Here is a 69,825-nt window from a genome sequence, read left to right on the forward strand (position 1 = left end):
GGTGCCTGCAGCCGCTGAGCATGTTTCCCAAAGACACTAAGGCTACTGTGTGTGGGTCAGCACTGGCCCCCCACTGGCTCCTAGGCAGTCTACGGGCTTCTACCTCCTGGGGGACAGCCAGTGACAGGATCGGAGGCTGGCTCTTCAAAGTCTTCCCTGATGCTTAAGGAACCTGTGAGGCCTGTTGTAACTCTAGGGTCTGGACAAAACCTGCGGGACAGCCCAAAGTCGCAGAAAAGCACTTCTCCTCAGCTGGGCACTGCCAGGGTAATTTCACCACAATAGGACTGGATTAATCTGGAAGCTGGGAAAGCTGGGCAACTCAATCACACGATAGACGCAACACCACTGTGTGGGAGTAGAGATGCTACAAGCCGCCCCGCAGACAAGAGGAAAAGCAGAGGCCAGGCCTGGCTGCCTAGGCCTGGCCCCTCTGGGACCCCGCTGACCTTCAAAATTGAGGTTGGCCCCACTCTGCAGGAGGACAGCAGCTGCCCGAGTCAGCCCCAGCTCGGCCATCTTCAGCAAGGCGTTGCTCACCCCTTCCTGGTAGAATGGAGAGTGGGCCTTCTGCTCCAGCAGCTCAGTGAGGACTAGGATGCGGCTCTCCTCGGCCGCAGCATAACTGCACATCAGAGGAGAAGCGGACACTTGGGGACCAGCTGCCCCACCCTGTGTGCCCTGCCACAGCCACCCACAAAACTGCTCAGGCTCGGCGGCGGGGGCAGAAGCCTTTCTTGGTCAAAAGTCTGAGGGGGTTTCAAAGCCACCCTTCGGCTTGCTATCAAAGGGACTCTCTCTCTCCAGCTCTCTCTAGCCCCACCTGACAGTGGCCCCAACGTTCTCATCCCTCCTAGTCAACACTACCTACTAAGCTTCTTGGGCCTGGGGGCTGCTCCACCCCTGCACCCAGCTCTGACAACGGCCCAAACACCTTCACCTTCACCACCCTCTCCCCGACGATATTCATCACTCGCTCTTCCCCGTAATCTCACCCACCAGACCTCTTGCAACAGGCTGGCCCCAAGATTCGACCAACGCCCGGACACAAAAAGCTTATCTGGGGCAGCCCTCCGGAATATGCTAGACTCCGCCAAGGGAGGGCGGCAGCGCCTTGATGTGCAGCCCTCCAGCCCCGCCTCGGAGTTCTGGAAAAGTCTCACACTGCACCCACAGAGCAGGCCCCAGAGAAAAGATCTGATGTAGTTGAGAAAAGACGCCCCTGGTGAGAGAATCTGTCTGCAATTCCAGTTCATGACTCTCCCAACGCCCCTCCTCTGTCCCACCCCACCCCCTGCATCCCACATCACGCTGCCGGTCTGGGTGCTCGCCTGTCGCAATGCTCCGAATACCCGGGGAGCCCTGCACAGGGCACAAGAACCACACCGGCTTCCTTCCCCAGAGGACCTGAGGCCTGCTGTCTGCAGAAAGCGCGCTCGGCCACAGCCAGCTCGTCTCATGGCATCCATGCACAGGCAGCGGCGCCGAGGCCCAGATCCTCTGCCCTGCAAGACGCTGCGGGCCCGCCTCGGGCCGGAGCTCGCGATCGGAGCCGCGCAGTTCCCGCTGCGACAACTACAGAGGACAGAGCCACTCACTCGTCCAGGGGCTCCTGCCGCTCCAAGTCCTGGATGCCCAGGGCTCCCAGGATGGCATCCACCAGGGGCTGGTACTCGAAGATGATCCTGCGGAAGCCGTGCAGGAACGGCATGGCGACGGCCGCGCGTCCCGACACCCACACGCCACCTCCTCCCGATCTACCGGTTCAGACGCCGCGCCGGTGACTAGTCCTCCGCCCAGGCCGCGGTTCCGCACCGGAAGTGACCCTACCACTCCCACTTCCGGTCCGCGCGGGCCTGTGAGAGCGCACGTGCGTCCACAGTGCCCCCTGCCACCGGGAGGACCTCATGGCGCGCCTCACTGCTCCGGCTCCGCCCCGCCCTACGATTCCCCGCGGGGCCGCTAGAGGGCGTCCGAGCTCCGCTGGGGCTCAGGGTCCGGCTAACGGCCGGCTCCCTCCCGAGGTGACGCAGACCCTGTTCCTAACCAGAACACTGCTCCCTCCAGCTTGCTCGACTTTGGCCACTCCCTAAGGAAGAGCAGCAACCACCTCAGTCTCCACGCTGCAACTTGGTCACTTGCCTGGTTCTCAGAGTCCAAAGCATCTTGATGTCGCCAGTGGCTGACCTGGGGTGGATTAACAACACCTAAGGGCTGTGAAATGGCTCAGGGAGTGGAGGCTTGCCACCAAGCCTCATGACCCGAGTTCGATCTCTGGGACCCTCATGGCAGAAGGAGAGGAGAACAAACTCCTACAGGTTGTGTTTGACCTCTATACACACCGTGGCACATGCATACACATGCATACGTAGATGTAAATACATGCATACCAAACACATAAGAGCTAACGTGCATTTGTGGAACGCTCCCTGGGTCCTAGCATTGGGCTAAACACTCTACACGGTGATTCTGTTCAATCCTAATAGATAACGCTAGGTCATGAGCATCCATACCATCGGCTCAGAGAGGTTCCAGAGATTGTCCAGTGAAGCACAGCTGGGTAGGGACCCTTCCCTGGCTGTGGAGCCTCCACACACACACTGTCCTCCGGGGGTCGGAGTCCCTTCAGCTTCTCCGCCTCTGGGGCCTACGAGGGTCTAGGCTTGCAGGAGGGAGGACCTGACCTTTGCCCTTTCACAGCCCTTAGGCATCACACAGTGGAGCCAGGCTGCACTGCTGGCCAGTCACTCAGGCTCCTGTCTTTAGAAAGCCCTGTGCCCCTTGACCCCTCCTGTCAGCAAGGGCAATCGTGTTTCCTCCATCTGCCTCCCATTAAGTCTGTCACTCATAGCGCCTACCCGTCTGTCTCTTTTCCTCACTACTGCCCCTCCCTCTCTGCCCGACCAGACAAGCCCCATCCTGCCACCCGACTCCAGAACTCCTCAGCCCAGAGAGGGACAAACACACAATGCTCAAACCCTGGAAAGGGCTGTGCCTCCTTCTTACTCCCCCAGGGAATTTAGGGATCACACTGAATAATGTTCAGAGGTAACCTTAATATATAAAGAACTTTCAAAATCAATAAAACAGTAAAAATTACCAACAGGATATAGACATAGGACATACATAGGTAAATCACAGATACAAAGTCAACGAGTACAAGAAGAAATGGCCAGCCTCTCTAGCTGTCCATCAATAGTGGCAACAGTGACCACCACACCTTTAATCTCAGCGTTCAGGAGGCAGAGACAAGTGGATGTTCTCTATGAGTTCAAGCCCATCCTGGTCTACTTACCAAGTTCCAGGACAGCCAGAACAACTAAATGAGACTCTGTCTAAAAACTAAAACAAATTTTTGAGTGTCTAAAAAATATTACATTGTGTGTGTGTGTGTGTGTGTGTGTGTTTGTACGTGTGTGTGTGCCCATGCAAGTGTGTACTCTTGAATGCTTTATACTCAAGCTCATATAGACGTCAGAAGACAGCTTTTGGAAGTTGGTTCCTTCCACCATGTGGTTCCTGGGGATTGAACTCAGGTCTTCAGTCTGAGCAGCAAGTGCCTTTAGCCATTGAACCATCTTGCTGGCCCATCCTTCTTTGTACTTCTGTGGATTTTCTCCTTTTCTGCAGTATGTCCTTGTCTTAGGATTTCTATTGCTGTGAAGAGACACCATCATCATGGCAACTCTTATAAAGGAAAACATTTAATTGGGGCTGGCGTACAGTTCAGAGATTTATTCCATTTCGTCATGGCAGGAAGCATGGCAATGCACAGGCGGGCATGGTGCTGGAGTTCTGGATCCTCAGACAGCAGAAATAGAATTGAGCCACACTGGACCTGGCTTGAGCTTCTGAGACCTCAAAGCCTGCCCCCAGTGACACACTTCCTCCAACAAGGCCACACCTCCTAATAGTGCCACTCCCTAGCGACCAAGCATTCAAACACATGAGTCTATGGAGGCCATTCCTATTCAAACCCCCTCAGTCCTACTAGAGACTTGAAGCTGGACCTAAGCAGAAGCTAAGGAACAGCCCATGTGTACTTCCTACATCTGAGTCTGAAGGCTAGTCCAGTAGCATCTAGACCTTGCTCCCTCTCCCGACCCCATCTAGTGACATCCCCACCAAGAAGGTCACTTCCCCAGTGCCCCTGAACTAATCGTTCTGTCCCCCCAAGCCAGGAGTGACACAATCCTCATTTGACTCCCCAGTAGCAGAAGGTCCCCAGGGCTTCCATAAGGGTGAGAGAAAGGCCACTAAGAGTCACAGTGGCCTTTCCTGAGTGTGGACTGGTCCCTCGCTGATCCCATTGACCCTTAGAAAGACACCCACCTCTACAAACAGACAGACAGACAGACAGACAGACACACACACACACACACACACACACACACACACACACACACGCAGTGTCTCGGCTCAGGAGACAGAGATTCAGAGAGAGTCTGCAGGTTTGGCAGGTGAGGGGCCAGGCTGGGATGTAGGCGTAGAGCCTGGCTTTACTTCCTCGGAGGCCACACTCCCTCCTGACTTCGTCTCTGTCCTGTTTCCCTCACACACAAATGTACTTTTGGGTGTTCACACTTGCTCCTTCACCAGCTCTCACACACAGGCACTTGCTCTTCTATCTGTTCAGACTCAGTTGTGAACATGTACACTATCTCTTACACAGACACTCTGGGACATGGGAATATTCACACTTATTCTCACACCCAGTCTCTCTCTCTCTCTCTCTCTCTCTCTCTCTCTCTCTCTCTCTCTCTCTCAGACACAACATGTAATTCATTTCCTCTCATTGACGCTCTCTCACACCTGTGCCCGGGAAGGGCAGCTGCCAGGACAGGTGACGCCTCGGCCCCATCCCAAGTCCCCATGCCTCTCACAGGAGGCTGATCTTTCGCCAGCTGTGCCCCTTCGAGGCCCTGAGGGGGAACCTGGGGAAGTCTCCTTTCTTTCCACCCTTCCTTCCCTCCACACCCTTGCTTTGGGGTTTGATAGCCTTTCTCTCCATCCAGTGAAATATTTGGAAGCCATGGCTGGCACTGTAGGATGGTTCCATCACGGCCCACAGGTCTGGCCTCAGTCTTCGGGCATGTCTGGGCACTGAGGCACTGAACAGATGAGCTCAGCCTCTTCCTGAAATGCTAACGGTTCACCTCCTGGTGATACCCCCTCTCTTTCCCTTCTGTGTCCCCACCCTTATGACCAGCAGGCCCAGCCCTTTTGGCCCTGTTCAGCTCCGGGCCCAATGCAGGAGACAGAGGGCCCTAATTTATAAGTTCCCTCTGTGGGCTCGTAGGGGAAACTGAGGCACTAGGAGCAAAGTGTCCCCTCTCCTGGGACATCTGTCCAGAGGCCCTCTCTAAGGTGATACCCCAGTCCGGCTTCCACTGTTCGACCTTCCAGCCCCCGTAAATAGTCTGTGGTTCTGAGCCATGGCACGGAGCTCTGAGGGCCGCTTAGGGCTGAGCTGGACCCAGGTTATGGCCCTGGTGGGCAGTCTGGGGCTGTGATGTGTATACTGAGAGGTAGCCCCACCACATCGTCCTCATTCCCAGACACATCACAGGCCCTGAGTGTCCCGGCTGCTCCAATGTCAGCTGTATCCCTAGCGACCCAGAAAGCCAGAAGAACAGAGGGTGATAGTGCATAGCATCATGGGGGTCCCTGGCTGGGGGACAGTAAGGATTCTGGCCTGAGACTTCCACTAGCCTTTGCTTAGCCTGAAGGCCTATCTGTCCAAGCAATGGATGGACTGGGAGGTTGGTTAGTTTTCTTCCCACTCCAGGATCCAAGGGTCCTTCAGAGTCTGCCAGACAAAGGTACTGACTGTGACTTCCAGCCCCATGTGTGGGAAACGTGGCCCAGACCTGTCCCCAAAAGATCTGCCCCTCCTAAATACCTCCAACCTTGCGTGACTCTAGCTGTCTGTGCTTTGGTCAGACTGCCCAGAGGACAGGGGGGTCTGCCCAGGATGCCGTGATCTGCTCCACTGCCGGCAGATGAGTGGGTCCAGAGTTCTGGCCCCAGCGGTTCCCCTCATCTCTGAGGCCCACTGGTGCCTATCTGGCCTCAAGCCCTGGCAGCCCCGGGGGTGGGGGTGGGGGTGGAGGCACAGAGCTCAGGAGAGAGGCCTGCTGGCATCCTCTGGCTGCTAAGCAAAGTCGGACCTGGCCTGCCAAGAGCCAGCAAGGGGGCTTGGACCCCTGGAGGGGGAGGAAGGATGGGCAGGAGTTGGGGCCAGGGGCATTTGTGCCGGGGAGGACCAGTCCTTTGAACCCTGCCCTGTTGGCAAAGCTGACTCGGGGCAGGAAGGACCCGTCACCATCCCTCAGGGAGACAGAGCAGGCCCATGGCTGCCAGAGGAGGGAGCTGGGAAATCTGATCATTAAGAACCTCTCCTGGCTGTCTGGGGAACTTAATTAAATTGCTGGAGAGGGCTGGGAGAGGGCCACATCTGGAACCAATATGTGTGTAGCCTGCTCGTTTCCCTCTTCCCCTCGGCCCATGTCACTGCTGGAGCAGGGGACTCAGCAGAGCCGGAGGGAGCTGCTTCCGAGAGACGAGGCTGGCAGGGATTGGAACCCGAGCCCAGAATGGCTCTGTGATGGAGACAAAGGGAGAGAGGGGCGGGGGTCAGACAGCCTCCAAGATGGCCGAGGTGGGAAGGAGAGGGTGCTGTGGCCAGGCACGCTCTGGGCTTTGACTGGAGTCAAGAGGCGTAAGTCTAGGGCTGAGCGTGTGTGGCTCAGTAGGGAGAGCACTTTCCGAGCATGGGTGAGGTCCTAGGTTCAGTCCTCAGCATCGCATGAAACCTGGTATGGTAGTGTATGCCTGTAATCCCAGCACTTGGGTGGTAGAGACACAAGGATCCGTTCAAGACCAGCCTGGGCGACACGAGACCTTAGGAAAAAACAAACAAATAAAAACCCCATAGCTATTTTACAGGTGGGAGACTACGTCCCACCGAAGTCCAGAAGTCAGCGGGCCCTGGCACCAGTCCTGTGCACAGCCAGTGTTTGCCAGGCTCCTGCCCTGGTGACACCCTCGGGTGTCGATTCTGTCAGTCCTCTTGCTGCCCTTGTGACTGAAGCTAGGCTGGCTCTGTGGATTTGATCCTGGGCCCGTCTGGACACTGTCTAGCCGTGCTCTGTGGGCCACTTCAATTGGAATGACTTCATTTAACAGTTATTTCATGCTGGCTGATGCCGGGCATGGGGCTCTCCTCTAGGGAGGCTACAATGTATCCAGCAGGCAGCTGGTCCGAGCCCCACAGCTGAGGCTGAAACTGTCCGGAATGTGGGCAGGAATCCACTTCCAGGGCGAACCCAAGCAACAGGGTCTCTCTCTGTCCTGTGGAGCAAGAACCCCCAGTGCCGGTCAGTCCTCTGGACAGGAGCAGATGTGCAGTTGGCCAGCCTGAGGATATCCCTCAAAGGCCCAGGCCTCTCACGTAGTCAGTTCTGTAGCAATCCAGGCTTACTTGCCAGCTGCCTCCTAGGTCCCAGGTCCCAGGCCCGTCAGCTCTCCTGCTCTCCAGACAGGGCTGTGGGGGAGAACACATTTCCCAGCCTCCTGCCTGGGAGACTGCCTCTGGGGTAAGCTTTGTTCCTCTCAAGCCCAACGCAGCTCCTAAAGGCCAGCCTCTTCTGTATGACGTCCTTCAAATCAGCGTTGTGCCCCGCAGAGGCTCTGTCCTCAGAAGAGTACCCACATGTGACAACTGGGGACCTCACTTCCACATGTCAGAGTGGCTCACACCCAGCACTGCTACTGTGCCTGGTTCCCAACCCACAGCAGGGTTGGGATGGAGCTTGTACATATTAATGGTATAGATGTCCAGGACCTTGTCGTATAAGGATGAGTTACATCCCTACTCCTGAGAGATTTTGAAATGTCACTTGAGCTCTCTGGTGTAGTGGGGAAAGTGAGGCACAGTAAGATAAAAAAAAAAAAAAAAAAAAAAAAAAAGAGGAAAAAAATAACCAAAACCACTGACAGTAGCTTCTCTCTGGGGCAAGTAGGGCCAGCTGGTGCTCTGTGGGTCTGTCCCACACTAAACGTCCCAGCTAGCTGCCCCAACACCTGGTCCCCTTTGCTGGATGCTGCTTACACCCATGACCCCTCCCTCACCTTTTGCCTCCTTGGTTTTCCTTTAGTACAGGCTCAGCGGCCCCTCTGTAGGCATGTGCCTGTCCCAAATAGCACTAGAAGGCCCGCAATAGAACTGTCCATAGGCGTTGAGACATCTTTGGTCCCAGCACTGGGAAGCAGAAGCAGGGCAAGCTCTCTATGAGTTTGAGGCTAGCTTGGTCTACGTAGTGAGGCCCTGTCTCAAAATAAACAGACACGAACAACAAAACCCTGGTGACAGATTTGAGAGTGTCAGGGGAAGGAGGTGGATGGCAGCTGGTACTGGGCCTTAGATAAGCACCACAGGGCAGACCAGGCCGGCCGCTGCCACAGCTCCATATAACACAGCTCAGAGAGATTCTCGGCAGAGGAGGATCCGAGGGACCTGGGAAGTCAGCAGCCCTGGACCGGGGCAAGCAGCTCCAGGCCAAACTCCATTTGACTTCAGATCGGCACACCACACATGCGCTGAGCTGTGCCTCCTCCAGGAGGAGCAGGGAGCCCTTCTGGAATCTGGGGGGCCAGGGCTGAGTATCATAGGCAGGCAGGGTGGGAAGGGGAAGGTGGGGAACCTGTCCTGAGGGATGTGGGTGATCAGATGGGCAAGAGTGGCGGGGTGTGTTTGGGTGCACAGGGAGCGGTTACCAGGGCCTGCTTAAGATTCCCCGGGAGGGGCCTGATATGGACCCTTGAAACAAAGAAGTGGCAGACCTCATCCCGGCGCCTGTCTCAGACCCTGACAAGGTGGTGATGTACAGATTTTTAAATAAACCATCCTCGTGAGCCACACATTGTCTGCTGGGGGGAAAATGATGCATGCCTTTCCTCATGAAGAGGAGGAAAAGGAAGAGGAAAAGGAAATTTCATTATTACAGATCGCTTTATTTAAAAATCCTCAGGCCTCGTCTCTTTGCAAAGAACTCGGGAGGGATTTGAGGCTGGATCTTTCCTCAGTGGTTTCCTGTCCTGCTAACGAGAGAGAGGGATTGCGGGTAATTCAAGGCTCCCCGAAGAAGGGTGTGTTAATCTGCACGCCTCAAGAAACTTAAGTGGACCACTGAATCCCAGTAAATCAGGGAAGGAAGGCTGGAAGGGGCCTCCCCTTCGCCTTTTTACTGTTTTCCCCCCACTTTAGAACTCTGTTCTCTTTGATCGTAAAAATAGTCATATTTCACCTTCCCCCCCATATCAGCAATCAGCGAACTAAGGAAGTGGGAGACCGCAGGGAGTTTCCCCTCAGATTAGACCCTCGCCATAATTATTTAGCGCCTGCCTGGATGGGGTAGGCGGGGAACCGCCCTCCTGGCGAGGGTTCAAGGGTAAATTATAAATGAGAGGAACGATTATTGCCCCAATTAGCCATCAAGCTGGGAGCCTTGTCCTCAGCCTTAGGCCCCGCCCAGGCCTCTCTGCACCCCAACTCGGTTCCTTGTGAGCTGCAGGGCTTCCTCCCAGGCGCCGCCTCCCCCCACGGCGACAGTAATCACAGCAAGATGTTGATGGGCCCCGGCGAGATCAGAGCAGCGCCCCAGGGCTTCAGGGAGGTCCTGGGCATCCCCAGCCTTGTCTGTGCCCCACCACTTAGGGGCTCCCTTCTCCTGATTTCCCTAGAGCCAGAAGAAGAGGCAGGAGTTTGAGCTGAGGTGGGGGTTGGGTCCCAGGCTTGGAGTGTTCAAGTGTTCTCCATCACTGGAGAGTGACAGCCCCGTCTGTAAAACACCCTTACAGGACTGGAGTGGTTGAGCCCAGCAGGGTTTAGTCCCAGGCTTAGGCAGCCCAAGTCCTTGGGTGCTAGGGTTTGTGTCCTGGTACCCACCTAAGATTTATCAGTATGCAGTAGGTGCTCAATAAATGGCTGTGGAATGAGTAACTTGGGTGTTTTTCTTTTTCTTTCCTTTCTTCCCTCCCTCCTTCCCTCCCACCCTCCTTTCTTCTTTCCTTCCTTTCTTCCTTCCTTCAAGACAGACAGACTTACTCTGAAATGTCCCATGATTGACTTCAAGGTTTCCAGTAGTCAAGACAAAAAGGGAAATATGATGGCTCTCATTATTTGGTCGTTGTATTTATTTGTTCATTTATTTTTAAGGATAATTCTGAAAGAAGAAAATACATATTTCCATCCTTCAGTTCCCATGGAACCCCTGGCATGGTAGTTAGGAGCCTGGCAAAGGAGAGGGGACAGAGCTCAAGCTCTGCTCCAAGTCTGTGTCTCCTTTCCTGGCAGGTTCTGGGGAGGCTGGGGTGGAGGAGTCTCCTGAGGTTTCCGGGCTAAGAGTAAGGCCCACTGTGGTCGAGCCTCTGCTACCCTGAGTGTATTTTAATCTTTGAATCTGTCCTTCAGTGTCATGGAGGATGGCCCACAGATGCCCAGTCAACAGATGGCCAAGTTCCTTACGCCAGTAGGGTCACACCTGCTTATGACTCTGCATGGCCTGCCCTCTGCCTAAGCCATGTCTAGGTTACCAGGGTTCCCCAATACAACACACACGCTGGGTGGTGGTCTCATACCATATTGCTCAGGAATAATGACAGGGAAAAACATCTGGATGTGTTCAACACAATGTATTATTAATATTGATTTATTTAAATTTTAAAGATTTATTTATTTATTATGTACACAGTGTTCTGCCTGCATGTCTGCCTGCAGGCCAGAAGAGAGCACCAGACCTCCTTATAGATGGTTGGGAGCCACCATGTGGGTGCTGGGAATTGAACTCATGACCTTTGGAAGAGCAGCCAGTGCTCTTAATCTTTGAGCCATCTCTCCAGCCCTTATTTATTTATTTATTTATTTATTTATTTATTTATTTGAGACAGGATTTCTCTGTGTAGCCCTGGCTGTCCTGGAACTCACTCTCTAGACAAGGCTGGCCTCAAACTCACAGAGATCTACATGCCTCTGCCTCCTAAGTGCTGGGATTAAAAGTGTGTACCACTTCGCCTGGCCGTAACTATATTAATTTTTAAATTTAAATTTAATTGTTTTGCAACAGTTTTGCTATATGTAGCCTAGGCTGGTTGTGAAACTCTTGATCCTCCTGCCTCTGCCGCCCAAGTGCTGGGATCACAGGTGTGCACCACCATGCCTCTATATAGATGTGATGTCTATCTATCTACTTATCTATCTATCTATCTATCTATCTATCTATCTATCATCTATCTAATCTATGTATGTATGTATCTATCTATAATCTATCATCTGTGTATATGTATCTATCTATAATCTGTCATCTCTGTATATATATGTATCTATCTGTCTATAATCTATCTAATCTATCTATCTATCTATCTATCTATCTATCTATCATCTCTGTGTATATATGTATCTGTCTATAATCTATCTAATCTATGTATGTATGTATCTATCTATAATCTATCATCTGTGTATATGTATCTATCTATAATCTATCATCTCTGTGTATATATGTATCTGTCTATAATCTATCTATTCTATGAATGTATGTATCTGTCTATATATCATCTATGTATGTATCTGTCATCTCTGTATGTATGTATGTATCTATCTATCTATAATCTATCATCTATGTATGTATATATGTATCTGTCTATCTATCTATAATCTACCCATTATCTCTGTATGTATGTATGTGTCTGTCTGTCTGTCTATGGGCTGGAGATGTAGCCCAGTTGGTAGAGTGCGTGCTTTGCAATAACAAAGCCTTGAGTTCCATCCCTGGCACCACATCACCTGGCCTGGGGGAGCACATCTGTCATCCCAGCTCTTGACAGTTAGAAGCAGGCAGATGAGACACTCCAGGTCGTCCTTGGCTACATAGCAAGTGGCAAGCAAATCTGGGGTATGTGAGTCCCCTCCCCCAACGTGGGTATCTTTTTGATTTCTAGTTGATGGACTCCAGGAGGGAGTGTACTGTAGATAGAGAGAGCTGACTAAACTAGCTGAGCTCTGGCTATGAACTCAGGGATCCTCCAGAAATCCTCATGAGTGAAACTGAGGCTCAGAAAGTTCGGGGCAGTGAGCTGATAGAAGAAGAGACAACCATTTTGCCCACTCGGCTCTGCTCCTTGCCTCACAGGGAAGACCGGAGTTTTGCTTGCCCAGAGTGCCCTCCCTGCTGTGATCCCAATCTGACACAATATTTACAGTCACGGTCACGCCTGGGCACCTCTGAGTCACATCTCTGTAGTGTTTGGGACTCCCCAGATGAGCAGCAGGGAGCAGGATCCCTTGTGGGGGCTGCTGGGAGCACTCCCTGCTCAGTGCTCTCCCACCTGCCAGGTCTGAGTGTCACCAGGTGGCAGGGAACTGCAGGACCCACCTGGGACTCCCCCCATTCCTGTTCTGTGAATAGAGCCTGGTTTTTGAGTGATTGACAAGTGTCTTGAGGAGGGAGCTGTTGTGATGGATAAAGAATGAGACAAAATGTAATTCACAGAGACACAGAACTAAGTTCCAGCTCAGTGACTGTAAACAACAAAAAGACTCAGAAGAGCTGGAGACACAGCTCAGCAGTTTTGCCGTCCTCCAGAGGACCCTACTTGGGTTCCCAGCACCCACACTGAGTGTTTCCGAGTCACCTATAGCTGCAGCTGATGGTAATACGGTGCTGGTTGGTGGTGCTGGTTACTGGTGGAAAAGTCACGCGCCACGGCCAGGATAACCAGAGTTACAAAGAGCTTTATTAGAAAGAAGCCAGGCGTGGAGAGAAAAGAAGATGGCGGGAGCAGAGAGAAAGCAGAGAGGGAGCACAGAGAGAGAGCGTGGGGGGTCTGTATCTGGCTTTTTAAGGCGGGTATGGCGGGTACGTAGTCGCCAGCGCCCCCTGATGACATAAGATGCCAGACCCCCAAGCTGCACATGTGCCAGAGTGAGAGCAGGATCCTAACACCAGCACCAGGGTCTGATGTTTTCTTCTGGCCTCCTTGGGCACTTGCATGCATGTGGTGCATGTAAACTCATGCAGGTATGCATGCATATTAAATGAAAGTAAATAAAGAAAATAAGTAAGTCTTTTAAAAAGGGGGGGGGAGGGGAGCCGGGCGGTGGTGGTGGTGGTGGTACACGCCTTTAATCCCAGCACTCGGGAGGCAGAGGCAGGTGGATCTCTGTGAGTTAGAGGCCAGCCTGGTCTCCAAAGTGAGTTCCAAGAAAGGCGCAAAGCTACACAAAGAAACCCTGTCTTGAAACCCCCCCCCCCAAAAAAAAGGAGAGGGGGCACAAAGAGATGGCTCAGTGGTTTAGAGCACTGTCTGCTCTTCCAAAGGACCTGAGTCCAATCCCCAGCACCCACACAGTAGCTCCCAACTGTCTCTAACTCTAGTTTCTGAGGTCTGGCCTCCTTGGTCAATGCACAAACATGATGTACAGACATACATGCAGCCCAAACACCCATTATACACACATATGGAAACAGAAGAAGAATTAAAAACTTCTTTCCTACAAAACCTTTGACTCACTGTGTGACTTTTCTTAATTTCCTATTCGTTCCTATTTGTTACTGGGGCAGCTTGTCACATGTTTTCTCCTTTCCTATTAGCTGGCGACAGAATGCAGAATCTAGCCCATGCTGCACAAGAGATCTACTGAGACCCAGGCCCAGCCTTATTTTCAAACAACGTATGCTTGATATCCTGTGGTTCTGACAATGATCAGAACTCAACGGCTCAGTAAAAGTGCTCATGGGACACATCTGAGGATCTTTCCGGAGAAAAGTTGAGTGTCCTTCTCCTTGTCATCTCCCCCTTCTGCAGGTCCCCACAGCCCTTTCTGGTGGCCAGCCACAGTCCATGTGCAAAGCCAGGGGTGGCCACACTGACTGTCCTGTCTCTTCCATTTTGGGGGGAACAGATGGATAATCTAGCCCCCAGTCCCAGTTCAAGATCACCTGACTAGCAACTCCAGTTTAGCTCCTGCCTGAATTCCTCGATGACACATCCACAGGTTTCAGAAATTATGTTGTCAACACTTTTGGGAGACCATTAATAGTCTACCACACCCAGATGTCTTATTGCTAGGCAGCATTTTTTTCCTTACATGGATGCAGAGCAATAGGCGGCAGTAATATACTGCTAGGCTCTCAGTTAAAATTATGGTTGGGGAGCCTGAAGAGATGGCTCAGCAGTTAAGAGCACTGGCTGCTTTTGCAAGGGACCTGGGTTCAAGTCCCAGCACCTACACAGTGGCTCACAGTGGTCTGTAACTCTAGCCCCAAAGGACCCAACTTTTTCTGGCCACAGGCACCATGTGGTACACAGACATGTATGCAGGCAGACACTCATACACATAAAATAATAAAATATTTTTTTAAAGTGTAGCTGGAGAGACTCAAGGTATGCCTCAGGCTGGGGATGGCTCAGTGGAAAAATGTGCTTTTTGTTCAAGCATGAGGACTTTAGCTCAAATCCCCAGCACCTACATAAAAATTCAGGCTGGCCCCTGAAACCTCAGTGCTGTGAGGAGCAGGGACAGGAGGATTTTCAAGGGAATAAGGTACCTGACACCCTCCTCTAGCCTTCAAATGTACACACTGGCACACACTCATACACACACAAACACACACACACACACACACACACACATACACATACACATACACACAAAAATGAGATATATGGATATATAGAAAGACGACTGAGCAGTTAAGAGAATTTGGTTCAGCCAGGCAGTGGTGGCACACACCTTTTTTTTTTTTTTTTAAGATTTACTTATTTATTATGTATTTACTTATTTATTATGTATACGGTATTCTGTCTGCACATATCCCTGCAGGCCAGAAGAGGGCACCAGATCTCATCACAGATGGTTGTGAGCCACCATGTGGTTGCTGGGAATTGAACTCAGGACCTTTGGAAGAACAAGCAGTGCTCTTAACCTCTGAGCCATCTCTCCAGCCCGGCACACACCTTTAATCCTAGCACTCGGAAGGCAGAGGCAGGCGGATCTCTAAGTTCAAGGCCAGCCTGGTCTACAGGGCAAGTTCCAGGACAGCCAGGACTATGCAGAGAAATCCTGTCTCGAACCTGCCCCCCCCAAATATATATACACATATGTATATATATGACAGATGTCAGGAACAGCGGTGTGCACCTGTAATTCTGTTTCTCAGGAGGGTGAGAAGATCTAGAGTTCAAGGCCATCCCAGGTTACACAGTGAGAACCTGTCTCAGAAAAAACAAAGTAGTAGGCAAGACCATTTCAAGATATAGAGAGCAGTTTGTGAAATAGATCAATTTTTATGACAATGTCTGTCTAAATAGCTAGATATATAGATACCAACTAGAAGGATAGACTTTAAATTTTTGTTTTGGTCATTTCTTTTTGTGGTGATTTGAATAAGAATGGCTCCCATAGGTTCATATATTTGAATGCCTGTTAACCAGGGAGTGGCAGTATTTGAAAGGATTAGGAGGTGTGGCCTTGTTGGAGGAAGTGTGTCACTGGGGGTGGGCTTTGAGGGTTCAAAAGCCCATGCCAAGTCCAGAGCCTCCCTCTCCGCCTGCAGATCAGGATGTAGCTCTCAGCTACTGCTCCAGTGGCTGCCAGCCTGCCGCCGTGCTCCCTACTGTGATCAGAATGGACTCAGCCTCAGAAGCTGTAAGCAAGCCTCCAATCAAATGCTTTCTTTCATAAGTTTCTTTGGTCATAGTGTCTCTTCACAGCAATAGACCAGTAACCAGGACAATTTTTCTTGTCTTATTGTTTTTTCTAGGCCTTCAACTCAATATTAAATAAACAGGATGATTCTCTCCAATCCCCTTTTATTAAATTAATTTATGTGAGACAGGGTCTCAGTGTATATTCCAAGTTGGGCTGGAACTTGCTTGTAGCTCAGGCTGGCCTCATACTCACAATCCTCCTGCCTCAGTGTCCCAAGTACTGAGATTAAAGACACACATCGCCATTGTCTAAGTCAACTTTAAAAATATTTCAAGTAGGATCTGGATAGATGGCTCAGCCCTGATTTCCATTCCCAGTACCCACATGGCAGCTTACAACCATCCATGCCTCCAGTTTAGCAGACTCAATACTCTCTCTTGGCCTCCAGTGGCACCAGGCACATTCATACATAAATGCAAGCAAAACATCCATATACATAGAGTAAGTAAACCTAAAAATACACAATAAAGATTTAAAGTATTAGGAGTTGACTGTTATGTGTCAGGCCTCTTTGGGAATAACATAACAGTGATTTTAATTCTCTTCATTTAACCTAAGCTTTTTGAGATCTCAGTAATGGGGCTAGTGAGATTGCCCAGCAAATAAGGCACGTACTGCCCAGTCTGTACCTGAATTCCATTCCTGGACCCACAGTGGAAGGAGAGAACTGACTTGTCAAAGTCCTCTGACTTCTACGTGTATGTGTGCACATGCAGAATAAATACATTGATATAAAAATGATCAAATGAATAAAATGAAATCTCAGCAGTTCAGTATCACTTCTATATAAAGAGAAGACAGTACTTCTTTCCTTCCTGGGCATGTGAGCTTTAGATGGGAGCAAGTCAGCGTTGTCCCTCAAGGTGAGATCCAGATCCCAGCTTCCAAGAGAGCTGCCAGCCCTGTGGAGTCCAGGGGAGGCCCTAGCCAGTGGGTTGGTTGAAATGAGACTGTGTCATCTATTCACACCGGCTCTGGATTAGAATCTAGAATTTGTTCGAATCACTATGGAAGCTCTCTTAGCCAGTCCCTCTGTCCTGCCTTTCTTGGGCTGTGGGTGTTCCCTTGGCTGATTTCCCCTGGGGGGCTGAGCTCTGCTTCGGCAGCTCATGCCTCTTGTCCCCCGCTGCCTCCTTCCACCCAGCCCTCATCCAGAGATTGGCATGAGGAGTGACATTTGGATCCCTTCTGCCAGTGCCTCTATTTTGCTGGAGATGGAGGAATGACTGTTTTGCGGGAGGATGAAGGAATGACTTCCTTTAGGCCACACAGCTAGGCGACAGTGCTGAGCTCAGCCGAATCCATGCCTCCAAGCTCCAGGGTCCAAGATAAAAGCACCAGCTTGGCTGACTGCTCAGAGCAGATGTTCCAGAAATAGTCATTGCTGGCCTAGTGAATCAGCTCAGAGGTGTGCCACTTGCCCAGGGCTTGCAAACCCCTGTGCTCCATCCCAGAACGGCACAAAACAGCAAAGCAACCTTAGCTGAGTGTGGTGGCGTACGCACGCCTTTGGTTCTTACATTCAGGAGGCAAGGCAGTGATCTCTGAGAGTTCAAGTCCAGCTCAGTCTACATAGTCAACTCCAGGATAGCCGGGGTTCCATAGAGAGGCCCTGTCTTAAACTATTAACATAAATACCGTGAACCCTTATTGCTTATTAGGTGCCAGGTGTCACACATGTATTAGCTTATTTTTTTAATTTATTTATTTTTAAAACTCTTTAGTTTTACATGTTCATCTGTGTGCCTGAGTGTATGTATGTACATCTGGAGTGAGAAGAAGCATCGAGCACCTGGAACTGGAGCTACACACAGTTGTGAGCTGCCATGTGGGTGCTGGGATTGAACCCAGGTCCTCTGCAAGATCAGTGAGTGCTTTTTTTTTTTTTTTTTTTTTTGGTTTTTCGAGACAGGGTTTCTCTGTGTAGCTTTGCGCCTTTTCTGGAACTCACTCTGTAGCCCAGGCTGGCCTTGAACTCACAGAGATTTGCCTGCCTCTAGAGTGCTGGGATTAAAGGCATGCGCCACCACCGCCCCACATTTTTATTTCTTTTTAATCTTTTAAAAAAAGAGTTAGTGAGCTGGGCGGCGGTGGCGGCGCACGCCTTTAATCCCAGCACTCGAGAGGCAGGCGGATACCTGTGAGTTCAAGGTCATCCTGGTCTACAAAGCAAGTTCCAGGACAGCCAAGGGCTACACAGAGAAACCCTGTCTCAAAACACCAAAAGAAAAAAAAAAAAAAAAAAAAGAGTTCATGTTTTAATTACGTGTATGTCTGTGTGTCTTGCATGGGTATGTGCATGTGAGTGCTGGTGCCTGTGGATAAGCAGAGGAGTTGAATCTGCCTGGAACTGGAATTACAAGTAGTTAGTTGCCCAACATAAACCGCCGTTGTCCTCTGTAAGAGCAGGAAGCACTCTTAACTACGGAGCCATCTTTCCCCAGCTCTCTGCCCCGTCCTGCTGTAGGAGGCCTGGGATGGCAGGCGCTGCTGTAATCTGGCCCTGACGTGGTTTTGAATTTTTTTTTTTTTTTTTTTTTTTTTGGTTTTTCAAGACAGGGTTTCTCTGTGTAGCTTTGCGCCTTTCCTGGAACTCGCTTTGGAGACCAGGCTGGCCTCGAACTCACAGAAATCCGCCTGCCTCTGCCTCCCAAGTGCTGGGATTAAAGGTGTGCGCCACCACTGCCCGGCGTGGTTTTGAATTTTTACCAACGGAGCCATCTCCCCGTTCTCGTTTCCACTCTTCACTCCTCTCCACAGCTTATTTGGCCCTGGAGGAAACCAGGGGCTAACCTTCTGGCTCAGAGTCCAAGGCTGCCTCCCTCCATCTGAACACAGGACGCTGGAGCCAGAGCATCGCTATAGTGCACTGATGTAGGACATCACGGCTCCACGTGCTCAGAATGATGACTACGTGAATGGGTGAAGGATGCCACTGTGGCCACAGCGTCCGTCCCTTCAGACCCTAACATGGCACATCCAGGCTCTGGGTCCCACAACGGCTTGGACAAGTAATTTCAGTGCTTCTCCCAAGCTCTAGAAGGAGCCCAAGCCTTCCTGCTTCCCCTTCCCCATCTGTCATGCAATGGAATGGAAGCTAGATCATCCCTCAGATCCTTTGCAACATTCTCCCTGAATCCCTGGGCAGAGACCCAGGGTGCCACGTGGGTGGGTCAGAATCTCATGGTGTCCTTCAGGGTGGGTCTCGGGAGGGTTTCCTGCTGCTCCCCCCAAGATCTCCTGGTGGGTTCTCTTTGATGCTACGATTTCATGCCTCTCTGGTGGTGGCAAGGGTACAGAAGGGCAGGACAGTCTTGGGGTAGGACTTGAAGTATCTGGTGATCTGAGAGTCTCCAATCTTCCCCCCAGTGACATTTTCCCGGGCTTTCTTGAAAAAGTGGAAAGGTAGACCTCGTCTGCCCCCATCTCCTACCCCACCTCTCATCTGTCGCCCTTGATGAGTCTCTCCCTTGTGCCCCCCAGGAGGGAAGCTCACCCCTCCCCGCTTTGTTTTCCTTAAGGGGAATGCTGGGGACAGGCACAAAGTGTCACCCACTAGGAGATGAGAGAAATGGCATTGGCCTCCATCCCAGAACCTTTCTTTCAGCGTGGAGGGAACAGGGTGGTCCTCAAAAACCTCGGATTCTTTCCATTAGGGTGGGGACAATGAAGCAGAAGCTGGGAAGCGTTCAAGGCCGGTCTTGGCTACGTAGCAAATTTAAAGCTAATCTGGAATATATGAGACCCCGTCTAAAGAGAAGTGGACTGGAGGGGAGGGGATCCGTCCACTTTCTTAGAGTGCCCCCCACACCCACCCAATATACACCGTAAAGAGACGGATTTCCCACCCGTCACCTCTGGGGACCCTGGTTGGGGGAATTTAAAGAGACACCCCCCACGGGACTTGGCCATCCTAAACTACGTCTGGGAGTCCGAGGACCCCGTCCTGGCCCCGCCTCCCGCCGGACGGCGCAGGACGCGGGGAGGGGAGCCGGGGGCGAGGTCCGCCCCGAGAAGGGGCGTGTGGCCCGGGCCGCTGGCTAGGAGCGGCCCGCCCGTAGGGGAGGGCAGAAAGTTCGCGTCCCCAACCGACGGACTTGAGCGCCGGCGCGGCGAGCAGCGGGAGGCGGCGGCGGCCGGCAGAGGCGCGGCCGGGGCATGGACAGCACGGCCGCCGCCTTCGCCCTGGACCCGCCGGCGCCCGGCCCGGGGCCCCCGCCCGCACCCGGCGACTGCGCCCAGGCCCGCAAGAACTTCTCGGTGAGCCACCTTCTGGACCTGGAGGAGGTGGCGGCGGCCGGGCGCAGGGCTGCAGGGCCGGTGGCGGGGCCCGAGGCGCGGGAGGGAGCGGCGCGCGAGCCGTCCGGGGGCAGCAGCGGCAGCGAGGCGGCGCCGCAGGACGGTGAGTGTGCGGCGTGGGAACCGGGCCGGGGCGGTGGGACTTGGGCTGCGGGACTAGGGCTTGCTGGGATCCCTTCACTGAGAACCTCGGGCGGTGGGGCTCCCAGGCTGCGGGATCCCTGGGCTGCGGGACTCCCGGCAGGGCGGAGGAATTCAGGCTGTGGGACTCCGTTGGCTGCGGGATCTTTGACTTATGAGACTATGGCTGTGGGACCCGCGGATGCTGGGACACCCGACCCCCCCCCCCCCAACCCCAGCTGCGAGATCCCAGCTACAGAGACCCGTGGCTTACAGGATCCCTGAGCTGCAGAACCCCGGTTGTGGAACTGGGGTGTGGGACACACAGTTTGCAAGACTGTGGCTGTGGACCCCGGCTACAGGAACCCACTAGCTGCGGGATCCCTGCTGTGGGCACTGGAGAACTGGCTTGTCCACAGCGGGAGCCATAGTTCCAGAACGTACTGCTCAGTGGTGAGCTGCTGTTGTCTCCAAAGTCTCTCCTTCGGAGGAGACCAGATCCTCTTACCGTCTTGTGACTTTAGGAAAGCTGGCCGCCCTTGCATCCCATACCCACCTACCCTCAGAAGCTGGTGTTGTGGAAACTGAGGCTGTGGGAGGGCCAAGCCACTAAGTCAAACTCGGCTCAGGCCCTTCTAGCTAAGACAGGTCTTAGGGTTTGTGGGGTGGGCATGCCTGCACAACCACACCCTTCGGTTCGGGGTGGAGGAGCTCTCAGCAAAGATTAAAGGTCATCTGGAAAGGACTTTAAAAACAAACAGTCCACCCAAATAGCCCCCCCCCCAACACACACACAAAATCACACAGGATTGTAGAGTCCTCAGCTCAGCTTTTCAAAAAAGAGGGCGAAGTTGGTGGGAAATAAAGATGTAGGGATAGGCTTGGCGGAGGGGAGACTAGGGGCGAAGGATTCTAATGACACAAAAGTCCCAGTGTGGACAGTTTTGGTGAGGAGCAGGGCAGGAGGATGGCCAGAGTCAAAATCACCTCGGTGCTGGGGAGGGGTGTCTGAGGCTAGCACCTAGCTGTCCCCGAGCTCTGAGACTTTCCTGTTCTGCTGGATGTGCTGAGACACCTGACTAGATCCCCAAACAGTGTGTGACAAAAGAGGACTTGGTATCCCGCCACCTTCCCACCCACCCTAAACACTCCACTTCCTGTACTAGTCTCAGGGTCGGAGGGGTACTCAGGCAGGCTGGGAGCCTCTGCCTGCAGACAAGAGGGCGTCCTCAGAAGCCAGAGAGGGCAGTGGCACTGTCTGAAACCAAGGCTGTGAGTATGTGTGTCCTGGGACATCCACAGAACATCTGATAACATCCACTGCTGCATCCCCGGGCGGGCAGTCATGCATGCTCCTCACCCCGGGGAGGCCCCTGCCCTCCATGCTGGTGACCACTTCCCACCGTTTGCAGGGGCCTGGCTGCCCTCCTGCCTCGGGTGTTGGGTGATGGATGATGAGGGAGCTGACAGCCGAGGGAGTCAGCTTTAGATCCTTGATGGCAAAATGGAGGGGAAGGGGCCAGTTCCGGCCAGAGGTAAAGTGAGGTGTGATGTGCTCAGTGTTCTCTGGTTTCACCTTGGTGACTGAGGCTGTGGGGCAGGACAGAGGGGAAAATAAAATCAAGGTGATAGGGAAGAAGGAAGGGATTGGCAGAGGAAGATGAAAGAGAGAACACTGGCATTCTGATGGAGGAGGGTGGAGGTGCCGGCCCTGGTAGGGGACAGACAGTACAAGGTCTGATTTCTTCGTCATGTAGCCTACAACAGAGGCTAATCTCCAAAAAGTATTTACATTACAATTCATAACTGTAGCAAATTTACAGTTATGAAGTAGCAACAAAAATAATTTTATGGTTGGGGGTCACCACACCATGAGAAACTGTATTAAGGGGTCTCAGTGTTAGGAAGGTTGAGAACCACTGGCCTACAAGGTTCCCAAATGGATGTTTTCCCCCTGGAGAACCCCAGATTGCAAGTGTCAGCTAGGGTGTGAGTGCCCAGATGGTGCCATTGGCAGCTGGGTGGGTAGTGGGTGTCCCCTGTAGCCTCAGGATCTGGCACTCAGCATCCTGGAAATCTGTGAGAATTGCCAGGCTTTTCTTGGGGTGCAGCTTCTTGAACACTGGGGTTTCTGAGGACACAAGATGTGCTGCATGTGGAGTCAGGTGGGAGACCCAAGGCCAGGCTCACGAAATCACTCAGCCCTGCTCCTTGCCTTGGAAACTACATCCAGCTTTTGCTTCTGGGAGTGCAGTGGTCCACTGGTACCATGCCAAGCTTCCCTCTGGGTTGGAATCTAGAGACAGAAGGCAGAGGAAGGAGGCTGGGGTGACTTCCTGTTTGTCCCTTTGGTTAATTGTCCCCTCCCACAGCCATGGATTGGTCTCACAGTCCCAAGACCTCCAAAGATCGGGAAGAAGGGACCTGTCCTTTCCACATCCTGAGCCCAGCCCGAATTGCTGGAACCGGTGGAAAGAGGGTACCAGTTGGGGGAGGAGCTTAGAGTCCCAGTGTGCACAAGGCCCTGGTTCCATCCCGAACACAGGAAGGAAGGGAGGGAGGAACGGAGGAAGGGAAGCAGACAGACCTTGGGGTACCAGAGTCACCCCCAGGGCAGCACATGTGGGCCATAGGCTGTGCTGTTAACTCTCCAATCCTGGGCCCTTGGCACCTCCAGGGCACAGATACTCTTGAAAGCCAATCTTCCTGTGGCTTCTGCAGAGTGGAGATGCCCCCAATAGAAAAATACAGGTTGTTGGGGAACAAATGAGTGAGAACCCCTGGTTTCATCCTACCAATTAAAAAACCAAGCCAAATGAACCAACCAAACAACAAACTAAAATCCTTTTTTTTTTTTTTTTTTTTTTTTTTTTAAAAAAGCCACCGGTAGATCCAGCCCATGTCTGCCAATGATGTTGCAAGCCCTTGCTCCCCCCAGAACTGGCTTCACAGGCTGCGGCTTTGCTAGTGACTCAGAACAAACCAGGGTCTCGAGTTCCTCCTGAATCAAATGCTGAGCTATGCCAAGCACGTTAGGAAAATAAACCCTCGTTCTCTGCCTTTGCGATGGCATACAACAAAAGAAACCACATTAATAACCTCGAGTTTCTTGAAAGCATTCCCTCCTGCGGGCAAGGCGGAAACCAGGCCATGGACACGCTGAGAAAATAAACATGGTCCCAGGAGCTAGGCAGAGAGGCCTGAGTCAGGGCAGGCTGGGCCCTGCTCAGGGCTGGTACCTGTTTGGAGAAGCATAGGATGCTGGGTTGCCAGGGAGACTAAGTGGACCTCAAGAGGACCGTGTGTGTAGATTTTGGGTGATGGGACACCTGGAATCTGACGAGCTCTGGGGGAGCTGGGGCCCTTGTAAGCTGAGTGGTAACTGGTAATTGAGGTGAGTCTAGGTTGGGGTGCGGGACCTCTTTGCTAAACAAGGCCAGAGGGCCAACTGGAAGTCCTGAGGAGTCGTTGTGTTTCAGAGATTGGTAGACTTCCAATCTATCAGGTTTCATGATTAGTATTTTAAAAAGTCTGTGTGTGTGTGTGTGTGTATACACACGCACGTGCATGGGTGCAGACATGCATATAGCACCAGAGGACAACCTTAGGTTTGGGACAGTCTTGTTTGGGACAATTGGTGCTGTGCATGCCAGGCTCACTGACCTCCCAGCTTCCAGGTACTCCCCTGCCTCCATTGGACTTACAGACGTGTGCCACCACACTCAGTTTTACATGAGTTCCCACTGACCCCTGTCCCCAGCTCTCACGTTTAACTTCCTAAGAAATCATAATGGTGTTTTCCACAACAGAATCTGACCAGCCTCTTCATACTGGAAAACCGGCCTTAAGATAGGGGCAGGGCTGGAGGCTGAAGGCTTGTTCTCCTGCTGTCTCTCCCTCTGCCATCCTTCCATTTCCTGAAGGACGGGGACACTCCCCTGTGCTCAGTACGTGCTGGATGGGGATGACTACACCTCAGTCCAGCCCCTGGCCTTCGCTGCTCTCACTGTGAGTGAGTGACTCTGGACAAGTCACCAATTTTTGGGTCCCCACCTGTGGGGTCACCAACATGTGGGTGATGCACACAGGCTGAGCAGGGTGGCTGGGGCAGCGATCAGTCCCTTCAGGTACAGCACCTACTGAGTACCCTCCCACCAGACTCAGGGTGTTCTCCCTCCTCCTCCATCTAGGGGCTCCTAGGGGTGTGCTGGAAGCCCTGCTGGAGCCTCAGTCTGAGCTGATCACATACACCCTTGAGGTCTAGGTAGAACCCTGATCTGCAAAGTGGTAATTTATTTATTGTTGTTGTGTGTGTGTGTGTGTCTGGTTTCTTTCTTTCTTTCTTTCTTTTTTTTTTTTTTGGTTTTTGGTTTTTGGAGACAGGGTCTCTGTAGCTTTGGAGCCTGGACTAGCTCTGTAGACCAGCTCTGTAGACCAGCCTGGCCTCGAACTCACAAGATCCACCTGCCTCTGCCTCCCGAGTGCTGGGACTACAGGCATGCCGGCAATTTTTTCTTATTCCTGCATGTGTCCCTGCAGGCCAGAAGAGGGCACCAGATCTCATTACAGGTGGTTGTGAGCCATGTGGGTGCAGGGAATTGAACTCAGGACCTCTGGAAGAGCAGTCAGTGCTCTTAACCGCTGAGCCATCTCTCCAGCCCCGGTTGTCAGGTTTCTCAACAAGCACTTGAACCCACTGAGCCGTCTTGCCAGCCTGTCATCTGTAGAATGGGAACAAGGGGTGTTCCTTATGGGAGTGGGACGAGTCCTAAGCCGGTGTGTGACACATGGCAGGTGTTCAATACAGAGTTTCCAGACAGCTCCTTGAGGGATTTACAGGGATTATGGTTTTCATAATATGAAGGTCCAGAGATGTGGAACACCCTGCCCAAGGTCTCACAGCTGGGACAGGATGCCAGGTTGGCACTGGGACTCCCAAGTCTAGGCCTCTTGCTCCAGCACAGCCCAGTATGTGGGTGGGAGAAGCTAGGAGCAAGAGCTCCCTGGATGCTGGGGAGACTGACTGTGGGGCTTGGGAGCAGAAGGGGTGAGGAGGTGGGGGACTGGAGGATTGACGAGGAGGAGGGTTTTGGGTAGGACCCTGTGTGCATGATGGAGTTTCTGAGCACTTGGATAGAAAGGATGGATGTCAGCCAGGCGGTGGCACACGCCTTTAATCCCAGCACTCCGGAGGCAGAGGCAGGTGGGTCTCTGTGAGTTCATGGCCAGCCTGGAAAGAAAGGAAGAATGAATGTCTGCTGGCTTGTCCTGAGCAGGGGTGTGATGTTAGGAGAACCAGGCAGAAATCTGCGTGGCCGCCATTCCAAAGAACTGGGGCTGACCCTGGGTGGAGGCAGTCTTGAGGTTAAGGGAAGCTGGTGTATTCCCAAAAACGTCCTAGGGAAGGGATACTGGGGTGCTGGGGTTGTAACTTAGTGAGTAGAGCACCTGTTTAGCATGCATAAAGCCCAACATAAAATCCCCGTCACCACATAGAACCGAGTGGGGTGCACACCTGTAATCCTAGCAGGAGGAAAAGGAGGCAGGAGGATCAGCAGTTCAAGGTCACTCTTAGCTGCATAGTGAATTCAAGGTCAGCCTGGGCTATACGAGACCCAGCATCCAAAAGGGGGCAGATTCCGGTTGCTACCTCTTTGGGGGGTTGAGAGGGAGGCAAGCAGGAGTGTGTGGAGAGGAGGCTGAAGACGGTGTGAGGCGTGTAGAGAGTGGCTAGGACCTCACAGGCACCTCAGTCAAGTGCTGGGTGTGGGCGGGGGCCTCACCTGCCTTGTCTTTCCTCTAGCCCTGTGACCGGGTCCTTTGATTATCCCCATTTTATAAAGAGGAAAACTGAGGCTCCCAGAAGACCATCTATGTAACAGCGTTGGTCACATTAGTCCTACCTGGGATTCCAACCTGGGTGTGTCTGTCCCAAAGCCCTTGCTCTGTCCCGAATCACCTTGCAGCCTTGGAAATGCTGAGAAGACAGGACCAAGGCTGCCCCACACCCACTGACGGGGCCGTGAGGCAGTCGGGAGGGAGAGAGACTGAACACATCCAGCCTTGTGACAGGGGCATGGGAGAGTGGCAGCCGCCCAGCTTTGGGGGAGTTTAGGGATGAGAAAGCGGGGAGCCCGCTGTCTCTTCCCTTCCCAACACCCATCTCCAGACATAGACCCAAGACAGCTGTCGAGGGTTTCTGTGCAGGGGTGTGACAGGAGCCCCGCCCCCAGCTCCCCATTCCCATCCGTCTACCCAATCCATCCAGTCTTCGGCCTGCCCACAGATCCAGTCCTTCAGCCTCAGGCTCTTCGGACCTGCTCTGCCCAGCCCTCAGGAGCTGGCATAGAGCAGATGGAGTGTGTTTGCCAAGAAGAGACTGACTCCCAGCAGCTGTCCTAAAGTACCATCTTTCCATCCGGGGATGAGCCTTTCACTTACAGTAGAGAAAGTTCCCCAGCTAACAAAAAAATCGCTAACTGCCTCTCCGTTTTTCTCTTTTGTAGTTTGGGGGTGAGAACGTTGTCACCTGCTAACATTTGGGGACCACATGGTGGGCTGGCTGTCCTGGACTCACAGTCACAGAGTGGCACACAGAACCCACCTGGTGTGTGCATGTGAGGCTCCAGCTGGCCCAAATAATCCCACCAGGCTTTTTGGATGAGGCTGGCTCAGGCCCCCAGAGAGTGGCAGAGCTACCTGACTACATGGGCTTAAGTGCCCTTATGAGGTGCTGAGTAGGAGAGGGCTGTAATCCTGCCTGTTCAGAGAGAACTTGGAAGTGGGCATATCTCCATATGCTCTTAATGTGGCCAGGGCCACAGACTGGGCACCACCAGCACCCACTGATCATCAGAGAAGGGCCAGGCTTGTCAAGTTAGAGGCCACGGCCTCCATGGCTTACTGGTCTACCAAGCACAGCAGAGAAACCCCTGGGCCATGACCACGGCTTGCTTCTCTCGTCTCCCCTGAGATCTGGAAACACCGATGTCCTGCTTGCCCGAGCTTGGGTTCCTACCACATCTGTTTGTTCCCTGACTGACTCTCGGGAGGGGCGGGGGTGGCGATGACAGGACGTCATCCACATGGGGCCCTCCACGGGTAATGATATTTTTTATTGTCCCCTAAAAATGAAGCACGCTCTGGAAGAGATTAGCTTGGGGCTTTCTTTAGGAAGGATTCTGCTTGCCTGTGTGTGGGACGGACAGCCAGGCCATCTTTAGTCTTTGGTGGTGGGGTAGTGGGAGGGTCTAGGAAAGGGGGGCCTGAAAGGCTGCGAGGTGGCAGGGGCTGAGCTGAAGCCTAGGAGGCAGTCTTCAAGGAAGAGCCTGGTGGATGACAGCAGAGGAGCAGCAGGATCAGGGACCGGGTGGTCTGGAAGCTTCCACAGAGGGACACTGCTCCCTCCGACCCCAGGGCAGAGCAAACCCCTCAGTAGCTCAAGATGTGGCAGGTGAGAGCATGTCATCTCCATGACATCGCTGCCCAAGAAGATGTAAGAGGGGCCTCTGACAGGGTCAGAAAATCAGTGTTTCCCGGTCTGAGCCTGGGCTCTGCGCCCTGTGTGTGGAAGAAGCTGGCTGGACCATCTGTCTCTGGCTATATTTGATGAGCTTCCAGGACTTACCTGGGAAGCTGGATAAGTGTGTTTACAGACTCTGGGGAACCGGAGTCCCCAGGCTCCTGCATGTGAAGGTCCCCTCTCTGCAAGATTTTGTGTTTATTTTAGTTTGATTCAGTTTTTTAGGGCCACAGTCTCATGTAGCCCAGGCTGGACTAGAAGTCATTATATAACCAGGGATGACGTTGAATGCTTACACATGTTTCTGCATCTACCACCCAACTCTGGGGTTCCTGCTGTGGGTTGAACCCAGGGCTTTGCACATCTGGGCAGAGCACCTACCAATTGAGATACAGCCCCAGCCCCCAGATGAGTTTGATAGCCTGCTAATGACTGATCTTCCAGAGCCAACTGCATCTTGTCACTTCCTTTTACTGATTGAGAAAGCGCCCTCTTGGTGATGGAGCAGTTGCGAAGGGTGCCGTGAAAACACGAAGCTGAAGGATCTGGAAGGGTGACTGCAGGAAAGACAGGCCCCAAGGTCTAGACGGGATAGCTGCTTTCATCTACCCACTGGGTTTGCATTGCCCAAGCACCTGCCCTGTACCAGCCTAAGGCATCCTGAGAGGCTGAGATAAAGCTTGTGATGGGGCTGAGTCCTAGACAGATCCCCACCCCCAGTGTCCTGACCCCACTACCACCTCCAGGTGTGGTGGCCAGGGCCCAGCTAGGCTTAGTTAGAAGCCTCATCACTTGAGCTGGGTTCTGTCACTCTGGTCCCCGGCATCCTGAGGCCCTCTTCTCTGCTACCCTCCCTTGTCTTGCCCATCACAACCCCTGTGGCTCTCTTGAGGGAGGGGTCCCCTGGGCATGAGTAGACACAGTACCCAACGGGATAGCCACTTCTTTCCAGATTTTCTTCATCAGTCCCTCGACCCTTCCTCCCTGTCTGTCCTCCCCACTACTGTTCCCCCATGCCAGCCTCCCTTCTTGCCTTGGGCGCAGCCATTCACATGCCAGGGACGGCGTTATTAAAAATGACATTTAACCAGGGCTGGAATTACCACTCGGATGGCTGCAAACCTCGGAATCAAAGCAAAGCCGCGGGGCGGGCGCGCCTGGCAGGGGCCTTGCAGCCTCCCCGCCCGCCGCCAGAGCTCTGCGAAGGCTTCCCACATAAAACCCCGCAGACCAGCGAGGTCTTGAAAGCTAGTGCACCTCCTTTCATTAGACTAACAAATAACACGTAACAGAAAACATCTGTTCACAGCAGCCCTAATGTTCTCAAGATGGGCGCTTGGGTGGTTGGTCTAGCCAGTGAGCACCCAGTGTGCAGGGTACAGGTTAGGGCGCCCCGGGCTGGCCTCGTCCCGCACCCGTGGGACCAAGCTGCTCCTTTCCTTTGTATCTTTCAGGCTTAGCCATTCGCCCTCTGTTCTCACAGATAAGGATTTGTAATCTGAGGGTCTGTATACAAGGAGGTGGTGTCACTGGGTGGCAGGCACCGAAAGCCTGACATTTAGGAGTGATATAGGTTCAAAGCACTGGCAATCGGAGATCCTGTTTTGAGTCCTGGCCAGGCCCTGGGCCAGCAGGGAGATATTGCTGCATTGCCCAGAGGGCTTCCTGCTGCCCCTCCATACACACAGGGTCAGTCTTCGGAGCTAGAGGGAGAGTGAGTCTCCTGCCCTTCAAAAAGCTCCCTGCAAAAGCTCCCTCCACCACCAACTCTGGTCCTCAGAAGCCAGAGAGGTCCATTGCTGCACACATTATTGAATACTGGGGGCCAGGGGGCCACGTCCCCTCCAGAATCGTAAGTCTGAGTCCCACAGCTCAAATGTGGAGAAGGAAGGCCCGTTCCCACACCAAGGGGGAGAGCTCAGAGGAACCTGCCAGCACTAGCTACGTACTGGCACCTTGCTTCACCTCCCTTCATGACCAAGCCACACAAAGGATGCTCTGCCATCCCGAGACACAGTGATTCCAGACTGTGTCTGCCCTCTCCTGTAAGCTAGGTAGGGGCTGGAGGGATAGCTCAGCGGTTAAGAGCACTGGCTGCTCTTCCAGAGGTCCTGAGTTCAATTCCCAGCAACCACATGGTGGCTCACAACTGTCCATAATAGGATCTGATGCCCTCTTCCGGTGTGCAGGTATACATGCAGAGCATTCATACATAAACTATAAATAAATAAAATAAAAAAGAAAGCTAGGTGACGTTCATTTATTCATTCTGTACACAGGCACCTTGTTGGTATACACCGGTGACCTGGCCATATTTTGCCCTTGAGGGCTTGGAGCCCAGCGGGGGGACAGTGTGGCCTTCCACATTCTACCCATGGCTGGTTTGTCCTGGCAGCCCGAGGTGAGGTGGAGCTTTGTCCCCACCTCACAGCTCAGGGAGCCAGAGTGACTTCTGCATCGTTCCCTAGGGACTGCAGAGACCATGCCACTGCATGGCTGCAGATGGCCAGGTGGCTACGACAGACATCCTCTCTGGATGCTGCCCGGGCCGTCACGGTTGGATTTCTCTCTGCCCCCTTCCCACCAAGAATCTGCTTTCAGGAGACTCACTGGGCCCCCGGCTGGGCCTGGCGGGGGCTGGGGTCCTGCAGTGCTGGAGGAAGGGGGTAGTGAGTTTCCTGAGACAGTCTGTTTTAATTGGGGGGCCAGCGTCTCCCGCAGAGCTGGTTTCCTGGGCACCACAGCCCAGGCAGGAGAGTGTCAGAACTCTAAGTGGGAAATTACGGGAGACAAGAAGTAGAAACTGCTACTCTGGTTTCATTGGGAATGGAAAAAAGAAAAAGCCCGGATCTCATAGCCGCTGAAAGCAGGTTCGTTGTTTAAACAGAGCTGTTGCTGGGGGGGGGGGGGGTCTAGAAGGGTCTAGTTTCTGTGTCGGGGCACTGGAAGTGAGGGCAGTGTCCTGTAACTGTTCCTTGCCTGTCTTGTGTGTCTCGCTCATGCCAAGCCCAGGCTGGGTCCTGCGGTGAAGGAGCTGCCTGGCTTCCACCAGTAGGGACACTTTAGGGAGGTCTCTGGAGGAGGTAGATCTCAGAAGGGACCTAGAGCTGGAGTGAGGTAAGACGAGAGGGGTCGGGAGGGTGCTGGGGGAGGGAAGAGAGATGCAGAGGCTTCAGGTTGGGGAGGGTGCCTGACTGTCCCAGAAGCAGGACTGAGAGGCAGGAGATGTCCCAAGAATGTTGGCCATTGTGCCGGGCGGTGGTGGCGCACGCCTTTAATCCCAGCACTCGGGAGGCAGAGCCAGGCGGATCTCTGTGAGTTCAAGGCCAGCCTGGTCTACAGAGTGAGTTCCAGGAAACGTGCTACGTACGGGGAAAAAAAAAAAAAAAGAGCTGCCATTGTTAGAGCCATGCCTGGTGGTGCCAGCCTGTAGTGGAAGCTACTCTAGAGGCTGAGGCAGGAGGATTTCGAGTTCAAGGTTTGTGTAGGCCACCTTATGAGACCTCGTGTCAAAATAAAAACGAAGAAAAAGGGTTGGGAATGTAGCTCAGTGGTAGAGCCCTTCCCAGCATAATGGAGGCCGAGGACGAGTTCCACCTTTGGTGCTGCGAGAGAGAAGAGAGAAAAGATTTTCCACTTTTGATGTATGTGCATTGGGGACACTCCCCCCCCCCCATGGGATCTCACAATTAACAAAGGTCTGATGTGGAAACAGCTGCTGTGTCTCAGTTGCCCTGAGTCTTCTGGGAGGAGCTGCTCACAAACCGTGCCCAGTCCCGGCCCCTGCTCTGAGATCCAAGTTCCTTGTCTGTGTGGCTCCCCCACATTAGGGACACTCAGAGGCGCCAGGAGACCTTCTGTTGCCTGCCTCACACCAGCAGGTGTCAGGTGTCAGAAACACACCGGCTTATGCTCTAGTTCCCTCTCTCTGAGAAGGAGCAGACATGATGTGTGGGTGGGTGGGTCTGAACAAGGAGCGATCTGCCTGGTGGCTTTGCTGATACCTAACTTCCCAGTCCAGGGCTCCCAATCCACAGGACACATTCCCTGAATCCCTGACTAGCTTGCCCTGTGACCCGGGGGTCCCCTCAGAAGGGACAGCACCCTTGTACCACAACCCCTTGCTTGGCTGTGGCTGGCCCTGCTCGATGCTCCCATGCAGACAGAGGCATGGTGCTTTATTCTCCGTGGCATCCATGTAACCATAGCTAATTTCATGACAAATGGCGTCCCTAAAATACAACACAACTATTTTTATAATGTGGTGTTTGAGGTTAAAAATTCAAATTAGAGATTAATTGCTGTTTCCAGATCTGTGGATAAGATGTGTGTCCTCGGAGCTGCATCAGCCCTACATTACATCTAGAACACGCGTGCACGTATGCTCATGCACATGTCCCACTAGGCCAGGCCTGGGCCCGCACACTTGGGTGATGTGCTATTTGCAATCATTCCAGCTCTGACCCTCTCTCCCGCTTCCTTCTTTGCCCAGGACTCAAGGGTCCAAGTGGTGGCCAGAGCAGGCTCCCCTTTCCAGAGACAGAGCAGCTCCAGAGTTTAGGGAGCAGATGACAGAGGGAAATAAATACACAGAGTAGGGGGCCTCAAAGAGGGCAGGGAAGCGGCCAGGTGAACCCCCTTTGCCCAGCTCTTGGCTTGCCCGGCTGCCTCCTTCCCGCAACCTCCAAATCAGAGCCAGATGTCTGTCTAAGTGAGGTCTGAGGCAGGATGGATGGGCGAGGTGGGAACTCTGCCAGGCGGGGAGGCGTGCCAGACCAGCCCCATTCCCAAGAGGATGGGTGTGGGAAGGGTGCTCCTTCAGCACACGGGGATCAGCTCAGAGTCCCCCCACAAGACTGCTGGGCTCTGGAGAGCTCAGTGGTTGCTCTCCGGCTACCTGAAGTGATCCTTCCTCCACTGTCTCCATTTCTGAAGATGGATGTGATGTGGCTTTGGGGGGGGGGGGGTCAGAGAGCAGTAACTCCCTGAGGGGTTGTTGATTCAATGATTGTTCTCTGTCTAAGCCCCCAGAAGAGGAGGTCCAGGGAAGCCAGGGAACCAGGCTTCTTGGGGCAAGAGACTTCCCTCTGAGCCTCAGTGGGTAGGTGAGGTGTGGCAACACCTGCCCCAGGGTGGGGGCTGTGGTGAAGGAAGCTCTTGCCCCATAGCTTGCTTCTGTACCTGCCATTACTATTATTACTTCCGTTACTATTATTGGCAGCTCCTGCATTAGACAGAAAGACTGTTTGAGCACATGGACACACCCTTGGCAGCTGCTAGTCCCAAGGGACCCTCATCTTCCCAGCACAGGGATGAGGGAGTGTCCCAACCCAAACTAACTCCATATTAAGGCAAAAACTGTCCCTCTGCCTCCAGCCCACCCTGGGGCGGGGCAGGGAGAGTAGGGTCTGTTCAGCTGGTCTTTTGCAGGCAGGTTGAGGGCCAAGATGGAGTGGGTGGAGCGGGAAGTGACTCCGCCCATGCAGGAGTGCTTTGTTTCCAGGGGACAGCTACAGGGTCACCAGACCCGCCCTCAGCCTCTGGCACAGCAGACAGACGAAAGTCTGGGGGAGAGCTGGGTCACAGACAGCCTGGGGGAGGGGCTCCATCTTAGGGTTCCCTGCTCCAGGTGCAGACGTCAGGCCACTAGCCCTACCTCCCCTCCAATAGCTCCTATGACATAGGAGAGCCACTGTGAGATCTCTGGGTCTTGGTCAGCATGGAGTCTCAGGCTTTGGGACAGTAATTGACAGTCTCTGTCTTAGGGACCCCTGCTGCCAGGACAGACTACAAAGATCCATATCCCCTGTAGCTACCAGAGGGACCCACCAACTGGCATGTGGCAAGGACAGGGCTGGGTGCCCAGGAGAAATCATTCCAAAAGTGGGTCCATCTGGCATGATTCTGCACAGATTTGGGGTACAGAGGATGTTCTAGAGGTGGAGGCACACTGTCCTCACTCAGCCAGGGTGGGGACAAGGGCCTTGGTATGTTGTAGCTCAGGCAGTATGGGGGTGTCATCTACAGCTGATAGGAATCTGCCTCCGGGACTGAGGCTGTCAGTTGGCAGGGTGCTTGTGGAGCATGCAGGAGGCCCTGGGCTCCACCCTAGCTCTGCATAAACCAACTGTGGTAGCACACATCTGTAAAACCAGCACTCAGGAGGTGGAGGCAGGAGAACCAGATGTTCAAGGTTGCACATAGGTGTGCATGACCCGTCTCTATAGGAAAGGGCAGAGCCAGAGAGGCTTATGATGGAAGTCTGGGCCCAGCTGTGCCTGACACCACCCCGTCTACACTTCCCAGTTACAGGCTCTGGTTTTGTCTAAGCTAGTCGGCTCAGTCCTCCCCAACTCTCTTTCCCTTGCCGGCTGCAAACCTGCGATACAGCTGAGGATGGATCAGAGAGAAGAGGAAGGAGGCACCAGCTGCCAATGCTAGGAGACTCAGCTCACTTTGGAGCTGTGCTAGGTCTACCCTAGGGGACTGTGGCATTGGGCACTCCGTTCTCACAGTGCCATGGCAGGGCCTCATCCAGAGCCTCAGAACCCAAGTGGCATCCAGCAGCCTCTTCCCTACATGGTGCCAGTCCCCTCCTGTCTGGAAAGATTCTAACATTGATTGTTGGTGAAGGGAGTCTGGGGTTTTTTACAGAAAGAGGAGCTGGACACAGCTTAGGGGCCAGGCCCTTAGAAGGCAATTTATGCAAGTAAGCTCCACCTCTCATAGAGTTTGATTGGGGACAGCCTCCAACATGTCCTCACCCTCCTCCTTCCAAGGGCTGAAGGGGGCAGTGGATACCAGAGCTGCACATAGTCTAACCCACACAGCCTAGCCTTCTAGGTGGGTGAAGGGCACAGACAGCCCAGTGCAGGGCATTAGATGGTGGGAATTTGACACGGTGGAGGCTTCCATAGACTTTGGCTCAAGTTCACCTTCATGACATCAGCTTGGAGTTGGCAGTGGTAGGAGGATTGAGGCTCCAGAAATTTAGCAATCCTTCTAACTTAGTGTCCCTGCTCCTGGGAGCCAGGTGAGAGACTGTGGCTTTTCGTATTTGTGGTGGTTTGAAAGAAAATGGCCCCCAAAGGGAGTGGCACTGTTAAGAGGTGTGGCCTTGTTGGAGGAAGTGTGTCACTGTGGGGGTGGGCTTTGAGGTCTCTTTTGCTGAGTTTCCCTCAGTGTGACTGTCAGTTGACTTCCTGTTGCCTGCAAGCTCTGGCACCCTCAGCTTCCGCACTACATCTGCCTGCACGCTGCCACGCTCCCTGCCACGCTCCCTGCCACGCTCCCTGCCACTGCACGCTGCCACGCTCACTGCCACGCTCGCTGCCACGCTCCCTCTCATGACGATAATGGATCGAACCTGTGGAACTGTAAGCGAGCCACAAAGTTAAATGTTGTCCTTTATAAGAGTTGCTGTGATCATGGTGTCTCTTCAGCAATAAAAACCCTAACTAAGACAGTATTTTTTTTTAATTTCCCTTTGATATGCTGGGGATGAACCCCATGGCCTGGTGCATGCTGGGTAAGTGCTCTACCACTGAATGACAGACAGCGCTCCTCTTTTTATCCCCTTTTAGATGGATTTCTTTTTTCTTTTCCCTTTGGAGACAGAGTCTCTCATGTAGCCCAGGCTGGCTTTAAACTCCTGCCCCTCCTGCTTCTACCTCCCACATGCTGGGATTACTGGCCTGACCACCAAGCCTTCCAAGCAGATTTTTTTTCTTTTCTTTCTTTTTTTTTTTTTTTTGAGCTGAGGATCGAACCCAGGGCCTTGAGCTTGCTAGGCAAGCGCTCTACCACTGAGCTAACTCCCCAACCCTTTCCTTTGTTTTTCTAGAGCAGTTTTAGACTGACAGCAAAGCTGAGCAGAAGGGAGCCATTTCCCACACCCCTCCAGCCCCTCAGCCCCGCCTTGGCACACCCTGCCAGGGTGGGACATCCTTCACAGGCACACACCACCACCAGGTGTCTACACTCGTCATGTGGGGGTGTTCTTTGGGTTGGACAGATGAGTGATGAGGGCTTGCCGTTCTGCATCTCTGCCCTGAAAGCCCTCTGTGCTCAGGCTCCTCCCTCCCCTCCTCTCTTCCCAGGGAACCACTGTCCCGTTGGGCTGCACAGTTTTGCATTATTTTGCGGTAGAAAATAATGGACGGGCGTTTTCAAATTGGCTTCCTTCTCCTCCTAATGCACTTAAGGCTCTTCCTCGATGTCATTACCATCCTCCTCCTCTTCAAAAGATTTACTTATTTATTTATGTATATGTGTGTTTGCTTTGCAAGAGCCCCTGGCGGCCGGGGTGTTGGATCTCCTGAAGCGGGAGTTTCGTGCCCTTGTGAGTTGCCAGACACGGTTGCTGGGAACTGAATTCAGGTCCCCTCTGCAGGAGTGATGAGGGCTCTGAACTGCTGAACCACCTTTCCAGCCCTGCCATCTTTCTTGAGACAGGTCTATGTAACCCCGGAAGACCTCAAACTTGTGGTGATCCCCCTGCCTCTACCTCCTGCATGCTACGATTACAAGCGTTCACCACCATGACTGGCTTTTGAATTTTAAAATATGATTATTATTGTGGGTATGTGTGCCCCATCAGGAGTATGGAGGCCAGAGGACAACTCTGTAGAACTGATTACTGTCTCCTTTCACCTTTGTGTGGGTTCCAGGGATCAAATCCAGGCCCTTAGGCTGATAACCTACTGAGCCATCTCACCAGACCACAGTTAACTTTGTATGTTTGTGTATGGTGTGTATAGCCTAGGCTGGCCTAGAACACACTCTCTAGCCCAGGATGACCCTTGGCCTCTTGATCTTCCTATCTCCACTTTAGTGCAGGGACCGTGGGTGCACCCCACAACACAGCACCTCCTTCTCAGTGTGACAGCCCTCTGTCATGGGCTGTCCAAAGAGCCACTGAAGGACATCTCAGTGGCCCCAGCTCATGAAATCGTGAATGTCCTCCTGCAGATGTTGGTATGCACAGACACTTGGGCTCATGGGAGTTGATATTGACCAGAGCAATGGCTGAATCTGGCAGTGAGAGCGTACAGAGTTCAGAGAGAAACTTGCAGGCTGGGAGTTCAGCTGCTGCTGGACCCCCTCCCCAGTCCTGCCCACTTGCAGTCTACCTGATAAATTTGTCTTTTGTACTCTGAAAGAAAAAGGGGCGGATAGGATAACATGGAAGTGCATGACGTCATTTCAGCACTTGGAAGTCTGAGGCAGGAGGATTCTTGGGAGTTGGGGGCTAGCCTGTCTGCGTAGTGAGTTCCAGGACAGCCAGGGCTACACAGTAAGACAACAAAACAAAACGTTTAATATGTGTGTGAATGTGGACACACGCATGCTTTGGTGCGCATGCGGAGGTCAGAGGAGAACTTTCAGGAGTCAGTTCTCTCCTTCCATCTAGCTGGGGCAGCCTGTGAGGTCCCCGCTGACTCAGTCCCCCTGTCTCTGCCTTCCAGGTGGGTTCTAGACACACACTAGTGCTTGTGGGTTTTTGTGTGGGCTCTAGGGATTGAACTGAAGTGCAAGCTTGTGCAGCAGACAGTCTTACCTATGGAGCCAGCTCCCTATCCCAGATTATCATTTACTATTATTGGTCTTCGTGTGTTTGTGTGAGCGTGAGTGGGAGTGTGTGAGCGTGAGTGTGTATGTGTATGTGAGTGAGCGTGAGTGGGCATGTGTACGGAGGTCAAAGGAGAACTCCAGGAGTTCCATCTTTCTACTATGTGTTCTGGGAATTGAACTCAGGTTGTTCCAGCAAAGGCCTGGCAAGGAGATGGGGCACATCCAGGCTAGCTCAGAGAGGTCTAGGGCAGGGCCACAGCACCCACAGTGAAGCTTTCGGGGTGACCCTGCAGCACATGGAGATGTTCAACACTCTACAGGCAGGTGGTCAGGTCCAGCTCAGGCTGGAACTGACAAAGACCCAGGGTTATTCTGAGTCTCAAGGGGTGTTCTCAGCCCTTCCGTATGGAAGGGTGCCAGCCATCTGTACCTCCACGAGAGCTCACGGTCTAAGAGAGCAGAACACAGGCATGGCGTGGAAATGAGGCATGGGGACAGAGTTGAGTGGCCACAGTCTGCCACGGGCCCCCTACAGTATTCAGAACATCAATGTGTTTGCTGCACACTTGACCACTTGAGTTTGCTCCCCAGAAACCACATAAAGGGGCCTTTCTAGAGAGCCAGGCTGAGGAAGTGACAGACAGCTTGTAGCGTGATCCTGGCTCTGACGTCCCTGCTGGTCAGCTGCCCCAGGTGCTGCCTGACCACTCTGTTATCACCCAGCCTTGTCATGCCCCCTGGCCTCCACAGTCAAGGAGAACACGAGTCTGTCCCGCTCTGTACCTACAGGAGAATTCAGTTGGAAAGTAAAAAAAAAAAATGTCTGTCTGCATCCTGGTCTCAGGGCTGGGGGATTAAACCGCCCTCCCGCCCTTGGTGAACCTCTTACCTTCTCCAAAGTCTGCAAATTGGTTTTGTTCTACAATCCAGACCTTATGATACCTGGCTGAGTAAGCTCTCCCAGTGGATTTGGGGTGTATGGATGGGAAGATCCTACAAAGCTTCTGTCCTGCCAGCAAGCAGCTCAAAAAAAAAAAAAAAAAAAAAGGTGAGCACTGCCTTTGATGTGACCCACCTCCTTAGAAGGCCCCTCTGTAGGAGTGCCAGGACCCAGAGCCCAGAAACCCTTGTAATTTGCAAGCACATTTGTGCAACCGTGAGGAGCCCCGAGGTGCCTGGACTGCCACTCAGTGGGACTGCCACTCAGTGGGACTGCCACTCAGTGGGACTGCCACTCAGTAGCCCATTGTAGCTCACTCCAATTTATCACCAGATACTGGAGTGTGAGGGACTGCCCCTAAAGGTCACAGTCCTCTCTACAAACCAACTAGGCTCTTCTCTTGACGACCAGAAAGGCCTTTGTAGGGCAGGGCAGCTCTCAGGAGCACCAGTGAACCTGGTTTTGCTTTGCTGCTGGGCTGGGGCCCGGATGGCGTGGGTCATCCTCGATCCTGGAGCGTCCCACGAAGTCTTACATCGCCGAGGCGCAGGGGCTAATGGTCCCGGAGGAGGGCCTGCGTGGTTGCCACCTTGGGGTGACCTTGGGGGTGCACAGGGGCCTTATAGCCGAGGATTGGGTCTAGCTTAGTGACCTCTCTGCTGCGCCTTTTCGCCATAGGAGGGCCTTTCTCTCCCAGCCTCAGTTTCCCCGCCTCGGCCGTGGTAGGGGGTGGGGAGGGTGGCGGTGGTACCCGGGATGCGACAGGGCGGGGCGCGCCAGGCTGTTAACGGTGTCTGGGCCGCGGGGCTGCGGCGAGGCCGGCGCCAGGGCCGCGCCTGGAACCAGATGTGGCGGCGCCGCCCTGGCCGCCCCGGCGGCTCGCACGCTCGGCCTGGCGCACACATGGTGGGCGGCTGCGGGCGCGGTCCCCGGGGCCCTGCGACCCCAGGCTGGCGTGGCGGGGACTGGGCCTTGGAGCCAGCTGAAAGAAGGGGCGCCCCAAAAGCCAGCCTCCCACCGCGCCTGCTCCCCGAGGGCTGGGGACCCTCCCGCCCCCAGTTTGTTTGCTTAAGTCCTGCATAAGCTGTTTCAAAGCTGAGTCACCTCAAGGACCATCAGTTGGGGAGGGGAAGAGAGAAGCGGGGTGCGGCTTCGAAACCCTGATTGTGCTGTGGGGTTGTCTGTCATCCACCAGACCAGCACAAGGGTCTCGTTGAGACTTGGCCCAGCGATACACCTGCGGGCCCTAATGTGTGTGTGCACACGTGTGCACATGTGTGTATATGTCCGTGTGTGTGCACATGTGCGTGTCTGCATTTGCACTCCTTTGACCATGAAGTGTCCTGGGAAGCAGAGAGCTGATCTCTGAGATGCTAAGAGCTGCTGCCATCTAGGAGACCTCTGTGTCCCAAGACATTTTTCTCTGCAAATTCCAAGTTAGAAACAGCCGTTTAGAGAGGGCAGTTAAAGTAACTCGCTTAAAGGCTGCACAGACAACATGGCAAATGTGGGTGTTTCTGGAATTCCTTCCCTGGGGGAAGATATAAGCAACACCCACCTCTTCCTCATAAGATTGTCAAACCAAAGTTCCATTCCACAAAAGTTCACCTTGGGGAGCCAGTGAGTATATTGGGCTTACTTACAGGGCAGGGGTGAGGGGTGCTTACAGGAGTGGGGGACCCCAAAGCAGCCACACTGGAAAGTCTTCACCAGACCGGGATGATAGCCTCCCCACAGCTTCACAGATGGAGCTCCCCCCCCCACACACACACACAGTTAACCTCCTCCAGCTTATGTACTTTCTCACCTCTTGGAGACGACGGGACCAAGTGCTGTTAGGGAAAATTGCACACTAGTGTCTGGGACCAAGGCTGGACCACTCGGGCAGGTGAGGATCCGATGACCTTCATTTCCTCCGTGAGGCAATGTCAACGGCCACGCCCAGCCTCTGCTCTCATAAGTAGGCACCCTGAGCTGGTAAAGATGGCGGCTGTTTCACGTGGCGGAACAGTGGGATTTGAAAGGGTTCACATCACCTCATGATAAATAAATCCCCTAACTGTAGAGTGCTGTGCCCCATGCACTGTTTTAAGAACAGCATGTGTATTAATTCATCTTCTTGTACGGGAGGTGTTTCTGCTGCCCTCTGTGCTAGGCTGAAGCTTGGAACATGCACTCATAACTGACCCCGGTCCCCCAGCAGCGAGCCAGACTGAGATTTGAGCCCCACAGCCTGGCCCAAGCATCCAGCATTCTTCCCCATTGTGCTCAGTGAATCCCCTCAGACTTCTGTGGCCTAGCTTATTCTGAACAGCTGGGCATAAGAAAATGCTGGAGATAGGGATGTAAGGCCTCCGATTGACATGGTTTTGAAAGCCAGCTGAAGAAAGAAAAGGTGGAATGCCTTCCATCTTACACAAGAGAAAATCCGGAAACAACCTAAGTGTCCATGGAGAGGGGATTGACTAGTTAAGAAAATACAGTGTCTCCCTGGGGACATGATGTGAAGAAGCTAAAACACCAGACAGGTGTGGGTGGCGGGATTGCTTGTCAGGCACCTTGTGTCAGCCTAGCTCAGTGCCACTTGCTTTGAGAAGCCCTGATGTCCCCCTGGTCACCTGAATCAGCTCCCTGAGATGTCAAGATGAAAACCCCCACTGACAGACTATGACCTGTGCTGCCCCAGCACATCCTGGATGCCAGGCAGGTAAGTGCTCACAGATCACTCTCCCTAATCCTAGGAAGGAACCCGAGACTCAGAAAAGCGAAGCCCGGTGTTCACAGAGCTGGCAGGGGAAGCCAGGACTGGAATGCAGCCATTGACCATGAACATGGGGTACCTGCCACACGCCTGGAGGGGGTCTATTGGTCTGACAGTCCTGGAGTGGTGCAGTTCACAGCCCATGTAGGTGTATACCTTGTCCCTGGCATGTCTGCTCCGAATCCTGGCCTGTTAACCCAAAGAGAAAACGGGGTTCTCACATAAGCTCTGAGAAGATTCGTGATAGCTGTGTGGCCAGGGGCATAGGACAGGCAGGATACGGAAGAAAACAACAGATACTCACTGTCGTGAGGGATGTATAGAAGGCTCTGCTGTTGTCCATTGTTTCCTTTTTTTTTTTTTTTTTTTTTTTTTTTTTTCTCTGTGTAGCTTTGCGCCTCTCCTGGAACTCACTTGGTAGCCCAGGCTGGCCTCGAACTCACAGAGATCTGCCTGGCTCTGCTTCCCGAGTGCTGGGATTAAAGGCGTGCGCCACCACCGCCCGGCCATTGTTTCTTTTCCTTAGAAAGGGGAATTCTAGAGCCCCTCTCCATTGCTCTCTGTAATAATGGAAACCTCTCTCTGTCCGGTGCAGTCCTGGCCACAGATGGCTACTGAGGTTCCGAGACATGGCCTGTTTTGCAGTGGAGGAATGAGGTTCGCGTTGTTTGTTTTAATTAATAGTTGATGAAAATCGTATTAGATTTATTTGTTTTATGTGTGAGTGTTTTGCCTGCGAGGATGTATGCCCATGTGCATGCTGGATGTCTGTGAAGGTCAGAAGAGGGTGCTGGAAACTGGAGTTAGGAATGGTTGTGGGCCACCATGTAGGTGCTGGGAATTGAACCCAGGTCCTCTGCAAGAGTAACAAGTGCTCTTAACTGCTGAGCCATCTCGCTCAACCTCAGTAAGACAAAAGAGACTAGGAGAGAGCATGGGATCCCTGGAGCTGTGAGTTCCCAGTGGATGCTAGGAACCAAATTCTGGTCCTCTGGAAGAGCAGCAAATGACCTTAACCGATATGGCATCTTCCAGCCCCTAGCTTATTTTGTCTTGAGATAGGACCTCAGGTCCTCTGTGTGGATGAGGATGACCTTGAACTCTCAATTCTCTGCCTCTACCTCCTGAGTTCTGGGATCACAGGTGTAGGCAGACACACCTGGCTTGCTTTCTTCTCTTGAATCAAAGAGAATTCACGCTCCAATGGTTGTAGCATCAACATCCTCATGTCTCTGCCCTACACAGTAGTACTGGAGTGACAGCCATGCATGGCCCCTCGGAGTTTTCTACCTGGGTACTGCGAGCCAGACTTAGACCCTCATCCCACTGAGCCGTCTTCCCAGCCCCAAAGGCTCCGTTGTTGTTTTTGTTGTTGTTTTGTTTGTTTGTTTTTTTTTGCGGTCCTGGAACTCTGTAGACCAGGTTGGCCTCAAATTCAGAGATCTGCTTGCCTCTGCTTCCTACGGGGACTAACGGCATGTGCCACCATGCTCTGTTCCAAGGTTGCTTTTTTGACAAGCAGAGTAGTACTGACACAACCCAATGCTGCGTCTACACTTTGGAAGAATCTGGAAGAATTAGTATCAGTCTTGCTGCTGAAGGCCTGGGTCATTCCTGGGAAAGCTGCTTTAAGAGTGAACAAAGGGGGGTTGGGGACTTAGCTCAGTGGTAGAGTGCTTGCCTAGCAAGCACAAAGCCCTGGGTTCGATCCTCAGCTCCAAATTTAAAAAAAAAAAAGAGTGAACAAAGGGCTGGGTGATGGTGGCGCACACCTTTAATCCCAGCCCTCAGGAAGCAGAGGCAGGCAGATCTCTGTGAGCTCGAGACCAGCCTGGTCTACAGAGTGAGTTCCAGGACAGCCAGGGCTACACAGAGAGAAACCCTGTCTCGAAAAAATAAAACCGAACCAACAAACAAAAAAGGCATGAACAAAGTTGGGCTAGGGCTGTGGCTCTGTTGGTGGAGTGCTTGCCTGGCACACGTGAAGCCTGTTCCATCTCCAGCACCACATAAACCAGTCATGGCAGTTCACACCTGCAGTCCCAGTACTAGGGAGGTGGGCCAGGAGGACCAGAAGTTCCAGGTCATGTGCTGCGTGGCATGTTCAAGGTCATCCTGAGATACACGCAGCTCTGTCTCTAAAATCAAGAGTGAATCTGGGTGCAGTGGTACACCCATAAGTCCAGCACTTGGGAGGCTAAGGCAGGCAGATCTCTGGGAGTTCAAGGCCAGCCTGGTCTATGTAGTGAGCTCCAGGCCAGCCAGACTTACATAATGAGGTCTTGTCTCAAAAAGAGTGAACTAGATGTTCTTGGGAAGCAGGGTCCCCTGGTGTCACGGTATCTCTTTAGCATAAACCCAGTATCACCGGGAGGGCCCATGAGGAAAATGGATCAGAACTGAGTGGGGAGCGTTTCCTAGAGGGAGGGGTAGCTGTTCTGTGGGGCTGTGACTGGGAACATGTTAGAGATGTTGGATAACAGCCTCTTTTGACACAGACTCTGTGCGTCCTCCATGCAGGTGCCCTGGGTAGAACTCTGAAGCAGACAGGTACCCCATCCTGTTGCTACACCACAGGAAACAGGCATTTCTAGGCTACCTGGGTCGGTAAATGGGCAGAGTGCTCAGATTTGCTGTGGTAGAGGATGGCCAGTAAGCAGCAGCAATCACATTGCACCCGCTCCCTGGGTGTGCTGAAGTTGTAGCACGGGCTACCTTCTGGCTGCATGCAGGAGGAAGGGGGCCAGCAGAGCAGCAGCATCCTCTCCCTCAATCTAGGAAGGGTGAACTTCTTCAAGGACAAATGTCTTTTCGTTATTAGTCACTCAGGGGGCAGAAAGACTGACCAAGATTCTAGTGCTGTGTGGCTCGAGTTAGTTACATTCCCTCTCTGATTCCTCACTGCTCCACGACGCAAACTGGGTTTAATCGCAGGCCTCCGCATTTTAGAAGGAGAGGCTTCATAAGCCAGTGTGTAGAGTGTAATGAAAGTCGAAGAGGCGAAGCCAAAAAACAGGGTTGGGGAGAAGTCCAGTCCCGACCACAGGCCCCCTGCTGTGTGGAGGCAGGGGCAGAGAGTCTTGCTGGAGACAGCCCTTGGAGCCTCGCCTAGCAGGGCCGGGCCAAGCTTGCGAAGCAAATTTTCCGCTTTGTAGGACTCACAACTGGGTCATGGAAACCTCCAGCTTTGCCCTGGAGCTTGGCCTCTGGGAGGGTCACAGCAGGTCCTACGCCTGGGGTGGATGGACAGAGTGATCGGCATGCCGGATCTGGGCTACTCTCAAGAGATGAAGCTGGACCAGGACAGGGTCCCTGGGGCCAGAACCGGGTTTGGGGAGTGGGTCCTGGTGGGGATCTGGAGGTTTATGGTGGGGACTGGCAAAGCACCGGCCAGCTGCAAACAGGTCTTCCTGGGGAAAGGGAAGTGGGGGTGGGGTCTGGGATGTATCACACACACACCCAACTCAGCAAGCTTCCAGGAAAGCCCTGTGTGCCTGAGAAGGAGGTGGGAATACCACGTGTCTCAGAGGACAGAAGAAACCCCGGATCTGAGAAGGGCCCAGTTTTCTCCTCCTTGGATGCTCTAGAAGGGGGCAGCATTTATTGCCTGGGTGCCTGCCTGCTGCACCTGGCGCAGTTCCTGCCCGCAGCTCAGCTGTCCTGCAGCCCACCCAGGAATCCCCAGTACAGAGACGGGGTGGGGTGGGGGGGTGGAGACAAGTGTTCCTGTGTGTCCAGGAAAATGCATGGGGCCCCACTTCTCTCACCATACCTCAGTTTCCCCATCCGCAAATGAGGTGCTTTGTTGATGACCCCTAAGACCCCTGTGGGCTCTGAGTCCTTTACAGGATGAATGGTGGCCCAGGGGCTCCAGAACTGCCCGTGGATTTGCTCAAACCAAGCCTAGCCAGGCATTTGGGCCACGTCTGTAATCCAGGCTAAGGCAGGAGAATTGCTATGAGTTTGAGGCCAGTCTGAGCTTAGAGGGAGACACTTCTCAAACAAAACAAACAACAAAACAAAAACCTGGGCTGGAGAGATGGCTCAGCAGTTAAGAACACTCGTTGATTCCCAGACAGCCTAAGTTCAGTTCCCGGCACCACACACACGTATCCAGCGGCTCACAGCATACTCCAGCTCCAAGGATTCAGACACCGAGTTCTGCTCTCCTGAGCATCCACACACATAACACACATATACACACTTTTAAGAATAAAATTAAATATTAATAAAATAACTGAAGCTGGGCATAGTGGTGGATGCTTTTAATCCCAGCACTTGAGAGGCTGAGGCAGGAGGATCTCTGAGTTTGAGACCAACCTGGTCTACATAGTAAGTTCCAGGACAGTCCATTGAGACAGTGTCTCAGAAAAAAACAAAGCACAAAAAGACTGGATATGATAGCCAGGTGGGCCGGGCGGTGGTGATGCACGCTTTTAATCCCAGCACTCAGGAGGCAGAGGCAGGTGGATCTCTCTGAGTTCTAGGCCAGCCTGGTCTACAAAGCGAGTTCCAGGACAGCCAAGGCTACACAGAGAAACCCTGTCTGAGAAAACCAAAATAAAAACAAAAACAAACAAACAAACCCACCCAAAACTGGGTGTGGTGGCACACAAGTCTGTGATCCTAGCCCTACCTGCAAACTGAGTTTGAGGCCATCTTGAACCACATGAGACCCTGCCCAAGACAGGCAGAGAAAAACGACAAAAACCCAACATGAAATTAGACAGCCTTGGTGTCTGGTCACAGCCCTCACCTCACCTTCCTACTGGCTGTAGTCTGGAGGCTCCAGGCCTCACGGGGGAGATGAAAGCACCCATGGCCCCCATGGGTCTCTGTGTTCCGGTCTGGAGGTGGTTAATGGGCAGTGCTAGCCCTTATTAAAATGTAGGTCCTATACTAAATTGGCAGTTGGCCATCAGCCTTAGATTAAAACCAGACAGAAGACATGAGCTCCTTCTCGGACTGGGTTTGGAACTGGGGCAGCCCCTCTCCCCGCTACAGCTTCCTCGGTCCGCCTGTACTTCAGCTGCAGTCAGGTACCTCACTCTCCAGAGCTTAGGGTCGGGGCACAGGAACGGAGACCAAGTTGCCCATCTGTGTGATCAGAGGAACACTTGGCTCTGGTTTGCTGAGGTCTGGGGAACCATAGGCCTTGGGGGCACAAGGGGCTATTGCCACTGGTACCCACCAGGAGCCCCAAGCCCGTGTGGGACCTTTGTGTGTCTGGTCTTTCTTGTACTTGAGAACCGCGCAGATGTCCTCTGCCAGGGGCCGCATCCCTGGCCCCACCCCCACCCCCAGGCCTCACGACCTCATCTCTCAGGAGCCTTGCTTTGTCTTGGCCTTGCTTGTGTCCAGCTCCCTTGAGTCGGCCCACTGTGGCTGACCCACACGGGATGCTCCCTTGAGTGGACCCACTGTGGCTGACCCACACGGGATGCTCCCTTGAGTCCCCCACTGTGGCTGACCCACATGGGATGCTCCCTTGAGTCGGCCACTGTGACTGACCCACTCGGGATGCTCCCTTGAGTCGACCCACTGTGGCTGACCCACTCGGGGTGGCTGACCCACACGGGATGCTCCCTTGAGTCGGCCACTGTGGCTGACCCACATGGGATGCTCCCTTGAGTCCCCCACTGTGGCTGACCCACATGGGATGCTCCCTTGAGTCGGCCACTGTGGCTGACCCACATGGGATGCTCCCTTGAGTCGGCCACTGTGGCTGATCCACACGGGATGCTCCCTTGAGTCCCCCACTGTGGCTGACCCACACGGATGCTCCCTTGCCTACTGTCTCAGAGCACTCAAATGTTTCCCAGTGTGCCAGGCCCTCATCTATGGTACTATCGACTTTGTCTCTTACTGGGAGATTCATGGCCATCACCTTTGCTTCATTCTTTCCCAACCTGAGTTTTCCCCGTGTCCCCCCTTTATATATATGTGTGTGTGTGTGTGTGTGTGTGTGTGTGTGTGCGCAAGCGAGCAAGCAAGCGAGAGACAGAGACAGAGAGAGACAGAGACAGACAGAGACACAGAGAGAGAGAGAGACAGAGAGAGACAGAGAGAGAAAGAGAGGTGTGTGTGTGTGTGTGTGTGTGTGTGTGTGTGTGTGTGTGTGCGAGGCTGTGCACATGCTATGGTGCATGGGTGGAAGTCAGAAAGCAGCCTCACCTTCTGCCTTGTTTGAGACATAGTGTTTTGTTCTCACTGTGTGCCAGGGCAGCTGGTCTGTAATTCCAGGCATTCTCTGGGCTCTGTCCCCCGTTTCTCCACCATGGGGCTGCTGAGGTTGCCAGCGGTTCCTCCTTCTGGCTTTACTCAGGTCCTCACTCACTTGCGTGGCGAGCTCTTCACCCCCTGGGCCGCCTCCCCAGCCCATTTTGTGAGTTATATTTTTACCTTTTTTCAGGGATGTTCACAAGGTTGTTAATTGGCATGCGCGGGGGTGGAGTAGTTTGGAGGTAGGGTCTGTCTGCATAGCCTAGGCTGCTCTTGAATTCGAAGGTCTGCCTCAGCTTCCCCAGTGCTGATATTACAGTGCATGCCACCGCCTGGCAAGTCTTTAATTTTGATGAAATGAAATTCAGCTTTTCTCCTTGTTTGCATGTGTCTTGCCTCCCTGTTGGCAAGAGCCGAATGAGGTGTACAAACAGGAAGCAGAGAGAAAAACACTTTCTGTGGTGATACATCTGTAATCTAAGAAATAAAGCTCACTGGAAGATCAGAGGACAGAGCCAACCACAGAGTTAGCTGCAGAGGCCAGGCAGTGGTGGCACGCACCTTGAATTCCAGCACTCAGGATCACACACCTTTAATCCCAGCACTAGGAAGGCTGAAACAGGAAGTGATGTGGCTGGGTAGAGAATGGAATATAAGGCAGGAGGAGACAGGAATTCGCGCTCTTTCAGAGGCTCTGTCGGGCTGAGGAGTTGGTGAGGTGAGAGGTGGTGGCTGTGGTTTGCTCTGCTTCTCTGATCTTTCAGCTTTCACCCTGATGTCTGGCTCCCGGTTTTTGGGGGTTTTTTTTGTTTTTTTTTTGAGACAGGGTTTCTCTGTGTAGCTTTGCACCTTTCCTGGAACTCACTCTGTAGCCCAGGCTGGCCTCGAACTCACAGAGATCCGCCTGGCTCTGCCTCCCGAGTGCTGGGATTAAAGGCGTGCGCCACCACCGCCCGGCCGGCTCCCGGTTTTTATTATAAGACCATTTAGGATTTGTGTAACAGCTTTCTTCAACTGCTGAGGGACGTGGTCCAGGAGCCTAAGACAGATGACTGGTCACAGCCAGGGAGCTGGGCAGGCCTTTCTGGACAGACCAGGAAGGCCCAATATGAGTATGTGTTAGCCAGACACAAAGGGAAGAATGGGACAGATGCCCTGGAAACAGGAGCAGCAAGTACAAAGGTCCTGTGGCAGGAAGGGGCCTGTCCTTCCTGCTCAGGGCTCCTACTGGTGCATTGGGCCCTTCCCTGTGATTTTCTGGCCCCATAGAAATGTGCACAATGTATCATGCCTTTAAAAGACAGGCCTCGGGCTGGAGAGATGCCTCAGAGGTTAAGAGCACTGACTGCTCTTCCAGAGGTCCTGAGTTCAATTCCCAGCAACCACATGGTGGCTCACAACCATCTGTAATGAGATCTGGTGCCCTCTTCTGGCCTACAGTCATACATGCTGTATACATAATAAATAAATAAATCTTAAAAAAAAAAAAAAAAAAAGACAGGCCTCTGGCTAGGCAATGGTGGCCCACACCTTTAATTCCAGCACTTGGGAGGCAGAGGCAGGAGGATCTCTGTGAGTTCAAGGCCAGCTTGGTCTACAAAGCAAGTTCCAGGACAGCCAGGACTCTGTTACACAGAGAAACCCTGTCTCGAAAAACCAATAAAATAAAATTAAATTAAAGACAGGCCTCTGGCACCAGAGAGACCCTGTGCACTGCAGATGGGAATTTGGGGGGCCTGAGGTAGGCTAAGCAGCTGCCATGCTTGGGGGAGGAGGTCATCTCAGATTTGCTGAAAGGGTTAGGCACCCCAGAATCAGGCCAGGGCAGCTTATGGCCCTGGGTTCTTACCTCCTGTGCCATGAGATGGGGGACAGACCCCCAGGATTCAACCTGCCCAGGATTCAACCTGTCTTCCCTCCTTGGTGGTTTATCACCTTCTGCGGGCTGGTGACTGTAAATCCGTGTCCCTGTCTTGAGCTTTGGTTAGACATTAATAAGGCAGGGTGTCCTTGGGCATGGCGGACAGGGCTGGACCCTAGCTGGCATATCCCTTCTTGGGCCCCAGGCCCTGTACTGATGTGACTCCGAGTCCTGGACTTTCTGGTCCCTTAAGGCAAAGCCTGCGGCCCTGGACAAGAGGGCAGACTCTGAAGTCCTCCCCGGCCTGTCAGGGGCCCCTCATTCACTCATTTGTACATTCAGTGCTTAGCGGACACTGACGTGTGCCAGGCCCCGCAGTGGGCTGCAAGGAGAGAAGAACCAGAAAGCTCCACTCCCCGCTAAGACAGAGACCCTTGCACTCGGGAGGCAGAGTCAGGTGAATCTCTGTGAGTTCGAGGCCAGCTTGGTCTACAGAGCAAGATCCAGGACAGGCACCAAAGCTACACAGAGAAACCCTGTGAGTTGGCTGTTGCCACTTTGTAGATCTGACTCCTGGGGCAGGGAGTGGTTAAAGGGTATGCATGGCCGTATGCATAGCCGTACTGCTAGTGACGGACCTGAGATCTGGACCTAAGGTCCCTTTCCTCCTCAGCCAGGTCACTCCACTCTCACTCTTGTTCTTTTCTAGTTTTTTTTTGTTTTCCTTTTTATTTATTCTTTGTGACTTTCACATCATCTCGATAGCATCCATTTCCCTGTTCCTTCATAGCTGCCCTCTGCCCTTGCAACCTCCCCCTAGTTTCTGCATTTTTTAAAAAATTATTTATTTTCTACTTTACGTGCATTGGTGTTTTGCCTGCATGCAGGTCTGTGTGAGGGTGTCGAGTCCCCTAGAACTGGAGTTACAGACATGTGGATGCTGGGAATTGAACCCAGGTCCTCTGGAAGAGCAGCCAGTGCTCTTAACCTCTGAGCCGTCTCTCCAGCGCTCTCTTTTCTAGTTTTTTGGGACAAAGTTTCATGGAGTCCAGGCTGGCCGCAAACTCACTCTGTAGCCCAGGATGACGGAATTTTTGGTCCTCCAATCTCTCCTGTCCTGGTGCTGGGTTGGCAGGTGTACATAGCCACACGAGGTTTGAGTGGATTTCCAGGTGGACCTGCTTCATGCGTGCTAAGGAACACTGCGGATGAGCCACCCCCCCACTCCACCCCCCACCACCCGGCCACTGCCTCTGTGGCTCGATTTGTAGCACCCAGGGCAAAAGACGTGCCTTTCTTCTCTAGGCCCTTCAGAGGAAACCTGGTCTCTACCAAGGAGCTCCTGAAACCTCAGCCAGGACCCCCAGTCTGTGCCACCTCCTGCTCTGTCCTTGGCTGTAATATGGACTTTTCTCGCAGCCTCCCCTCCCCTGAGGACTGCCTCGTGTTAATTTGTTAAATCCTCGTCAAGGTCCCTGGGACCAGTGGTTTATTTTTCCGATCGCGTTGGCAGAGATCACGGGGGATGGAGCTCATTTGGTCAGAATGAATGCTAATTAATAAACTTTATTTATTTGGGTTGGAGCTCGCTGCAGCCCAAGGGTCAGGCACAGACGACTGTTGGAAGTGTCCACAGCACTTGAGGAAGGCAGGGTGGGCGGGCTAAGTTTATTTGTCTCCCGAAGAATTCTCAGCTAATTCCCTGCAGGCTATTGAGATCCTAAATTACACAGAGTAGAAGAACCACGGGCACACAGGGCAGAGAGACACTGGATGTTTGGCAGCGAGCAGGGCTTTTAAATGTCTTTGGGTCACAGTCAGGCAAACAAATGGTATGTGTGCCCGTCACTCAGTCATTGCGATGTCACTGGGAACAGTGTCACTTAGGTTATAAGAGACTGAAAGCCGCAGCTGGCCCCCCACCTCCCCCCACCCCTGTCTCAAGCTTCTGACCCAACCTCAGCAGAGCAGTGGGTGCTGATGGGAGGATCTGGGTTTTGTAAATTCTGTTTCGTGCTCCTTCGGTTTTATTTTGTGTTTGTTTGCTTGCTTGTTTTTTGTTTGTTTTGTTTTGTTTTTTGTTTTTTGGTGGTTTTTTTGTTTTTGGTTTTTTGTTTTTTTTTTTGAGACAAGGTTTCTCTGGGTAACAGCTCTGGCTGTCCTGGAACTTGATCTGCGGACCAGGCTGGCCTCGAACTCACAGAGATCCACCTGCTTCTGCCTCCTGAGTGCTGGGATTACAGGCGTGCACCGCCACCTCTCGGCTGCTCCTTTGGTTTTATTTTATTTTTGTTTCTTTGTTTTCTGTTCTGGGGGTGGAACCAGGCCCATTCATCTAAGTGCCTCTACACTGAGCCGCACCCTTCAGCCTCTTGTTTTTTCTTTAGTGTCTGATTCTCACTAACGTGCTCAGGCTGACCTTGAACTCAGTCTGTAGACCAGGCTGCCTTGGAATGTGCGATCTCTCACAGTGATCTTTAAATGTGTTTAATCACATGCGGGAAGCAGAGAGTGGTCCTGGAGCCAAAGGAGACTGCATGCAAGCTCTTCTGGGATGCAGCCCACCCAGTGAGCACCAGCCCAGGAGAGAGAGGATGCCGGGATGAGACAGGGCACGCACACCAACTGGGGCTCGGAGAGAACTGATTGATTTTCCAAATACCTGAAGCCAAGCTTGGAGCTCAGAGCAGGAACCTGTGACAAGCAGGTCAAACAGTGGCCCTCGCCGGACTAGAGTTGTGGCCTCAAGGGCTGTGCCCTGGGGGCTGCTGCCTGGGCTTTGCAGTGCTGAGTCCCACATCCTTCCACCTCTGAAGGAAGGGACCAGAGGACCAGGCTGTCACACAGAGTCCTCATTTGTTGAACAACGCCTGTCTGTGCTCTTGCACTAAGGACACTTAGCAGCTCACACCAGCCTGAGTACTAGAGCTAGTAGCTACTGTCCCTAAACTCCCATTCTGGAGACTTCCTCCAGGGACCAGACACTGCTCAGGTCTGTCGTGGAGGCTGTGGACATCTCTGAGATGACAGAGGCTAGAGGTTCATCAATATGGGCTCTGAGAGCTGGGACAATGTCACCAAGCCTGGGAGTGAAGTGGCTGTGGGAGGGGACCTTGGAGGGATGGGGCTACTGGGCCTTCCAGCGGACATGGGTCCCAACCCCAGCTACACAGCCTGGAATGAGAGAGCCTGAGAGCCTCAGTTTTCCCATGTGGGAAGTGGCTCAGCACCTCATAGCCATGCTGGACTTTGCTGGGAGGCCACTGAAATCATTTCTTGCTCAGACTGATTTTTCTGGAGTGTTCTGCCTCCAACTATCCTGCTGTCGTGCCCCTAGGGGGCACTGGCTAAAGCCCCTTGATGGGCCCTTGTGGCCCTGGGGAAGGGGCCTGGGCAGAGTCTTGGCTATAAGTCACCACCAGGATATCTGGCCTCAAGTGCCATTGTTTCTTCCCACAGCCACTCAGCGGGGAAGCCTGCAAAAACGGTTTTAATTTAAACACCCCCAGTTTCCAATTGCTCAGAAACTTCCAGAAAAACTCTCCTTTTTTGGCTGAAATGCCTCCTGCATTGGGTGTGTGCCCAAGCGGCGATGCCTGAAGGAGAGGGCGGAAGTCAGCTCTGGGGATGGCTCATGTTCCAGAAGCTTCCATCTCTACTTTGGGGTTCTTGTTCACCACCTGACATTCTTTCAGCACCCGGCCTTAGTTATTTCGGTTTAGGATTTCTCTCCCGTCCAGGGGTGAGGGGGTGGGGTGGGGACGGGAACATTCCCAGGCACCAGGCACACTCATCCATCTTAGCCTTTCCTCATAAGATCGGACAGGAGTGTGGAGTGACAAGGAAGTGGGGGAGGGGAGCAGGTGACAAGGCCAGCCTGCACCAGCCTGCTGCACTCCCGCACGGTCGGTTCACGTTTGCAAGAATTTCCCAAAGAGGGAAACTGCACACAAACTTCTGCTGTCACTCAGCCCTGTGCACTTTGGAGCAGAGGATGCCTGGACATGGGGGCGGGACTGGCCTGTTGCTGGAGTACACTGACTAGCCTCCCTAACTTACTGGTAGCCCCAGGAGCACCCCTGGTAAAAAACGTCTGCAGGGCTGGGCTGTAGCTTGGTGGAGTGCTTGCTGGTGGAGCCTGAGACCCTGGCTCCATCCCCAGCATTGAATACAGACACACTGAAAGTGGGATCAGGGGCTGGGCGCAGTGGTATGCATCTGCATGGGTCTCTAATCCCAGCACTCAGGAGTCAGAGGTCTCAGGATCTCCGTGAGTTCAAGGCCAGCTTGTGCTACACAGAGAGTTCTAAGGCAGCTACGGCTATACAGAGAAACCCTGCCTCAAAAACAAAATTACATTTTTATTTATGTTGTGAGTATGTGCACAGTTGTAGGGGGATGCATGTGCCCCAGTGCTCCTGTGGAGGTCGGGGACATTTTTCATGGGAGTCAGTTCTGGCCTCCTACCACATGGTTCTGGGGGTTGAACTCAAGACAGTCAGGTTTGTCTGCAAGTGCCCTGGCCACTGAGGTATCCAGCTGGCCCCTCTTTTCATTTCCCTCTCCCTCACCTAACACACTCGTGAGCCCTTGCACTCTCTTGTGAGCCCTTGCACTCTCTTGTGAGCCCTTGCACTCCTGCTCTCGTGCAGTTCTAGGGACAAAGCCCAGGGCCTCCCCTCGGCCAGGCAAATGTCTGCCCCCAAGCCACAAGGTTTTCTGTGAGTATCAGAACCAGGGAGGAATGTGTCACTAAAGAAATAAAATACAGCCGGGCGGTGGTGGCGCACGCCTTTAATCCCAGCACTCGGGAGGCAGAGGCAGGCGGATCTCTGTGAGTTCGAGGCCAGCATGGGCTACCAAGTGAGTTCCAGGAAAGGCGCAAAGCTACACAGAGAAACCCTGTCTCGAAAAACCAAAAAAAAAAAAAAAAAAAAAAAAAGAAACAAAATACAGAGTATGGGTTAGAATCCCAAAGACGCCTGAGAGCAGGTTCTAATGGCCCAGCAGCAGTGGTGGGCAGCGTCCAGGACAGGCCTGTAAGGGTCCTGGCCACACCCAACACTTGCTCACTGGCCACAACCCCCACCTCTAGGAATCGGTAGCAAATGTGCACAGCAAAAACACACGCTCCTGTTTCGTGGGGGATTCGTTGTAATACTCTTTTAGCTTCAAAAAACTGGAAACTCACCAAGTGTCCATCATGAGGACCCGTGAACAAACCACAGCACAGTTGCCTAAGGAGTAAGTACTGTGCCCTGTGAAGAGGAGCAAGAGGTGCCCTTCACCAGCTGAATAAATGAGTCCCGGGGAGGCTTGTTACAGGAGTGCAGGGGGCGGGGAGCGTGGACAGTGCAAACGACACTTTCCCTAGATGAGAAAGAAAATACTACACACATTGTATTATAGTAAGAGAGAGAAAAAAAAAAGACAATACTGGAGGGATGGAGCAAAAACTAATTAAAAGGCTAGAAAGATGGCTCCGTGGTTAAGAGCAATGGCTGCTCTTCCAGAAGACCTGGGTTCAATTCCCAGCCCCAACATGGCAGCTTACAACTGTCTGTAACTCCAGTTCCAGGGGACCTGACACCCTCACACAGACTCAGGCAAAACACCAACATACAAGATGTGGAACAAGGATGACTGGACTGCTACTCACATCACCAGGCAGGCTACCTGGAAAACAGGACCCCAAGAAAGACACAGGGATCGCCCAACGACAGAGAAATGGAATGAGATCTACATGAACAGCCTGGACATGAGTGGGGGTAGTGAAGGGCGAGGGTCGAGGGAAAGAGAGCTTGGGGGAGTGGGAGATCCCAGCTGGATCAACAACAGAGAGGGAGAACAAGGAATAGGAGACCATGGTAAATGAAGACCACATGAGAATAGAAAGAAACAAAGTGCTAGAGAGGCCCACAGAAATCCACAAAGATACCCCCACAACAGACTGCTGGCAATGGTCGAGAGACAGTCCGAACTGACCTACTCTGGTGATGGGATGGCCAAATACCCTAATTGTCGTGCTAGAAACCTCATCCAACTACTGAGGGATCTGGATGCAGAGATCCATGACTAGGCCCCGGGTGGATCTCTGGGAGTCCAATTAGCGAGAATGAGGAGGGTTTATATGAGCGAGAATTGTTGAGACCAAGGTTGGATAAAGCACAGGGACAAATAGCCAAACAAACGGAAACACATGAAATATGAACTAATGGCTGAGGGGTCACCAACTGGATCAGGCCCTCTGAGTGGGTGAGACAGTTGATTGGCCTGATCTGTTTGGGAGGCATCCAGGCAGTGGCACCGGGTCCTGTGCTCATTGCATGAGTCAGCTGTTTGAAACCTGGGGCCTATGCAGGGTCCCTTGGCTCGGCCTGGGAGGAGGGGACTGGACCTACCTGGACTGAGTCTACCAGGTTGATCTCAGTCTGTGGGGAAGGCTTTGCCCTGGAGGAGATTGGAATGGGGGGCGGGCTGGGGGGAAGGTGAGGGGGGCGGGAGGGGGGAGAACAAGGGAATCTGTGGCTGATATGTAGAACTGAATTGTATTGCAAAATAAAAATAAAAAAAAAAACACCAACATACATAAAATAAATCTTAAAAAAAAAAAAGCTAATTAAAGAACTGGCTCCTGCAGGTAGAGGGAGGACAAGAGGGAAAAACAGCCGAGTGTGCAGACCTGAAATGGAAGGTTCCAGAATATTAGAAAATAAAACAGCCCAGTCAGAGCCCCAGCGCATGTGGCATGGCAGCATGCTTGTTGGCCTCAAGTTTGAACCATGATGATGCAGTCTTATGAACCACGGGGCTCGGGACTGGGGAACCCGGGGCCTCCGCTCTGCTTTGCACCCTCCTGTCTCAGCTGGACACGGCACTGGCTGGGAGGTAGCTCAGTGGTAAAATGCCTGCTGTGTAAGCGTGGGGACCTGAGTTCAGGTCCCCAGCATCCATGTGGAAAGCCCATGCACCTGTAACTGCAGCATGGGGGTGGGGGGTGTAGACAGGCAGATCCTGGGGAGCTTGCCGACCACAAAGTCTGTCCAGCTCTAGTTCAGAGAGAGACACTATCTCAAATGGATGGATGGATGGATGGATGGATGGATGGATGGATGGACAGATGGATTGATACATGGATAGATGAGGGAGTGGGTGGATGGATGGAGAGGTGGATGGATATTATGGATGGATAGACAAATGGATGAATGTATGGATGGATAAATGGATGGATGGACATATGGAGAGGCAGACGGGTGGGTGGGTGGATAGATGGGTGGGTGGATAGACAAATGGGTGGATGAATTGGCAGGTAGGTAGATGGATATGTAGATGGGTAGATGGATATGCAGATGGGTGGATGGATGGATAAACTAGTAGGCAGGTGAGTGATAAATGGACAAAGGCAAAAGGTAGCAGGTTAGCTAAGAGGACATGTTCCAACCCTCAGGTCAGGCCACCTGCAGAGGTAGAAACAGAAAAGCCAATGGAAGAGGAACAGATGGCTGATACTGTGGACACCCCTGGACAGGGCCACAGGGACCCCACGTATCACAAGGGTACTGTGAGCACAGTGCAGCCACTCTGCTGACCCTTGACCTTCCCTTAGGTGACTGTCCCAGCCCGGGCCGTGGCCATGCCACCAAACGAAAGAAGAAGCAGCGACGGAACCGAACCACATTCAACAGCAGCCAGCTCCAGGCACTGGAGAGAGTGTTCGAGCGCACACACTACCCCGACGCCTTTGTGCGTGAGGAGCTGGCCCGGCGGGTCAACCTCAGCGAGGCACGTGTCCAGGTAAGTAGGACCCATCCAGAGGCTCCCAGAGAGCCCACATCCCTGGTGCCCACTGGTGGCCCAGGAGCAGGCACTTGCCAGGGGAGAGAGGGGTTAGCTCAGAGCACCTGGGGCCAGGAAAACGAAGCTCGGATGGAAGCCTTGCTACAGCCAGTGACGTGGAAGGAGCGAGGGGTCTAATCCCATCAGTTTTTCCCTGCAAATAGATCCACCTACAATGCAGGCTATGTTATGATTCAGGGAGCTGATGTGTGTGTAAAAGTAGAGCCGGGGTGGGAAGACGGCTCAGCAGGTAAAATGCTTGCCATGGCATGCAGGCCTGAGTTCAGATCGCCAGCATCCATGTAAAAAGCTGAGGGAGGCGGCGTACCCCTGTAATACCAGTGCTGGAGAAGTGGAGACAGGAGGATCCTGGGGATCACTGGCGGCCAGTCTAGAACAGACAAGCTCCAGGCTCAGTGAGAGACTCTTTCTCAATAAAAGAACAAACAAACAAATAGACAGAAAAAGAAAATTGTGGAGCAGAATAGAGCTCCAATAGTGGTCATTGACCACTGACCGCCACACACCCATGTATGTGAGTACATGTACACACACATGCATGCACCACATACACATACAGATGAGAGCCTAGAGCAGTGCCAAGCACGAAGCTTTTGGCAAAGAAATGATTAACTTTTTTTGCCAGGCAGTGGTAGCACATACCTGTAAACCCTTGGGAGGCACTTGGGAGGCAGAGATAGGTGGATCTCTTGAGTTTGAGGCCAGCCTGGTCTACAGAGCAAATTCCAGGACAACCAAGGCTACACAGAGAAACCCTGTCTCAAAAGAAGAAGAAGAAGAGGAGGAGGAGGAGGAGGAGGAGAAGGAGAAAAGAAGAAGAAGGAGGAAGGAGGAGGAGGAGAAAAGAAGAAGAAGAAGAAGAAGAAGAAGAAGAAGAAGAAGAAGAGGAGGAGGAGGAGGAGGAGGAGGAGGAGGAGGAGGAGGAGGAGGAGGAGGAAGAAGAAGAAGAAAAGGAAGGAAGAGAAAGAAAGAAAGAAAGAAAGAAAGAAAGAAAGAAAGAAAGAAAGAAAGAAAGAAAGAAAGAAAAAGAAAGAAAGAAATTATTAACTTTTTAGACATTCTTGGCCAGCTCTGCCCTGGATGCCCACCTCCCTTGTTACCCACTGGCTCACCTGTCCATTGACCTTTTTTTCATGGGTCCTACTCTCAGCACATTCTGCTGGCACTGTTGATCACCTCCATTCTAGAGGAAGAGTCAAAAGGTCTGAGAATGAAGCCACCAGCTCAGGCTGGGGTAGTAGTCATGTGTCCAGATCCACAAGGATGTAGGTCCCCTCATTATCTGCCAGAACTTACTTGCCACGCCCTCCCTCTCAGGTCTGGTTCCAGAACCGCCGTGCCAAGTTTCGCCGGAATGAACGTGCCATGCTGGCTACCCGCTCCGCCTCGCTGCTCAAGTCCTATGGCCAGGAGGCTGCCATTGAGCAGCCCGTGGCTCCCCGACCTACCACGCTGAGCCCAGATTATCTGTCTTGGCCGGCATCATCCCCCTACAGGTGAGATTGGGGAGCTCCTTTGGGCCAGCAGGGGCAGCTGGAGCCCCGTGAGATCTTTAAGGCCACCTCTCTGGGGAGAGCTTGGATGGTGTATGGATGAGTGTGTATACATGACAGCGCATGTGGGTGTGAGACCCTGCATATGAGAGCGCAAGTATGCACAGGATCATGAGTGTGTGTGTGTGTGTGTGTGTGTCCACACAAGTGTTGATGTGCAGTGTGTATGTGCATGCATGTGGAGCCTGGAGGAGAGCAAAGGGTGGGCTCCACCCTGAGGTAGCTAGAAGGCTAAAGGAAGCATCTCAAGCCAGTGCCCTGTGTCCACCCTCCAGCCTGGGAGTGCTGAGGGTAGGTTTTCTTGTCCTGTGATCCTGTCGGGGTCTAGAGTCATGTAGAGGAGTAGCTTTGCTATTTAAGACAAACAAACAAACAAAATAAACTCCCTCCTTGGCCTAGAAAGATGGCTCAGAGGTTAAGTGCACTGGCTGCTCTCACAGGGGCCCTGGGTTCAGTTCCCAACACTCACATGGTGGTTCACAACCATCTGTAACTCCACAGGGACAAGGCACTCATGTGGTGTGCTGACATACATGTAGGCAAACATACATATAAATACAAAGTAAAGTCAGTCTTTAAAAAAAAATATGGCTCCCTCCAAGATGGCCAGGCGGAAAGGAGGGGATGCTAGGGAGTTGGGCCACCAAATTCCAAAGCTCTAGGAGTTCCATCCCCTCACCTGCACAGATGACTCTGCAGGAGCCATGAACCTCTGGGAGGGAATGTTGGGTCAGTTAGTTTGTGTGGCTCCTGGGTTACCAACCTCCCTCCCTGATCCATCCTCACCCGAAAGCACTGGGCACAGAGTACTGCTACAGGACATAGCACATGTCCCGCTCTCAGGAGGGTCTCGATCCAGAGAAGAATGCCAATAAACAAAAGGTGAGGGTCTCACACGCTAGCCTAGGCCATCCTCCTGCCTCAGCATCCCCGATGTTGGGATTATAGTGATGTGAGGCACTCCATCGGGCTGGGGAGGTGCCTTTGACCCAGTGCTACCTCTAGATGCTTGTCTCCTGCCCCTGGCCAGGGCCACCCTGAGCTGTCAAGGGAAGTAGGACTAGCCAGATGCACCAATGGGGTCCTCTGTTTCCTGTCTCCCCAGCTCTGTGCCTCCCTACAGCCCCGGAGGTTCAAGTCCTGCGACCCCCGGGGTCAACATGGCCAACAGCATTGCCAGCCTGCGCCTCAAGGCCAAAGAGTTCAGCCTCCACCACAGCCAGGTGCCCACAGTGAACTGACAGTGTGCGCTGGGCCCAGCCTCCTCCTGACCCAATGACAGACAGCAGCAATGGAAGTGCCCAGAGGGACTGGGCAGCCTCTCCTGTGCCTTCTTTTCATCCCAGCTTCCTGAGTTCCGGAGGCCTGCTGGGTACTGGAAGTGCCTGTGGTGGCTGAGATTGTGGCCTGAGGTCCCTGGAGTGGCCTGGCCAGAAGGTGGAACAGGAGTCCGCCAAGGAACTCACTTATGTATTAAAACCAAAAAGCTTTTGTCTTTAAGGAATAAAACCATTTTTCTTAAGCTCCTCGAGACTTCAGAAGGGCACTACGGGTGCTCCCAGAGGGTGCCAGCACCTGGCTGCCTGGGTCACAGCCCTCCTGGTGGGTAGCAGTTTGAAGGTGGCACTGGACCTGGACTGGCTGATACAGCAGCTGCAGTGAAGCTCACTGTCAGCTCACCTGTACAGTTCTTCGGGGGTGGTGCTGTCACCGCATGGGGTCCCCAGAAGGGAGAGGGGGCAGAAGGCAGAACCTGCTCCAGGTTCACTTCCCATTCTGAGGCCCATGGGGACACCTGGAGGCTCTGGAGGCGTCTTGCTGGGTGATTGGCCAGGGCACACCTCTTTCACTTCATGAGGTGTGGAGGATGGGTGGCCACTGGGAGAATGTAGGGACAGGTGCTGGGGGTGGATTCTTCTACTGAGCATGCACAAGTGTGGCTCTGGTCATTTGACCGTGGAGAGTACCCTGGCTTCCTTTCCAGTTGCTGGGACAAAATACACCAGCAAAAAGCAATTTAAGGGAGAAAGGATTTACATTAGCTCATAACTCCAGGTGAGGTCCACCATTGTGAAGAGGTTGAGGTGTCAGGACCTTGAAGCAGCTGGTCACACCCATAGTCAAGAGCAGGGAGAATGAATGCATATATATGCTCAGATCCCTCTTTACGCTTCCACAGTCAAGGAGCCCCAGGCTTGGGGAATGATGCTGACCACGGTGGATGGGTCTTGTCACACCATTTGATGTAATCAAGACGGCCTGCCACAGACATGTCCATAGCCAACTTTCTCCAGACAACCCCTCATGGAGACTTTCTTCATAGGTGATTCCATATTGTGTTGAGATCACAAAACTAATCATTACATGGCTGGAGAGATGGCTCAGTGGTTAAGAGCACTGGCTGCTTTTCCAGAGGACCTGAGTTCAGTTCCCAGAACACATAGTAAGCTGCTCGCCACTTTCTATAACTCCAGCTCCAGGAGATCCAGTGCCCTCTTCTGGCTTCTGTGGGCAACTATCCTCATTTGGCACACACACACACACACACACACACACACACACACACACAGATACACATTCTTACACATTTAAAAAAAAAATTTGAACCTTAAAAAAAAATATCACAGGAGGGCCCAGCTCTGAGCTCCTAGACAGACTCCCAGCACAGTGCTGACAGCTGAGGCCGTTAGAAAACCTACCCATTCCTCCCATCCACAGGCAGAAGTGGGGTGACAGGCCATGTGCCACCACCCAGTGTCATCACTGAGGAGGGTCTGCAGACAAGGAGAGTGGACAGAGGCTCCCCAGCCCCAGCAAGAGTATAGCCTTGCAGCCAACAGATATCCCAGGACAGCCCCTAAAAGCAGGACAGCCCCAATCCACCATGATGACCTGCCCCAGGAGTGCAGATGAGATGGACCCCTCAGGATGGTGGCATATCCTATCTAGATGTGGTTAGTACAGTGGGCCAACTTTCCCATATCTGCCCCTCTAGCTCACATTCCATGAAGTGTGGTACTTAAGACAGCCTAAAACAAGCTATTCTTATACACAGGACATACTGTAGCTCAGGATGACCTTGAACTCCTTATCTGCCTGACTCCACTTCCTGAGTGATGGACATGGGCCACCACACTCAGATGAGCATCATTTTAGTTTTTGTTTTGTTTCTTTTTTTTTAATGTGTGTGTATGCCACATGTGAGTGCATTGCCCAAAGAGGCCAGAAGAGGGCATCAGATCACCCGGTATTGGAGTTATATGCAGTGACCTGCCTAGATATGGATGCTAGGAACCAAACTCCCATCCTTTGGAAGAGTGGCAAGCACTCTTAACCACCGAGCCATCTCTTCAGCCCCTGGGCATCAGTGTTTCTTTAGAAGGTACTGGAAGGTTGGGAGTGTAGCTCTGTTGGTAGAATGCTTGCCTAGCATGCACAAAGCCCTGGATTCTATTCCCACCACCACCTAAAAGTAGACATGGTATGGTGCACACCCATAATGCCAGCATTTGAGAAAGGCAGAAGGATCAGAAGTTCAGAGTTATCCTTGGCTACAGTGAGTTTGAGGCCAGCCTGGGCTATGTGAAATGCCATCTGAAGGTTGGGGCAGCAGTTCTGGGTGAAGTGAGGGTTCAGACAACACTCTCTCAGTTAGATCCCTTAGCTTTCTTCCTCACCTTCCCGCTGGAACCCCAGCAGAGACCTTGTGGGTTCAGCATGGTCTTTGGATGTGTAGCACTCCTGGGAAGGGGCAGGACTTACTTCCTTGGCAACAGGGACCTTGGTCATGTGGGCTTGTTCGGGGCTGAAGGCAGAGAAATGGGCATTCTAGTGCTGTCTAGCAACCCATCTGAAGGCAAGGACCCAGCCAAGGCCAGAGGAGACCTGTGCACTGGGCTGGGGCACAGGGTGCTGTGCTCTTCTGTTTTGTGTTTTGAAACAGGGTGTTATGGAGTTCCAGGCTGGCACTGAACTCCTGATTCTCCAGCTCTGCCTCTCAGGTACAGAGATTATAGATGTGTGCCACCATGACAGGTTTATGTGGTTCTGGGGGTAAAACTCCGGTTTTCTGCTTGCCAAGCTATGTTCTGGTTTTGTATCTGCTCTGGGTGTGCACTCCCTGGGCCTCTGTCTGTCACTCATTCACTGAGTCTATGACACACTCAACATGGGCTCCAGCTTTGGGGGTCTGGAGCAAGGGTTTAGGGCAGAGAGCAGGCCACAGGGGTAGTAGTACTCGTCACAAGGAATATACTACATGAGTAAATACACCATTAGCCTAAGGCTATGACAGAGTGTCTCAGGGGCCCAGAGAGCACAACAGAGGCCTTGGGTCAGGTCAGAGGCTTCTCTTGGGCCAGGGGACCATTTCCATAGGTGAGCTTCCCGGAAAAAGGAAAAGAATTGTCTGGAGGGGCCCTTCCAGGGCAGGGGGGTGCGGGAAGGAGGAATATGCCCTCTGGTCTCAGTGTGGAGGAGGAACTGTGGCTTGAGAGTAGAGCCAGAGGTGCCCTGTCAGAAACTGAGGCCGGTGTCCAGGCAGGACAATATGGAGACAGTGTGGGTGAATGCGGAAGACGTCATAGAAGCAGGATGGGCCTGAGTCGATGACTAGAAGGTGGCTGAGGAACAAAAGGAGGCTTGGGTACACAAGAGTACCCAGGAGAAGAGACCTGGATATAGGATCTGCCTCATCGAAGTTTCTAGAAGTTGGCTGTGCCTAAGTGGGGTCTTCAGTACACAGTGTTTGTTCCTTTCTTTACCTGAGGAATTGTATCAGCACATTCCAACTCACAGGATGAAATGTGGCCTAAAGCAATACCTTTTTTTCCCCTCATGTAACTGGGAGTGGATGTGGGAACAGGCCTTCCCAGGTACCAGGCCAGGGACCCAGAGTCCAATGGAGACCAATCCATCTTTCTATGTAAATTTTTTTAAATCTATTTTTATTTATATGTATATGTATATGGCTGCTTGTCTCTGTGTGTGTGTGTGTGTGTGTGTGTGTGTGTGTGCGCGTGCGCGCGCGCGCGTGCGTGCGTGCGTGCGTGCGCGCTGTGGAGCTGCAGGTGCCTGAGGAGACCAGAAGAGGGCGTCAGATCCCCTAGAACTGCAGTTACAGTCAGTTGTGAGCTACCTGATGTGGGCCCTGGGAACTGAACCTGGGTCCTCTGCAAGAGCAGCAAATATCCTTAACATTGAGTTATCTCTCCACCCCACCCGGCCCCCAACCCTGCCAACTTTCTACTTTATAGTCCCTAGAGGCAAAATACCACAGAGAACTGAAGGCTGGCTGACCGCTGTCAACTCGGGGTCCCACTGATTGGGAGCCTGGAAGGTGGGCCCCAGAAATGGCAGCTTTGGAAAATGCTGGAGGCCATGTTCCCACGGATGACCATGAGGATGTCCATGTCACTTCCACTCTGGCACTCTAGAAAAAATAAACCAACTTAATAGTTTGCACATGCTACTCTGGAAGGCAAGGGAGGGCTTGCAGCCCGCCCTCTCTGCAAAGCAGAGACCATTAAACACTGCCGACCCTGCTGTGCCTGGCTGCAGATCTGTGTGGGGCAGCTTCCTGGGCACCCGTCCCAGGCTGTCCTCTTTCTATAAAGCCAAGGCACCTGAAGCCCCAGCCCAGCCCATTCTCCCTGGCTTTGCCTATTTAACCAAAGGAAAAGAGTATCATGTCTGCTTTTATTTCTTACGGGGGGGGGGGGGAGGGAGAGAGAGATTCTAAAGAAAAAAAATAGCAGCAGAAGAGCAGTCTGTGGCTGAGGGCCTTGAGCAAGGCCCTTCATGTCTCATCACACCTGGCGTATGTGGCGCTGGGGTGGAATCTAGGACTTAGTTCCTGCTAGCTAGGCAAGCCCTCTCCCAACGGAGCCACATGTCCAGCAGTTCTTTCTGTGGAGGAGCAGAGTGAGGGGCAGACAATGAAGAAGTCAAAATGCCCCCTCTGAGACTGGCGGGATGGTACGGCAATGCTGCTCTTGCAGAGGACCCGAGTTCAGTTTCAGCACCCAGCTCCAGCTCCAGGGGATCTGATGCATTCAAATGCAGATGCACGCACGCAATTTTGTTTGCTGTTGTTGTTGTTAAGACTGGGTTTCTTTCTGTACCTCTGGCTGTCCAGGGAATAACTCTGTAAACCAGGCTGGTCTCGAACTCACAGAGATCTACCTGCTTCTGCCTCCCTAGTGCTGGGATTAAAGGGGTGAGCCATCACTCCTGGCTAGATATACATGTTAAAAATAAAAACAAATCTTTAGGGGCTAGAGAGAGGGCTTAGCACTCAAGAGCAATTGCTGCTGTTCCAGAGGACCTGAGTTCAATACCCAGTGTCTATATGGTGGCTCCCAACCCTCTGTGACTCCAGTCCCGGGTCAAAAGAGTTCATTCTGTTGCTCTCCTCTGGCCTCTGTGGGCAGTGCACACACATGATGCACAGACACATGTGCAGGCAAACACATATAAAATAAATAAATAAATCTTGAAAAAATATTCCTGCCAGACATGGTCATCCACACTTTTTGTTTTGTTTTGTTTTGTTTTTCGAGACAGGGTTTCTCTGTGTAGCTTTGTGCCTTTCCTGGAACTCACTTGGTAGCCCAGGCTGGCCTCGAACTCACAGAGATCCGCCTGGCTCTGCCTCCCGAGAGCTGGGATTAAAGGCGTGCGCCACCACCGCCCAGCGGGAGGCAGAGGCAGGCAGATCTCTGTGAGTTTGAGGCTAGCCTGGTCTACAGAGTGAGTTTCAGGCCAACTAGACTTTATAGAGAGACCCTGTCTTGAGTGGGGGTGGGGGGAGGAAGGATGAGGATACTCTGACAGAGCAAGGGAATGAGCTCTCTTGTCGAGAGAGCTTGGCTCATCATGTCTGGTTCAGGGGTGATGGGTGTTTTGTGAAGAGAAAGAAGGGAGGAGGAGGAGGAGGACGAGGAGGAAGAAGAGTAGGGAGGTGGGGGTGGATCTGGGAAGAGTTAGGGGGAGATAAATATGATCAAGACACATTAAAATTTTCAATAAATTTTAATAAAGTAGCGTGTTTAAAAAAAAAAAAACAGCCAAGTTCTAGACTCTCAACAACAACAACAAAAAATAAATAAATAAAAGACAGAATGACTGGGCAATGGTGTCGCACACCATTAATCCCAGCACTTGGGAGGCAGAGGCAGGAGGACCTTCGTGAGCTCGAGGACAGCCTGGTCAACAGAGTGAGTTCCAGGACAGCCAGAGCTACACAGAGAAAACCTGTCTGGAAAAACAAACAAACAACAATAACAAAAACCCAGAATGATTCCATGCTGTGTTTGTTTGGTAAACAGAGGAACTACCTTGCTTTGCTTTCTCCTGCAAAACACTCCGCGCATATGACCAAAAATGATGTGGGGAGGAAAGGCTTTATTTCACCTTACAGCTTACAGTCCGTCAAGAAGGGAGGTCATGTGGCTGGAGAGGTCCTGAGTTCAATTCCCAGCAACCACATGGTGGCTCACAACCATCTGTAATGGGATCTGGTGCCCTCTTCTGGCATGCAGGCAGAACATTGTATACATAATAAATCTTTCGGTAACTTAAGGCAGGAAGCTGGAGCCAGGAACTGAAGCAGAGGCCATGAGGCACTCGGTGTATTGGCTAGCTCCCCATGGCTTGCTCAGCTTGTGTTCTTATAGAGCCCGTACCACTTGCCCAGAGGGTAGCACTGTCCACAGTGGGCTGGGCCCTCCAATTTCAAGCACCAATGAAGAAAATTGCCCACAGGCCAACCTGATGGAGGCATTTTTTTTCAGCTGACATTGTCTCTTCCCAGACGACTCCCTAGTCATGTTGACAAAAACAACTATCTCACAGAGACTCATTATTTTCTGCATCCAAACTTTGCAAAGTGAAGTTGGTCAAATCCGTGGCTGGTGCCGATATGAAGAGGAGCTACTAACATTGTGTGCCTGACCATGGCAGCATCTCCTGGGAAAATGGAAATATGTGCTTTAAGGAGAGGACAGAGGATCCCGAAGCCTGGGCCACTGTCTTACACAACATGTGTCTGTTATATTTCAGATATATGTGCTTAAAATTTGCAATAATTAAAAAAAGAAGAAAAAGGAAAGTAAAAAACCATCACGTAATCGGTGCTTTCTTCTGGGAGGCAGGGCATTGGATGGTCTCCCTCCTGTCCTTATACCCTTGTAAATTTCCCTAAGGCAAAGACGAACAAAAGTTTAAAAATGTGTCCTATCCAAATTAATGCCATCCTTTTAGAGAGTGCTTGTAGATACCTCAAGCCTCACAGATAGACTCTAAAAACCTGGACATGGTGACTCTTGTCTACATTAGAAATAATCTCAGTATAGCACAAAGGAACACACACAAATAAAACCAAAGTATCTCAGCCAAGCAATTAATTTTGCAAAAAGGATGAGCCACAACCTGAACTAGACTATCTACACAACCTGGCCAACATGGCTTCCTTTATCTCCAATGTAGGCAGTGGCTGCGTCTCATCCCATTGGCGGGAGCACAACCTGATATGATTGGCTAATCTTTGTGAAGAGACTGGGGAAGAGAAGGTTCAGGAATATGAGTCCTTGCTTCGCTAACTACCTTTGATTAAAAAAAAATTTTTTTTCTGGAACTAGAGAGATAGCTCAGTGGTTAAGTGGACCTAGGTTTGGTGCTCAGCACCCACACAGTGGCTCACAACCACCTGAAACTACATTCCCAGGGGATCTGATGCCCTTTTTCACATCCGAGGTCACCAGACAAACCCCCAGTACACATACACTCATATAGGCAAAACACTCTAACACAGAATAAAATAAACCAAAAGCCAAAACCACCCAAACAAAAAACACCTCTCATACTTGTAATCTCCAGGTTTAGGAGACTGAGGCAAGTGGACTGCCTAAATCTGGAGGCAAGCTTGGGCTAAAATATACTATTCAGTTTTTTGTTTGTTTGTTTGCTGCAGGGTCTCACCGCATAGACTGGGTTAGCCTCAAACTTGTGGTGCCTCAAACTTGGGGTGATCCACCTGCCTCAGCCTCCTGAGTGCTGGGATTAAAGGCGTGTGCCACCACGTCTGGCTGTTGGATTTTGAGGCCAGCCTGGCCCATTGAGTTCTAGGCTTGCATAGGCGATATGGTGAGTTACAGGCTACCCTGAGCTATAAGATGAGACCAAAAGGAAATATATGTGAGCTGATGCGGTGGTGCCAGCCTGTGATTCCAGTAGGGATTGATGTGTGAAGATAACTGGGTAGCACATGCAGGGCACCCTGGGAAATAATTACCCCAAACCAGGGCTGACGGAATGAAAGGCAGGGTGATACTAAACTTCATGTGCTGTGGGATGTATGGCAAATGTGTTGCTGATTAATCAATAAAACACTGATTGGCCATTGGCTAGGCAGGAAGTATAGGCGGGGCAAGGAGGAGAATAAAGCTGGGAAGTGGAAGGCTGAGTCAGAGAGACACTGCCAGCCGCCACCATGACAAGCTGCATGTGAAGATGCCGGTAAGCCACGAGCCATGTGGCAAAGGATAGATTTATGGAAATGAATTAATTTAAACTGTAAGAACAGTTAGCAAGAAGCCTGCCACGGCCATACAGTTTGTAACCAATATAAGTCTCTGTGTTTACTTGGTTGGGTCTGAGTGGCTGTGGGACTGGCAGGTGATAGAGATTTGTCCTGACTGTGGGCCAGGCAGGAAAACTTGAGCTACATTCATGTCCCTGCCACAGGTTTGCAGTCTTGGATCTCAGGTAAGTTCATGGCCAGCCTCGTCTACAGGGTGGGAGCCACAGATTGCAAAGGCCAGCAAGATAACTCAGCAGGTAAAGGCACTTCTTGCCTAAGGATCTCAGTTCGATCCCTGGGCCCACAAGACAGAACTGACTCTCGACCGTCCACATGTGTATCCTGACATATGTACCCACAGAGAATACATACATGCAGACAGACTTGTTTTTAAGATTACAGTGTGACTACTGGCCCTTGGGTTTATATGAACCCTACCTTGGCTCTGGTCTCCTCCTGCTCACCCAGAGGTTAGGGCATGTCCCCAGTGAGCACCAACTAGGGTCAGCTCTAGCTTCCCAGGCTTCTAGTCCTTGGCCAGCTCCTATGTCTGGTACTCTACGGCTCCAGGTTGCTGCTCAGTCGCCTTCACCCCTGCACCCCATGAATCCAGCCACACCATTTCCAGTATCTGACCCCAGGGTGAGGAGGGACTGGTCCCGTCCGGTTGAAGTTTGGGGAAATGGATGTCCTCAGACAAGAGACCAAGGCCAGGAAGGGAAACCAGGAGTTGCTGGTGTCATGCCAGGGCTGGAAGGGTCTGCGGGCACTGTGTGCTGCCACCTGTGGCTGGCTCAGCAGGTAGTACTGGCTCAGCTGCCTCCCCGGGCGGGCGGTGCACCTGCTCTTACCCTGGGCTGCGGGCTGCAGCAAAGCTGCCCGTCTTGAGCCCAGATTTGCAGCCAGGAGACTACTCCCTTCGTTCCCACCATGGGGGCTGCAACAGTCCTGTCTCTGCTCCTGCCAGTGACACCCGGCTGGAGACACTGTCCCCATCTGTCTTATTCTTTTTTAAAAATTTTAATTTAACTTTATTTTATGTGCATTGGTATGAGGGTGTTGGATCCCCTGGAACAGGAGTTACAGACAGTTATGAGCTGCCATGTGGGTGCTGGGAATTGAACCACGGTCCTCTAGAAGAACAGCAAGGGCTCTAAACCACTGAGCCATCTCTCCAGCCCCTCTCTCTTACTCTGGAGCACAGCTGTCCACTATCCAAGCCACTTGGGGAGGTAGGGTCATATAACGGCCCCCTGGGCCCACTTGCCTAGGTACTCACCCGACCCTGGCAGGGTCCCTCCAACCCCAACTTCACACCACGGCACACTGGTGCTGACTTCTCCCTACCCTCACAGTTGGTTGTCTTTCGTTTTGTCTTTCATTTCACTCTGTAGACCAGGCTGGCCTCCAACTCAGAGATCCACTTGCCTCTGGGATTAAAGGTGTGCGCTGCCACGACCAGCCCAGTTGGATTTCTTTAAATTTCCTGGCCAATGTCCGCATGACTCACCTCCCCATTGGACCTCAGCGTCACTAGCCCAGCGGGGATCAGAGGGCCCCTGAGCAGCACACCCAGCCTTACCCAAGTGGGGCTGTCACCGTTCCTCCTGTGCTGCCTTTCCCACGGCCGTGCTAGGGGACAGGACTGAGGAAGTACTGCAGGAGTGGACAACTGAGCGAACCCTCAGGGCCTCTGAGGGGGCCGGCTCCATCACCCAGGCCCCCTCAGAGGGGCGGCTCCATCACCCAGTCCCCCTCAGAGGGGCGG

At 52.6% G+C, this 69,825-nt stretch overlaps 2 protein-coding genes across 3 annotated transcripts in view; one reads left to right on the top strand and one right to left on the bottom strand.

Annotated features, from left to right (window-relative positions):
- Nucleotides 1–1,822, bottom strand: part of Asb6 (ankyrin repeat and SOCS box containing 6) — a 4,083-nt gene extending 2,261 nt beyond the window's left edge. For both annotated transcript variants that reach the window (XM_059259021.1, XM_059259022.1), the window contains exons 1-2: nt 1,599–1,822; nt 450–625 (exon numbers count right to left, since the gene is read on the bottom strand). In XM_059259021.1, the coding sequence (XP_059115004.1) occupies nt 450–625; nt 1,599–1,711 (289 nt within the window). In that variant the 5' untranslated portion in view covers nt 1,712–1,822. The remainder of the gene's footprint in view (nt 1–449; nt 626–1,598) is intronic.
- An 18,105-nt stretch (nt 1,823–19,927) lies between these two features.
- On the top strand, nt 19,928–60,008 carry Prrx2 (paired related homeobox 2). The gene is made up of 4 exons (XM_059259023.1): nt 19,928–20,171; nt 56,674–56,861; nt 58,242–58,420; nt 59,583–60,008. Exons 1-4 carry the CDS (start codon nt 19,928–19,930, stop codon nt 59,716–59,718), a joined length of 747 nt encoding a protein of 248 aa, XP_059115006.1. The 3' UTR covers nt 59,719–60,008.
- The last annotated feature ends 9,817 nt before the right edge of the window (nt 60,009–69,825 follow it).

Source organism: Peromyscus eremicus, chromosome 4 (genome assembly GCF_949786415.1).
Source record: "Peromyscus eremicus chromosome 4, PerEre_H2_v1, whole genome shotgun sequence".
Taxonomy (NCBI): Eukaryota; Metazoa; Chordata; class Mammalia; order Rodentia; family Cricetidae; genus Peromyscus; species Peromyscus eremicus.

Bases quoted from the DNA above. Each gene is read 5' to 3' on its own strand.
- Prrx2 (XM_059259023.1), top strand. From the start codon at position 19,928: ATGGACAGCACGGCCGCCGCCTTCGCCCTGGACCCGCCGGCGCCCGGC. The intron at 20,172-56,673 runs GTGAGTGTGCGG...ACCTTCCCTTAG, and splicing joins CGAGGCGGCGCCGCAGGACG to GTGACTGTCCCAGCCCGGGC. The intron at 56,862-58,241 runs GTAAGTAGGACC...CCTCCCTCTCAG, and splicing joins TCAGCGAGGCACGTGTCCAG to GTCTGGTTCCAGAACCGCCG.